At 36.4% G+C, this 72,089-nt stretch overlaps 1 protein-coding gene and 1 long non-coding RNA gene across 6 annotated transcripts; both read left to right on the forward strand.

The window, feature by feature from the left end:
* The first annotated feature begins 35,235 nt into the window (after window positions 1-35,235).
* Window positions 35,236-41,338, forward strand: LOC131045106 (ubiquitin-conjugating enzyme E2 32). 2 transcript variants are annotated; one of them, XM_057978641.2, is made up of 5 exons: window positions 35,236-35,501; window positions 35,604-35,714; window positions 36,903-36,987; window positions 40,292-40,455; window positions 40,603-41,338. In XM_057978641.2, exons 1-5 carry the CDS (start codon window positions 35,388-35,390, stop codon window positions 41,077-41,079), a joined length of 951 nt encoding a protein of 316 aa, XP_057834624.1. In that variant the 5' UTR covers window positions 35,236-35,387; the 3' UTR covers window positions 41,080-41,338. The 2 variants fall into 2 exon arrangements, with proteins under 2 accessions (XP_057834624.1, XP_057834623.1); XM_057978640.1 differs by having other exon boundaries at window positions 35,264-35,501; window positions 35,583-35,714.
* An 8,947-nt stretch (window positions 41,339-50,285) lies between these two features.
* LOC131045100 (uncharacterized) lies at window positions 50,286-54,449 on the forward strand. Of its 4 annotated transcripts, XR_009105762.2 has the most exons (5): window positions 50,286-50,958; window positions 51,382-51,631; window positions 51,752-52,639; window positions 52,935-53,023; window positions 53,717-54,449. It is a non-coding gene; the product is annotated as an uncharacterized LOC131045100 (long non-coding RNA). The 4 variants fall into 4 exon arrangements; XR_009105761.2 differs by having other exon boundaries at window positions 51,752-53,023; XR_009105760.2 differs by having other exon boundaries at window positions 52,935-54,449.
* The last annotated feature ends 17,640 nt before the right edge of the window (window positions 54,450-72,089 follow it).

The raw sequence follows: 72,089 nt of genomic DNA on the forward strand, positions 1-72,089 counted from the left end.
GTTATTTATGTGAATGCCAAAATTAATAATTTAATAGATAAGCTCCACATGAATAACAAGAGGCATCCTTTTATTCATCATATCCATTGCATTTGTGATTAATGAGTCTAATCCACTCCTTTTTCCTAGATAAAACCTTTTCTTTCTTTCTTAAGTGTTTCTCTCACAGTTCTCTAGATTTAAACATAATATCACCAAAATTCCCCGAGTTGGAATTAAAATATGATGCATTGGCTAGATTTCATGTACCATTATTAGCAGGACTTTTGTGAATAATAATGTGCTTGTCTAAGTTATCTTGAGATGTTTGGATGTCAACATAATTATCGAGTTGTATTATCATATTTCTTTTTGAGTTGTGATTAAGTTATGTTGGATGGACATTTTTTAGATAGCTAAAGCTATGGGCTAGAATATTGTAACTAGTGATATGTTAATAGCTTCTTTTTGTTAGATGAATTATGACCATGTTAACGAATTGATAGAAATTTGTGTACGTGGATATGATTCATTTTAGAATTAGATTTGGGTATCTGACACCTGTTAAATTGGAAAAGGGTATTTTTTGGGGGTTATAATTGTTTGGAGTTGTTGACATGTGTACCCAAGGGATTGAGTAATAGTGGTTCATATAGAATTTGAAGTTGATTGTGTTTTCTAGAAATCATATTTTGGTGTTTGGATGTGGTGATTTCAAATCTTGATACTTACAAGCTAAATTGATGACAATTGAAATCATGCACATATTTATTGATAATAAAGCATGTTCAGATTCAAGCAGTTCATATTCAGCCACTAAAGTTGTGACTAAAATCTTCTATTGGTTTTTTCCTAGAAAATATGACAGTTGTATTTTTGGTGAGAGTTATTTAAGATCATCACTTGTGGTTTCCTATAGTGGTCTGAATTGAGATAGTCTCAATAAAGGTTATTTTTTGTAGCACATTTGAATGCGTCTGATAATCAATTTGATGCAGGAGCATCCCTAGTTCACAACAATCTTGCATCAACCAAAAAAAATTTCTTTCTATTTTGTTTGCAGTTTCAGTGTTCCTATCTATATGTCCTAGTTTTGACTCACCGGATCTTGTGGAGTTGGATTCTACTTGAAGACTTGATCATCTTTCTTGCTTCCAAACCGCATCTCATTTGGATCACTTTCTGACAAGATATCGCTACTGGTTTCCATGACAATTTCTTGTTATCGATTGTTCCTTTGTTACCGATTGCCTGAGACCTATTCTGGTGATTTATCGAAACCCATTTCAAAGCTTGCAGAGCCTTGGACGTTGATCTCGATGTTTATTGGTGTGTGGCCAACCTTCTATGTCTCATCCTTTGGATTTTCTGAAGTAATCTCTTGGCGGAGGCTAACCTTGTTCATTTTGCATGTTAGGTCTTGTTCTTCGAGTTTTGATCCTTTTGGGCTGATTAGATCCTTTGGATCAATATATATATATATATATATATATATATTTGTAATCATACTTTAGAATGAAATCAAATTAAGATCAATTAGAATCAATTAGAGATAGACTGTGCCAAGAAGATAGATCTTTCGATTCAAGGTCCCGGTGTGACCTATTCTACCAAGTCTGTGTGCCGATATGTTGTAACCCAGTTGTTACCGGTTGGATGTAATCAAATTTCATGCAATAAAACTATTTGTTCTGCATTACCTCCGTCATATCTGTGTGTTTCCGTTGTGTTTAATATTGTTGACTGGTTTGGACTGATCTCCTTGAGGTCCCTCCTCACCGGTGACTGCTTCACAATCTCTTTGGTAGAAGTAGGAGAAGGTATTTGAAGCAATAAACTACTATTTGTTGATATAGCCCAATACATATATAACTAGATACTGGAATACTTTTATAGTATCTAATTCTGTGTAAGTATTATTATGATCAATTTGAGAAAAAAAATGAATTAAATTGTTGATTTTAATTTCATTTATAATTTTATCCCAACAAGTTACTAATAGACATTTTTTTCCTAATTCAAGCACATAGGAGAGTTGAGGCACTTAAACATATTTATATTATTGGGGTTGGAATTGCCTACGAACATTGCTATCTTCATTTGTTTCAAAGAGGAATTTCTAGTTACTGAGCCAAATGTGAAATAATTAGGGGAAAGAAGATTGAAGATAGATCCAAACAAATCCAATTGACAAGTATAAAGTAAAATTCTACAACCACCTTAGAAAGTATATTTTTTATCAAGTATAATAATTGAAATGCAATGGTAGACATGTATGCGAAATGTATAAATATATTTCAAGGTTTTTGAATGCATTAGTGCCAAAAGTGGAAGAACAAGCAAGGGACATGGGCTGCCTTGCAAAATGCCAAATTATTCCCATAAATCATCTCTTAAAGGCATCTAAGTGTAGACACCTAAAACTGGCACAACTAATTAAATGGATTTTATTCATTTAAACATCATTAAATCACCTATTAATTAAATTAAGATTTAATTAATATCCATTTTCTTCTAATCACCTATTAATTAAATTAATAGGCCCTTCTTCTTAAATCAATATCCATTTTCTTCTAATCGCCTATTAATTAAATTTTAAATTTAATTAAGATTTAATTAATATACCCTTCATCTATCTAAGCCATTTAATTAAATACCCCCCCTCCACATCTGGCCATTTTAATTAAATTCACATTTAATTTAAAATATCATTTTATTCCCTTTCCCATTTTAATTAAATCTACATTTAATTAAAATCTCCTTTACATCTAAATAAATCAAAATTTATTTTTAAATCCCCCCCCCCCCCCCCCCCACTTGCAAAATCCTACAAATGCAAGTTGCATCCTCTTTTGGCTAAATTAAATCTTTTTAATTTACTAAAATTCCTATTTTCCCCCACCCACTTGCCAAAGCCTACATTTCCCACTTGCCCTCCTAATTTCTTCTAGAATCTCTCTAATCCTCCATTAATTAGCCTAATTCTCCTCATCATGTCCAATCCCTAAATTTGGGGAGTCACTTCCCCAAATTTGGAGAAAGTCTTCAAAATGCATTTACGACCTTCTCCTTTCAACAAGATAACTTGTTGAATACCCCCAAATTTGTAAAGCTCTTACAAAGTTGTCCCTTAGACCACTAGTGCTTTTTCTCTTGGAGCAAGTTAACCTCCAAAGTCTTAAAAAGGCATTTAATGCCTCTTACAAGCCCACACCCCTAACCCATGATGGTTGTCCTCTTGACCATGTTTTATCCTTGCACAAGAGTTTACCTCTTGGGCAATAGCATGTGTTGGTGTAAATAATTATTCATCATGGATATTATTACACCTTAATTAAGTTTACTTAAGTACATGCATTTCATAGTAGTTTGGGTATGAGACACTTGGGTGTTTGTGTCACATTGGGATAGTGTGTATAGGAGAATTTCCACCTTTTATGGTGTTGATCTTATCTTGTTACATTCCACCTCATGTGGAATATTATATTGTTTCTCCTACCTACCCACACCTATTTCCTACCTACCCTTGTTTCTTATTGAGCCACGTGTCATGTTTGTGTGCTCACATATCCATATAGCCTTGCCTATATAAGCAGGCTCATCTACATTGTACGGACAATCAATCAACATCTTGTAATGATCCAGTTGATCATATTTTGCATCTTGATAGAATACATTTTATTCCTATCATATATTTTGTCTCTCTTATTTGTGTTTTCCATTGCCTCTTGATCTTGGCAAATTCTCACATGGTATCAAAGCCATTAGAGTGTCATTGGTTTGCCAATTGAGAGAAATTTGGGGTTTTGCATTTTGGAGTTTTCTATTGCAGGTTAGTATTGAAGCTTGTTGGGTCAAATCTAAGGTCACCATTGGATTGAGGAGGTTCAAGAAAGTAATAATCACCTTTTGTTTCGTCCAAATCCGACATCTAAGGTCAAATCTAGAGTCGTTTGAAGGTAGAGGGTGGTGAGTTGTCCCGGTAGCGATTAGCGGTTTTGGAGCATTTTTGGCCAAATTTGTCATCGCCATTGCACTCAGAAGGTCCAAAAACCCCAAGATCGACTATCAATTCGTCGAAATTGGCCTCCATTACCCCAAGTTGAAAAAATTTCCCCTCCTGGCCCATCGTATGGACTTGCAGGTACAAGTCTGAATTTTTATTTTATTTTTTTCCGTTTATTAATTTTTTCGGAAAATAAAAAAAGATAAAAAAATAAATTTAGTAAAAGGGGGGGGGGGGAAGGGGTGGAGGTCACAGCAGTATTGCGGCCCACAGTACCTGCAGGCGTTGCGGTCACCGCAGTGTACCTGCGGTGGTCCCGTAGGGCTCTACAGGCCCCTTCCCGTGAGGGGGGGGTTAAACATGTTTTTTTTAAGTTTTTTTAAAAAATAAACTTTTTCAATATAGTTTTTTAATAAAAAAATAAAAAATAAACTTTTTTCTTATTTTTTAAATAAGTTTTTTTTAATAAAAAAAAAAGTTTCCTTTAATAATTTTTATTAAAGTTTTTTTTCATTTAAAAAAAAAAACATTGCCTTTTTTTTTATATTTTTCTTTATTTTTTAATAAAGTTTTTTTTGGGGCATATAATAAATTGTTTTTACTTAGATTTTTTTAAATCTTTTTAAAACAAAAATATCATGGAATAAGTCAAATTGGGAACACAATTTTTTCTTGTCACTTCACACCTGTCTTGCAGTCCTTCCAACCGGCAGTCAAGGGGAGGGGGGGGGGGGGTTGATTTGCTCCTTTATATCTTTTGGCCACATCTCAATCAGAGGCATCTTTTTCTGTAGTATTCTACAGGGCTTCTTGGTGGCATCATTTTCATGTTTCCAGATTTGCATTGTCATGTTGTATGCTCTTGCATGAACAATGTTGTACTCACACTATCATAAAGTGTCACACCTCTTTGTATGTTGTCTTTGTTGACTATTTGATGTAATCCTCTTGTACACGTAGATTAAGAATATCTTGTGAGACTTGGTGCATGGCTCCAATTGAGACTTAGATTGTACACATTTGTGCATGGTTCCCGTGAGACTTAGATTGTACCAGTATTTCTGTCATTTACGAGTATCCAGATGATGCTCAAAGTAGGTTGTCTCCATGCTTGATCTTCATTTTGTTGCAGCGAGTGATTCATCGTCATCGACTTGGTACCTAGTTTTGTCACACTTTGACATTATTGGTGCAACATAGGCTCTCTTTCTTCCTTATGGGGAGGTATTTTGGTCAACATCATTGGACCATCCTTGCAAGAGATTCGACATTGAGGGGGGGCTTCATGGTCTCTTCTTCTCTCTTATGGAGAGGGACAAATTTTGTTCTTCTCATTCATCATTGAGAGCATTGTGTGCTTTTTTCATCTCTCTTTTGGGGGAGATTTTTTTCCCATTGGGTTTTTCTCTCTTTCCCTGCTTTATGGGAGATTGCATTTGCATTTGTACATGGGTACCTAACATGGCCTAGTAGTCGGGACCCATCTTGCATTGCTTAGTTGCATTGTCGATTTAAGTGCATTCCCCTAAGTAGCACTTAAGGGGGGGTGTTGGTGTAAATAATTATTCATCCTGGATATTATTACACCTTACTTAAGTTTACTTAGGTACATGCATTTCATAGTAGTTTGGGTATGAGACACTTCGGTGTTTGTGCCACATTGGGATAGTGTGTATAGGAGAATTTCCACCTTTTATGGTGTTGATCTCATCTTGTTGTTACATTCCACCTCATGTGGAATATTATATTGTTTCTCCTGCCTACCCTTGTTTCTTATTGAGCCACATGTCATGTTTGTGTGCTCACATATCTATATAGCCTTGCCTATATAAGAAGGCTCATCTACATTGTACGAACAGTCAATCAACATCTTGTAATGATATAGTTGATCATATTTTGCATCTTTATAGAATACAATTTATTCCTATCATATATTTTGTCTCTCTTATTTGTGCTTTCCATTGCCTCTTGATCTTGGCAAATTCTCACAGCCTGCTTCCTTGGATAAAAGCATTATCCAATGTTGTCACCCCTTGAAGCCTTCCCTAATGTTCAATTAGTATCTAATTCTTGCTTAAAATCTCTCAAGCCCTCTCAAGATGACATTTGTCAACTTGGGATTGGATTTAATCCCTCACATGGATGGATAACCTTCAATCCTAGCCCTTGTTGAGATTGTTCAATCTCAACCATTTATTTCTCTATCTTCTCTATAAATAGAGCCCATTTCTTTAATCTTTCTTTAATCTAAGGATCCATTCATTTCTATTGCATCCAATCTATAGTCTAATTGTGTTGTGCAGGTTATCAAGGAGCTCAATCCCCATCACCAAGCATTTAGGCCATCTTAGTTGAATATAGCTTAGTTCTTTTAATACATGTTTAGAATATCTTGCTAGCTTAATTCATCTCATTTTCATATCTCATCCTCATATTATCCTAATTAGTTCACTTAATATTTCAATTTGGAACTCATTTCATATCTTCATCTTGCATCTTGCATCTTGCATCTTTATCCACCATCTCATCTTAGCTAGGATCTTGTAGTCATTTTGATCCTAGAATCATCATTCATAACTCGTTCTATAGGTTATCATCTTAAGGATCAAGTTCTCTTCCAAGTGGGGGCCACCTTGAATCTTAGAGACCTTTAGAGATAGAGGAGCATGGGACGGGCTTAGCAATCTTGAGATTTCTTGGACTAACAATTAGATTAGTTTACATTTTTAATTTCTTGATTTCACTAACGTAATGTCTCATGTGTGTGTGATTTGTGTTTTCTTGCACGTGCAGGCATCCCCCAAATTTTAACCACACACTAAGCTTTAGGAAATTCTTGTATTTATAGTGACTTGGAGTTGTAAATCTTGGATGCTTATTGCCATCCTAGCTACTTTTAAGCCTTAATAAGGAATCTTTGGACTTGGGAGAATCCATTAATGTCATCGTGGCTTCTAGTTGAATGGGGCATCAACAACTTAAAATGAATACATTACCACAATAAGAGAAATGATCCCAACTTTTTGGTCGTCCATGACATTACTACTACCTATTGTAGACACTCAAAATTGTCATGTCTAATTAAATAAATATTTTATTTATTTAATTATCTAAGCTTAATTCTTCTATTAATTAAATAAATTTTTATTTATTTAATTAATTCATTTATCCTCTTCTAGCCTTATTTCTCATTTAAATAAATACATTTATTTATTTAAATTATCCCTTTCCTAAATTAAATAAATATTTTATTTATTTAATTGTCCTACTTCTTCTATTAATTAAATAAATATTTATTTATTTAATTAATTCATTATCTTTTTCTACACATGACACATGTCATTCATCTCTTAATTCATACACTACCTACCTCTTTCATTATTTTGGTATTTCTTTTACCTACCCTCTAATCCTAGCCGACCTCTCTTTTTACACCTCTCAATCTTAACCCTCCATTTCTTATTGTGTCTTCTATTTAAAGAGATGCCTTCTTCATTGTCAAACCCTAATGACATATCCTAATGACACATCCTAATGACTGATTTTGGAGTACTTGGCTACACTACAATTCCACTTGCAACCACATTCCGTTCTTTGTTGAGCTCTTGTGCATATAAAAATCTGAGAGCAAGTATATCAAGCAAGATCAATGGAGATAGGAAGAATGGAGATCAAAACCCTATTGGACATGTGATGGTATAATCTTTGTGATTTTGAGTTATTTGCATTGTCTTAGGTTATCTTCATATGTTATGGTGGATCTTTGTTCATTGTTAGGCTAGGGTTTGGTGGTTGAATTCATTTAGCCTTTCAATTTTGTTATTATTGTTATCCATTTTCACCATACACACCTATCACTTGAATTCATCTCATAAATGTATTCTTAATGGAGAACTCACTACATGAATAGTTGAAATATTACTTCTTCTTTTTTCTCTATACCATATATGAGACTTCTAAAATCATACAATAATTATGCCCACTTGTCTTAGCAAAAGCAGACATTCGCCAAATAGTTGGACATGATACATGCACTTCAAGTTTTGCGAAATGAATCTACACCTTACTTTCCCTGCTCAACATGTACACAAGCTTGTGAAGTCAATAGAGTCAAGTCAGTTAATTTAATAGTAGATGTATAGTAGACCTTAATTTAAGTATGTACATTTTTCAACCGATATTTGGTTTTTAATCATACTCAATGATCCATCTTTAGGAGAGAGCGAGTGATGGATTGAACTATGCAAAAGAAGTGATGTGATAACAAGAAAAAGAAGAGGAAATTTAACCTTGTAATTTTTGTTAACTTGATAGTGCATATTTTTCAATGATATTTCAATCACACTCAGTGGCTCTTCATTAAAAAGAAGAGTAATAAATTAAATTGTGTATAAGAAGTGATGTGATGATTGCGAAAAAAGAGAGAGGGGTCTAACCCTATAATTCCCATTAATTTAATTGTGTGATTCCTATTAATTTAACTGTGTATGTTTTTCAAGTGACATTTTAATCACACGTAGTAATCCATTAAAAGAAGAGAGTGATGGAATGAATTGCATAGAAAAAAAAGTGACATGATAACTAAAAAGTGAAAAGGCATACTTTGCAATTGCCATGAACTTAAAATGTTGTACTAGGAATTGATTACTCTTCCTAATGCAAAGTGTATTTATGAAAAATTTTAATGTCATAAATTATATAAAAAAATATCATTAACACTTATTCATGATAAAATTTGAAATGCACACTCTCTAATGATACACACAAAAAAGGGTGCTAAAATTTTGTTTTTGTTTAATTTATATCACATTACATAAAAATTTCACCTACAAATGATTGTGGAATAGAATATAAAATTTTGTATATTTATACTTTTTTAAAATATTTATATAAATACTTTTTTATTATTGAAAAAGGTAACCAAATGCATTCTCGTAGCTCTTATATCCAAACAAATCTATGTTAATCAAGTAGGTAATACCATCTTTTTTAACTTGAATGTAATTTTCCTTTTTAAAACTCCAGGGCACTAGCTACACTTTTTCCCAAGTGTTATACACATAAGTACTTGGATTGGGGTCCCCATATAACAATAACACTAAAATTGTACCTTAAGAGGTTTTCCTTTATTGGGATTAGCTTTCACATGCTCAACATAACACAATCTAGTTCAATTAATTATGTTAGTCTTATAATGAATTTCATAGGATTAGCACAATTATCTCATAACTTCACACAATTATACAACACATTATAACTTACAATACAACTATAGGAATATATATGACAATAACCATAAAAGTCTATAACCATGTTTGGGTGTCTATATAATAAAAAATACATGCAAAGTTGATCCTTAAACTATTAATGTTCTTTTGGTGTATTTGAACCAAGGGAAAATTGATGGGATAAGAGGATACAATGGTTAAGTCAATCCATAAAAATATGCAAACATATCAAAAAACAAGATCAAATACCATTATACTTTCACAATCTTCACGCTTTCCACAGATTGAGCTTTTGATGAGGTTTAAGTAGTGCCCCTTCTCCAACCTAATTTGATTAGCTCAATGAGTTGATGTGGGTGGCTCTCTAATGTGCACAACAAATGGATTAAGGGATTGAATGGATGATGGATGCTCAAGTGGGATGCAAATGGCTAAATATGGATATATGAGGGATATGAATATAGTGTAGGCTCTTGGATAGGTTCTTGAACTCAAAAGTGACAGCATAAACTTACTTAAATTGGAGATGTCAAATGAAGGGATGGAGACCCCAATTTATAGAGTTGGATGGAGTAAAATGGACAGTCAAGATTGGAAAGCAATGGAGGGCTAGGACTGAGAGGAAGAGATCGCATAGATCAATGGACAATGAAATGACAAGGGGGGTGGAGACCAAGATATTTTCCATAAAGGCATTTCTTGTCTCCACCTTCCTCAAGGTACATGGGGAATAGTTTCTAATGCACCTAGGAAGGATAAAAGGAACTAAAAATTCCTTGGGGGATGGACATGGAATTAAAAAATCTCAAGATATTGTGTGCATGAGGATTGGAAAAGGGAAAAGGAATTTTAAAATTCCTTGGGAAGATGAGAAGCATGGGAGAATGTGAGATTTTGAAAATCTCACATTCACCCATTTAAGGTGGAAGGTGAGGAGGGGGACAAGAGGATTTTACCATAAATGGCTATGGTTGACTTGTGTGTCTAATCATGGAGATTAGGCACTAACGGGGGATTAGGGGAACTATTTAGAAGAATTCGGTGAGGATTAGGAGCAAGTGAGATTTGTAGGAGGATTTGACTAGGAGAGAGAAGGAGTGGGAGTCATTAAAAATTGGAGAATAATGCTAAGTAGGGTTAAAAGAGTTTCTAGAAGCATTAATTAGACTAATGATGGATTAGGACAAGGTGATTTGTAGGAATCACCTCGATTAATTAATTAATTAAAAGGGGGGGTCAAGAAGAGTTATTTTTTGAGTACTTTAGAGGAAGAAGCAAAAATTGATTTATTAAATAAATCAATTATATGGACTATAGTGACAATATTAAGATTAAATTCAATTAATATTGAGAAGAATAAAGGCTAACACAATTAAATTAAATTAATTGATTATGTAGGAGGGTTAGGTTAATTAAAATAATTAATTTAAGTGTCTACATTTTACCCCTCTTTTACGCAGCGGCAAAACTTGGCGGTGGGTAAAAGATAGAAGAAAGATGATGCCCTGGCGTAAAGCGTGGGTGGTGTATGCCACCTCGAGAATTTTTTGAATTTTTTTTTGGAAAATTCTCAAAAAGAAGAAAGAAAGATAGATAATAATAAATGGATGCGAGATAGAAGAAGGGGAGAAACGAAGGAGCGGGCCCACGAGGGGGGGCCATATAAGCCACACAAGGCCCAATGAAGGGTGATTGTCACACATAGCTATTGGAGAAGATCGGAGCCTAGCAAGTAGAAGGAGAGATGGATCGTGTTCCTACACATGAGTATCACGTAGAGAGGGTCCGCTGGCAGGAGAGACCAACCCACTACGGTCCACTGGTATGTACCCTGGGCCCACCTTGTGATTTGGTAGTTTAGGGTATAATTTGAGGGCTAAAAGTTTAGTGGGGCGGATGCGTTGATCATCATTTCAGTGCGCGCTCCTAGGTTAGTGCAAGCATTGGTGAATAGCGCCAGCGCCTATGGGGTTTGGGGGATCTGAGGGGGTTCAAGGAATGCATACGCACATGGTGCGAGCGCCTGCACTGATCAAGGGTAGGCCCTAGGTCTGGGGGAGTTATGGGCTTTAGCACGTCTGACTGTGGTGTAGCGCGAGTGCCACGGTTTTGACGCGTGCACTGAATGAATTAGCGCGAGGACCATAAGGGGTAAAAAATGAAGAAGTAGAAGGGTAGAAGTGCAGAAGTTGGCTTAGAGGGAAATATGGATGCTTCAGACATATGATAGGGTAGGCTTAGAAAGGATGACAAGGGATAATAAAGTGGTTTGCCTGAATGCAGGTGGACTTAGGACCACTAGGATCAAGGGAGCACTGGCCGACAATGATGAGGCTATATAGGCAGTTAGCAACAAACGAGCTAGAGATAGTGAGTGCAATGGGATTGGATTTTGTCGGTCGATGGCCGAGGATTAGAGTGCACACAACCATGATGACTGTGTTGGTGGAGAGGTGGGACAATAGGATTTGTACCTTCCATCTACCCACAAGAGAGGTCACTATCACATTATTGGATGTGTGGAGGATATTGAAGATCCCCATTCACGACGTGATTCCTGAGTATAGACTGGATGCAACAGATTTATATCTGCGGGAGGTTTGCAAGTGGGATGCGTTGTCGATGATGGACAGGACACGTACACACTTGGGGAGGGCAATGGAGATTCGACACATTCCACGATTGGCGCTCGTTATTTGTGGATTCCTCAGTGGACGAGTGATGCCTAACTTGGGAGGGCATGGGTTTCTGATTGGATGGAGTCGGTGTGTGTATTATATGGTACATGATTTTGCAAAGTATGTGTGGGGAGTGGCGATGCTCACGCAGCTATATCATGACATTCATCTAGTTATATATCAGGATTATGTGAGTCTGTCGGCAAGGGTGACCTTGCTTCATAAATGGGTGTGGGAGCACATTGCATTGACTCAGCCAGTTGGAGTATAGGACAGATGACCACGACGACCTTATATAGATGAGTACATGAGATTGTTACATTACACCAGGATAGGAGCAATATAGTTCTAGCAATGCATTTTTGATGAGCTTATACAATTTACATGGTGACCATTTTTGTATTTTTTGGAGGAATGTTTTAGCGAAGGCCGACCTTGTTGGTTTTGCACGTTAGGTCTTGTTCTTCGGGTTTTGATCCCTTTTTGGACTGACTGGATCCCCTTGGATCGTATAATTCATTGTAATAGAGCATTCAATGTAACCAATAAGTTAGATAAAGAATAAGAGATAGATCTTAAGGTTTGAGGTCCCAATTGTGACTTGTTCTATTATTTAAGCATGTTTTAGCAGGCCTGTGAGCCGGTTTCTGTAACTTGGTTGTTATCGGTTGGTGGTAATTAGTTTTCATGTTATAATTCAATTTGTTCTACATTTCCTCCATCATGTCCTCGTGTTTCCATTGTGTTTACTCTTATTGGCCGGTTTGGACTGATCTCTTTGAGGTCCCTCCTAGCCGATGATTGCTTCAAGAGGGTATCAAAGTGAGTTTTCATTCTGGAGGTTGCGATGTCCTCAGAATTTTGTTGCAGGGTGGCAGACTATGGATCCGACCTGTAGCTGCAGAGGACTGGCGTAAAGATGGTACGAAGAGGAACTAGGAATGGTGGAGCACGTGGGAATGCAAACCTTGTTGTGATGGAAATGATGCGAGGAATAACAACTCGGTTGGAAGCTGTAGAGATGGCCCAGAGAAGAGGTCAACACATTGAAGATGTAAGTGAAGATGAACGAGAAGAAACCCTGACAGAGCAAGTAAACTCATTGACGGTTGATCCAGATGAGGAAAGGTTTTTGAGGGTTTTGAGTAGGGCGAATACTAAACCTCATTTTACCCCACTAGAATATGATGGAAAGTTGGATTTAGATGAATTGATGGATTGGATCTCAGAGATGGAGAAATATTTTGATTTTGAAAATACTGCAGAAGAAAGGAAGGTGAACTATGCATGTACCCGATTGAAAGGTCATGCATCTCTTTGGTGGGAGCATTTCCAGGTTGATAGATAGAGAAGAGGTAAAGAGAAGATCAAGACATGGGATCAGATGGTTGCTAAGTTGAAATCAAAATTTATGCCAGTTGATTATCAAGTGAATCTGTTCCGGAAGTTGCAGAATTTGAGACAGAAGGAATCTAGTGTGAAGGAATATATCGAAGCATTTTACAAGTTGAATATCAGATTTGGACATGTTGATGATGAAGTTGAACAAGTAGCAAGATATTTAAATGGATTGCAGGTATCTATACAAGATGAAATCAGTTTGATCAAATTATAGAGTGTTGAAGAGGCTTACTAGTATGCCCTAAAGGCAGAAGAGAAACTAAACAAAAGACACGAGCAGAGGCAGAGAGGCAGAGGTGGAAGGTTTTCTGGAGGAAGATTTCGAGGAGGAAGAGGATATACCAGAGGTAGAGGAACTTGTACCAATTAGAACAGGGACAAAGAAGTGAACAAAGAAGGTAATTCACACCAGAAAGATGATAGAAATTTCTACTAGAGGAGAGAACCAAATGCCTACTGGAATGAGAGTTTTTGAAGACAAGATAGGAGAGTGTTTAGAGGAACTTCCTATAAGTGTGGAGGAGAAGGACATTGTGCTTTCGAGTGTAAGAAGATAGAGAATATCGAAAGAGCAGTAGCGGTGGAAGAAAACCCCACTGGATCAGATAATAAACCAAAAGATGGAGAACTGTTGATGATGAGGAGAGCTTTGTGTCATACCGAGAGAGATGAAGAGCCCTTGTAGAGGAAGAATTTGTTCAAGACCAAATGTAAGGTATCCGATAAGTGTTGTAAAGTTGTTATTGATAGTGGTAGTTCAGATAATCTTGTTTTGAAAGAGATGGTGTATAAGTTGAATTTGGAAAGATTGAAACACCCAAAGCCTTATTAGATAACATGGATTCAGGATGAACCTAAGTTGTTAGTAAGTGAGCAATGTTTGGTGAAATCGAAAATTGGGAATTATCATGATGAATTCTTGTGTGATATTATGCCTATGGATATTTGTCATCTTTTGTTGGGTAGACCTTGGCAGTTTGATAGACAGGCAATACATGATGGGAGGAAGAATGCATACACTATTGTGGCCAATGGGATGAAGCAAACCTTTTTTCCCTTGGAGGAACCTTTGAAGAGTGAAATCTGTTTGAATGATAGAATCTGTTTGGTGGATGGAAGGAAATTCCTTGATGGATTGAGACATGAGAATGTGTGTTTTGCCTTAGTTCCTAGGAAGACTGAGAATCCAGAGCATGAAGAGGAACAACCAAAAGAGATAAAAGATTTGCTGACAGAATATGAAGACATCATTTCAAATAATGTGCCTGGTGGATTGCCACCTATGAGAAGTATCAGTCATTGCATGGACCTGATTCCCGGAGCTAGTTTGCCTAACAAAGTTGCACACTGGATGACACCGACAGAGAATGAAGAACTAAATAGACAAATTGCAGGAGCTATGAAAGAAAGGTTTGATTAGAGAAAGTCTGAGCCCTTGTGTAGTACCAACAATATTAGCACCTAAGAAGAATGGAGAGTGGACAATGTGTACTGATTCTAGAGAAATAAACAAGATCACAGTGAACTATCGGTTTCCTTTGCCTATGATGGATGACATAATGGATTGTTTGAGCATTGCCAAATACTTTATAAAGATAGATTTGAAGAGTGGATATCATTAGATCAGGATCAGAGAAGGAGATGAGAGGAAGACAACATTCAAGACAAATGAAGGACTATATGAATGGTTAGTGATGACTTTTGGGTTAGCTAATGCACCGAGTACTTTCATGAGGCTAATGAATGAGGTATTGAATAAATTCTTGGGTAAGTTTGTTATTGTATATTTGGATGACATTCTGATTTTCAATAAGACAAAAGAGGAGCATTTGATTCATTTGAGACAAGTTTTGCAGAGGTTGAGAGAAGAATTTTTTTTGATAAATCTTAAGAAATGTACTTTCATGAAAGATGAATTAGTCTATTGGGGATTTGTGATATTTGAAGATGATTTGAAGATGGACCCTGAGAAAGTAAAAGCAATTGTTGAGTGGCCTACACCGGAAAGCATTGGAGAGGTAAGATCATTTCATGGATTGGCTAGTTTCTACTCGAACTTCATCAGAATTTTAGTTCATTTTGTAACCCTATGATTGAGACCATGAGGGGAGATCAGAAGGAATTCAAGTGGACCACCAGAGCAAACAAAAGTTTTGAGTTGTTGAAACAGAAAGTGATTGATCATCCTGTGTTAGCTTTACTAGATTTCAATAAATTATTTCAAGTGGATTGTGATGCAAGTAGAACATCAATAGGAGAAGTCTTGAGTCAGGAAGGGAGAGCAGTAGCTTATTTCAGTGATAAATTGAATGATGCCCAACAGAGATATTTAGTGTATGATCAAGAGTTTTATGCCATAGTTCAAGTGTTGAACAAGTGGAGACATTACATGTTGCCTAAGGAGTTTGTGTTGTATACAAATCATCAAGCTTTGTTGTATTTGAACATTTAGAGTAAGTTGAATCAGAGACATATGAGATGGGTAGAATTTTTGTAGAGTTACACCTTTGTGTTGAAGCATATGAGTGGGAAATCTAACAAAGTTGTTGAAGCACTGAGTAGGAGAAGGAATTTTCTAATAGGGATGAGAGTGACAGTATTAGGATTTGAGGAATTGAAGACCTTGTATGATGATGACCCAGATTTTGCAGAACCTTAGAGAGCATGTAGAGAACCGATTATGGTAGATAGAAGCAAGTGGTTGGATTACTTCATTCAGGATGGGATGTTATTAAGAGGAATTCAATTGTGCATACCTAAGAGTTCTATGAGGGTGAATCTAATAAAGGAGAAACACAATGGAGGATTAGTCAGACATTTTGGTATTGACAAAACAGTAGCATTGGTGAGTGAGCATTACTTTTGGCCCCAGATTCATAAGGATGTTAGGAAATATGTGCAAAGTTGTAGAGTCTATCAAGTTGCAAAGGGTAGAAATCAGAATGTGGGATTGTATAAACCTTTGACAGTACCTATGTATGGTGAAAATGGACAACAATAATAACAATATTGAAAGGCTAAATGAATTCAACCACCAAACCCTAGCCTAACAATCAACAAAGATCCACCATAACATATGAAGATTACCTAAGACAATGCAAATCAAATGAAATCACAAAGATTATACCATCACATGTCCAATAGGGTTTTGATCTCCATTCTTCCTATCTCCATTGATCTTGCTTGATATATTTGCTCTCAGATTTTATATGCACAAGAGCTCAACAAAGAACAGAATGTGGTTGCAAGTAGGATCATAGTGTAGTCAAGTCCTCCAAATTGTCAATTAGGTTGAGTGATTAGGGTTTGATAATGAGGGAAGCATCTCCTTATATAGAAGACACAATATGAAATGGAGGGATAAGATTGAGAGGTGTAAAAGGGAGGTCGGCTAGGATTAGAGGGTAGGTAAAAGAAATAATAAAATAATGAAAAAGGTAGGCAGTGTATGAATTAAGAGATGAATGACATGTGTCATAGGTAGAAAAGGTTAATGAATTAATTAAATAAATAAAGATTTATTTAATTAATAGAAGAAGTAGGATAATTAAATAAATAAGATATTTATTTAATTTAGGAAAAGGATAATTTAAATAAATAAATGTATTTATTTAAATGAGAAATAAGGCTAGAAGAGGATAAATGAATTAATTAAATAAATAAAGATTTATTTAATTGATAGAAGAATTAGGCTTAGATAATTAAATAAATAAAATATTTATTTAATTAGACATGACAATTTTAGGTGTCTACAGTACCAGTAAGACCTTGAGAGGATATAAGCATGGATTTCATACTTGGATTGCCTAAAACACTGAGAGGGAGTGATTCTATATTTGTGGTAGTGGATAGATTCTCGAAGATGACTCGTTTCATACCTTGCAAGAAGACATCAGATGCATTACATATAACAGATCTATTTTTCAAGGAAGTAGTGAGATTGCATGGATTACTTAAGAGAATAGTTTCAGACAAAGACACTAAGTATGTTGGCTATTTTTGGAGAACACTTTGGAAGAAGATGAAAATAGATTTGAAGTTTAGTTCTACTTTTCATCCATAGACTGATGGACATACATAATTAGTTAACTGGAGCTTGGGAAATTTGTTGACATGTTCAATTGGAGATAAAACCAGAAGTTGGGATTTGATTCTTGCACAAGCAGAGTTTGCATACAATAATTTCGTAAACAGGAGTATCGGAAGAACACCTTTTGAGATTGTTACGGGAGTACATCCTAGAGGTATATCAGATTTAAGAGATATTAGGAGTGAAGACTGGAGAATTTTAGAAGAAGAAGAATTTGCAGATCATATGAAGGACTTACATATTCAAGTTAAGCAACATTTGGAGGACATGAATAGTAAGTATAAGGAGAAAGCAGATGAAAAGAGGAGACACAAGGAATTCAAAGTTGGCAATGAAGTGATAGTGTATCTGAGAAAAGAAAGATTCTCAATTGGAACTTATAACAAATTGTAGAAGACAAAGTTTGGACCTTGCAGGATTTTGAGAAAGTTCAGTTTTGGCAATGCATATGAAGTGGAGTTACCAGATAGTCTAAGTATTTCACCTGTGTTTAACATTGCAGATATTCATCAATATCATGAACCAAAATTCAGTGAGGATAGTATTGCAAACTTGGAGAAACAGTTTCTCCGGAAGGAACCGGATCAAATTGAAGACATTTTGGACAATAGGATTGGGCATAGTACCCAAAGCAGTCAGTATAAGGAGTATCTTATGAAGTGGAAAGACATACCAGTTGAAGACTAATCTTGGATTTCTCAGGCAGAGGTAGACTGCCTTGGTTTTCCTCTGACCCCAGCAAAGTGAGAGACTCACTTTTTTTCAACAACCCTGGATGTCTAATGTAGGAGCATCCCCGGTTCATAGCAATCTTGTATCAACCAAAAATATTTCCTTTATGTTTTGCTTTCTATTTGCAGTTTCAACATTTCTTTATGTGTGTCCCGGATTTGGCTCACCAGAACCTATGGAGTTGGATTTTAATTGAAGACTTGATCATCTTCCTTATTCCCAAACCGTGGAGCATTTGGATCATTTTTGGACAAGTTATCGCTACCGGTTTCCAAGACAGTTTTCTGTTATCGATTGCTTGGACCTATTTGCATTGGTGATCTACCAGATCCCTTCCGTAGCTTACGAAGACTTGAGCATTGATTTCGATGTTCCTTGGCATGTGGCCAACCTTTTCCCATCATATACTCGTCATCCTTTGGATTTTCTAGAGGAATTTCTTTGGCAGAGGTCGACCTTGTTGGTTTTGCATGTTAGGTCTTGTTCTTCGGGTTTTGATCCCTTTTTGGGTTGACCGGATCCCCTTGGATCATATAAACCACTGTAATATAGCATTAGAATGTAACAAAGAAGTTAGACTAAGTATAGAAGATATATCTTAAGATTTGAGGTCCCGGTTGTGACCTATTCTGTATTTTAAGCATGTTTTAGCAGGCCTGTGAGGCAGTTTCTGTAACCCGGTTGTTACCGGTTGGTTGTAATTAGTTTTCATGTTATAATTTAATTTTTTTTGCATTGCCTCCATCATGTCCTTGTGTTTCCGTTGTGTTTACTCTTGTTGATCGGTCTGGACTGATCTCTTTGAGGTCCCTCCTAGCTGGTGACTGTTTCACATCTAGAGGAGGAGGAGGGGATGAGGAGGGGGTTGGAGAGACATGAGGGGAGAGATAGCTCCATGTGACATTGTATATTATTTTTTACCCTTTGGGGCGGCCATTGTACCATGATTGTCATATTCATTTTTGAGATATATGATATATGATTTTTGGCGGCGTTTATGCATGCATATACTTTGTTATGGACATTGTTTATTGTTTTATGATGTGATGTATTGATGATGATTATGAATGTGTTGTGCTAACCTGTTTATGATGCAGGATGGATGCTTATATATGCATGTGTTTATGATATGTTACTGACACCTTTGATGGATGCAGGATGGTTATCTCCGCTTATATGAGCTATGTGGATGTATATGCTTTTGGATTTTATGATGTGTATATATATATATATTATTGTTTGATGCATGATGCATGATTTTTGGATTTTCTGATGATTTTGAAGAAATGAAGGATTATAGTATATAATGCATAGTTGCTTTTTGTTTATAATGAACTAAAATTTGAGAATGCATGATTTGATTAAATTGATTAATCTATAATGAATATGTACACTGTAATGGATAATGAACACACTAGACAAAATAAAAATGAATAATGCAACAAAATTTGTAATGCAAACTAAATGATGTCCAATGCACAAAAAAAAAGAATAATGCAACACAAAAAATTAATGCACGTGATAAAAATGAGTAATGTAACTATATGGACGATGCAAATTTTTTTAGAGAATATGCCAATTATAATACAAGGACATGAGGTGGGATAGAAGACAATGGGGGGAATAAATTGAGGTCTCCAAAATGTGAAAGGGAGAAATGATCGAAAAAATGTGATGATAGGAAATGGATAGGGGGATTTGTTGTGCACAAAATGTGGAGAGCCAACCTAGTTTGATATTGCCAAGTGTAGTCTACACCACTGATTATAGGAACCAAGATGTCATGAAAAAACCCAAGGCGTGGACTGACTCTCATACAAACATGTATGCCTTGCACACAATCATGTAAGTTTTGATAAAGACTAATGCAGGGTTGTCGGTTCCTACAAGGAAAACCTTCAAACACGTCATACCACAAAACATGCCCCAGTATGCCCCTTTCCACAACATACCAAGATATAGATTGATCCTAGCAGCCATGAGAAAGAACAATCATAGGACAAAGTGATGCAAATCAAAGAAAACAAACCAAATCATGCAAACAAAATGCACAAGGCCAAATGACATCTCTTGCCAAGAGTAGGACTTAGGATTTGTGGATATATTGTCAGATAGGGGAAGGATGTATCCCGATGGGTATGAGTGATTGATGCATGTGAACGGGTAATAGAGAAGATGGCATGGACATCTGAGTGCATATATGACACTTGACTACTGAGACTTGATGGACTACATGTGGATGAGTGCTTGGATAATGCACAAGTCAAGTTTGATGAGGTTAAAGCTCAGTTTGATGGGATGAAAGCTCGGTTTGATGGGATGATCCTTATTCATGATTCAGGCAAAGACTCATCATCATTGTTCTATTGAGTGTGGTTTAGTGGATGAGTAGATGATTTTCTTGCTGGAATGAAGGAGACAACTGGTAGCAAACGGGGTAATGGGTGTCATGGTAGAAGGTTTATGTAGTGGCATTGATTAATGAATATGAATATCTGGTGGGTGGGTGGTGAAGATAGAGTCTCACTTGATAGACGATGGATCCAAATTATTTACCTTGACACCTGTGAACAGGTTTTCACCAAGGTACTTGCCCATAGCACCACAAAGTGGTTTTCACTGATGGACGAATTGATTTCTTTTTACTTTTTTGCTTTTTTCATTTTTTTTTGTATTTTTCTTTATTTTTTTATATTTTTTATTTTTAGACAATTGGTGACCTTCTGAGGACTAGGCAAAAAATCTCTTTAGATGCATGATGTTCATAGGCTCATCCAAGGGATCTCCTTCAAGAGTAGCCAACCGATATGCCCTTGATCCATGCTTTGCTATGAATACATAAGGTCCAAGCCAATTAGGCTCAAACTTGCCTTTCTTTTCTCTTCTTGAAGATTTTTATGATTTTCCATAAGGACAAGATCACCAACTTTAAATTCTTGAGTTCTAACCTTCTTGTTATAACTCAAGCATAGGTGATTTTGATATACCCGAAGATGATTCAAGGACTTGAGGCGCCTTTCATCCAAAAATTCTAGCTCTTGTAGTTTGGAAACTCTATATTCCTCATTAGGGAGGATATTCTGCAGGGATACCCTTAGGGAGGGGATTTTGATCTCAAGAGGGAGGACAACTTCAGAGCCAAAGACAATGACATATGGAGTGGCGCCTGTGGGTGTGCATATGGAAGTGCAATAAGCCCATAGATCAGGGCGGAGTTGGAGGTGCCAGTCACGACCAACTTCATTGATTGTCTTTTTAAGGATTTTGATTAAGGTCTTATTAGAAGCCTCAACTTGACCATTACCTTGCGGTTAATAGGGGGTGGAGAAGCGGTGATGAATATCAAACTTTTGTCAGAGCTCTTTAACATCCTGATTGTTGAAAGGTCTGCCATTATCTGTGATAATAACCTTCGGGATTCTATATTGACAGATCAAATAGTTCAGAATGAATTTAGAGATATGTTTCCCAGTGGTGAAGGTAAGAGGGATAGCCTCCACCCACTTGGTGAAGTATTCAGTGGCAATGATGATGAATTTATGATCATTGGAGGATGCAGGGTGGATTTTCCCAATGAGATCGATCCCCCACTGTGAGAAGGGCCAAGGTGTGATAAAAGGCTATAGATCTTGTAATGGAGCGTGAATCTTGTCACCATGCTTCTGACAAAGGGATACATTTTACAAAATTATATGCATCTTCTTCCATTGTAGGCCAATAGTATCCCCTTCATGAGAGTTTTTTAGCCAAAGTGAGACCACTTGAGTGTGCCCCACAAATACCTTCATGCACCTCACATAGTGCCCATTCATCCTCTTGTTTGTCTAGACACCTTAGGAGGGAACCATCAAAATGCCTTCTGAATAGGGTGTCTCCGAGGATAGTGTAACAAACACAACGATGGATAAAAGGTTTGTTGTTGGGCTTTGGTGAGGTGTGGAGGAATGGTGTTATCTCTTAGGTAAGTGAAGGTCTCTTGATACCAAGGGGATTCGGGGCCAATGAGTACACACACCATTTCAGACTCAGGTAGGTCATATATCGGTATGAGGAGTTGCTCGACCCAAAACTCACATTTTTGACAACGTGCCAACATCTAAAGGAGGGAACCAATGGTGGCCATTACATCTACAACTCTATTGTTTGTGCATGGAATCTGATCAAATTTGATTGATGTAAAATGTTGCTTGAGGTCCTCAAACATACTACGAAAAGGAAGAAGGTTGTCATATTTTGTTTGGTACTCGTCATTGACTTCTTTAATGACAATTTGGGAATCACCATAGACGTGTAATTCCAATATCTTCCATTGGATAGCCAAACAAAGTCCAATGATTAGTGCTTCATATTCTGCAATGTTGTTGGTGCATACAAAGGCTATCTTGTATGATTTAGGGATGCAATCTCCTTGGGGTGTGACCAACAATATGCCTACCCTCGATCCATTCTGGGTGCAAGAACCATCAAAATACAATTGCCATGTGGAAGACATAGTGACACTCATTATGGATTCATTTGGAAATTCTGTGAGAATAGGGTGATCACTTGGAAGCAGAGAATCAACCAGGTGATCTGCTATCACTTGTCCTTTGATTGCTTTTATATCTACATATTTGATGTCAAACTCACTTAGTATCATGACCCATTTAGCAGTTCTACCAGTGAGAGAAGCCTTTGATAAGAGATACTTGAGAAGGTCGGTCTTATCAATCAATTTTGTATTGTTGTTATGCATGTAGTGCCAAAGGTTTTGTGTGCTAAAGACAAGTGCTAAGCATGCTCTTTCAATAGGTGTATAATTGAGTTCATACCCTACTAATGTGTGACTAATGTAGTATATAGCATGCTCTTTTCCCTGATCATCTGTCTGTGCCAATAATGCCCCCAGTGCCACTGTGGTGGCTGATATGTACAAAAGGAGTGGTTGTCCTGGAATAGGAGGTATAAGAACCAGAGGTGATGCAAGGTATTCTTTGAGTTTCTCAAAAGCCTTGTGGCACAGGTAGTCCCATTTGAATTTGGTATCCTTGCGTAGTAAGTGCGCAAAGGGGTGACATTTATCCGCGAGCTGTGAGATGAAGCATCTGATGGATTGGAGCTTTCCTTGGAGGCTGTGCAGTTGTCTGAGAGTCTTTGGGGGGAAGGCATTTTCATGATAGCTTTCACCTTTACAGGATCAACCTCTATACCTCTGCGGGAAACAATAAAACCTAACAGTTTCTCAGATGTAACACCAAAGAGGCATTTCTTGGGATTTAGGCACAATTTATATTTTTCCAATCTCTCAAAGATTTGCCTTAAGATAGGGATGTGCTCATGTCTTGTCTTAGATTTTCCTAAGATATCATCCATGTAATCCTCCATGATTTTATGCAAAAGTTCATGGAAAATTGTTATTATTGCTTGTTGGTATGTTGCTCCAGCATCCTTGAGACCAAAGGGCATGACTTGATAATAAAAGGTGCCCCATGGTGTTGGTCCCCTTCCACGATCCTAATTTGATTGAATCCAGAAAATCCATCCATAAGTGATAACATTTCATGTCCCGAGGTGAGATCTACAATCATGTCTATGTTGGGAAGTGGGAAATCATCCTTGGGGTAGGCTTTATTCAAGTCTCGAAAATATGTGCAAATGCGGATGCTCCCAGTAGCTTTGCCAACAAGGACAATGTTGGACACCCAGTCAGGATAATCTATTGGTTTTATGAATCCAACATCCAACGTCTTTCAAAGTTCTGCTTTGATAAGGAGTGCAATGTGTGGATGCATCTTATGAAATTTTTGCTCTACAGGTTTACCATCTGAATGGACAACAAGATCATGGACTACTAAGTCAGGATCAAGGCCCAACATGTCAACATATGACCAGGCAAAGTTGATCTTTGTTTCTGTGAGAAAATTGTTAAAGTTCGGTTTCTCTTGATCCGACAAGGACTTAGCAATGAACACGTTCTTTGGGGTGTCTTCAGTGCCCACATTGATAGTGTACGTTTCTTCTATCAGTAAAGTTGACCCGTGTTGTTGTGGAGGAACAATGGTAGGGAGGTCAAGTCACTCATCCTCAAGCACCTAATCCAAGTTTTCACTTGTGGATACACCCTTTATTTTTACTTTTCCTTCATCCAAAGGTGCCTCAGGAAGGTTTTCACCTAAGGAATCATGATTTTTATTTTTATTATCCTTTTTGCGACTAAGGGCATTGACCTAAATACCAAAGTATCTGTTCTTATGTAATTGGACCCCATGAATTCTATTACAGTCTTCTAAATTACGCGTAGTCAGGAGAGCCATGAGAGTATTGTCATCGACACATATGTCTAAAGCGAGTTTGTCTTGTCGGTCCCAACCTATGAGCTCAGGGTGGACAGGTTGCAGCTCATGTGGAGTGGAAGGGATTGTGGGGGTGATGGTGTTGATATGGGTGTCAAAGAAGACATCATCTTCGTACTCAAAAGGCATTTCGTGGAATTCCTCTTTATCAAAGTTTTCGACATCCAAGGAGGGACTTGAAGGGGTACCAGCAATAGTGATCTTAGGTACCGGAGTGTATCCCAAGCTCCTATTATACTTGCATGAGATGGGATTTATTGGTGCTTTGATTCCTTTTTCTTTCGGTCCAAGGTTGTGTCCTTTATAACCCGTCTTATCCACTATGGCTAATGCTTTTGGATGCATCTTCTTGGGAATATTTGTTGGTTCTTCATCCTCTTCACAGTACAACCAAGAAGAAACATTTGTCTTGAGACTATCTTCATCAAGTGGGCCTCACTGCTTGAAGGTGGTGTCTTTACATTGTATAATGGGTTTCTGATCTTTATTTATTTATTTGGGCTTTCCAAATGACTTAGGAGACAAGGGGAGATTGCATATTGATAAGACATCCTTAAGTTTGTATTTTCCACAGCCATTGTCTACGATCTTGACCTTAGGTTTTGTTTGGGATGAGGTGGTGGTAACTTTAGATGCGATAGATGGAGGAGGTGGAGCGGGTCTATTTAACGGGCAATGGTATGGATGTGTTTCCTCTAAGAGCTTGCAATACTGAAAAGGTTGTGGATTGCCTCTGATAGTGATCTCTCTACCATTGAAGGGAAATTTAAGGCATTGGTGGTTAAGTGGAGGGTACTGCTTGAAGGGAATGAATCCACAAGCAACTGAGGAGAATGTTATATGGGAGATCAAGATCCAAAATTTTTCAAGGGGTCTCAATTGTAACAGGGCCCACTTGAAGAGGTAAAGTGATCATTCCTTTGAAAACCCTTTCTATATCATCATAGGATTTGATTGTAATTTATCCTGATGTATCAACCAGTTCCTTAGAAAGTCCCAATTGCTTTATTAACTTGTATGTACAAAGGTTGAGTCCAGATCCACCGTCTATTAAGAAGTTCTTAACCTTGTGTTTCTGGATAAGAGCTTCAATATGCAATGACTTATTACGATCGTCGTCAACGGGAGCATCATTGGAGGTGAAATCAAGGTGTTTTTGGGCAACAAGGTATTCGATGAGGGCTTGGAATTGGGCAACATTGATATTGTCGGGGACACATGATTTGAGGAGGGCTTGTTCCAAAATCTCCTTATGGACAAGGGAGGTCTTGAGGAGCTCTAAGATGGAGACTCGTGCAGGGGTCTTCCCAAGATTATCAAGGAGGTCATATCGGTGGGTGGATGTCATGGGGGGAGGATTCAGTGGAGGGGGAGCCCCTTGGGCATTTACTCTTCCATGATGGGTGGTTACATTACAGTCACTTTAAGAGTGGGAAGTGGAAGGTGTGACGCCTTGAATGACTATTTTAGCAGGGTTGGGTTTGCTTGCCGATTGAGGAGGGATAGGACCACATTGAACAATGATCTTAGGTTTGTTTTGGGAAGAGGGAAGATTATCTCCTTGGACAGTGATGACGTTGACGTGGTTATCTGTAGGATCAATACGACCTACCAAGGAGTCAAAGGCGGTTATATGATTGGTATAATCGTAGTTCACAACATTAGATGACGAGGCCTTGCCTTTGTCATGCTTTGGGAAGGGTTCCTGGTACATCTTAAGTTTGTCGTTATTGTTACTAGGTTTTGTTGTTGCTACCTCAATATCACCCTTATCAATGAGATCTTGTATGTAGTTCTTTAATTTCATACACTTTTGTGTATCATGCCCATTGATGTGGTGATAGTCACAATACTCATTCTCATTATATCACCCAGGTTTAGGTTGGTTAAGATCAAACGGGCAAGTTATCAGAAAGACAACTGCACCAGCTTGGACAAGCTTTTGGAACACAACCTCAATGGGCTCAGAAAGGGGAGTATACTCCCTTCGAGCCTGATTGTTAGATTGGGGTGGTTGCCCCTGGACTGAGACATTATTGGGGGGCGTCTGAGATTGATTTTGATTATTTTGCTGAGTGTTTAATTGACGATTAGTGGTGGTGGACTTTGAAGGGGTGGCCACAATCTGGACCCGCTTTGCATCAGTAACACCATCATTGGCTACGTTCTTGTTTTTAGATCAAAATTATGGTTTATCATTGTGATAAGAGGAAGTATTCTGATTTGATTTTTGATAATGCTTTAGAGTGCCATCCTCTAACAAGACACGTTCAAGAGGTAGGCCCTTGCCAGTCAACTTTTGGAAAGACTTTATGCACTCAGATGTCAAGGGTTTTGATAGGTCGGGTACCAGATTTTTCAGAAATAATTTAATTTGGTGTTGTTCTAGCATATCCTACTGGAATTTCTTGATAAGGTGTCACCACCTTTGTAAGAAGTTGGTGAAAGTTTCCCCAGGCCTCCGTTTTGTGTTACAAAGGTCCATCATGGAAATGTCATTAACAATGTTGTAAGCATAGTGGGCCACACACTTTTCTGCTAAGTTTGGAAATGAAGTGATGGAACCTCTGGGAAAGGATGAGAACCATGCAAGAGCGTCTCTCGTTCGACTCTCAGGGAATAGTCTACAAAGATATAAATCACTATAGGAGACTTCTTGGCATAAGATGTGAAACTCACGAATATGGTCTCGGGGGTCCCCCTTACCCTCATACTTTGTGAACTTAGGCATCTCAAACCCTAGAGAGTAAGGTGCAACCGATATTGATGGATCATAAGGACAAGGACAAAACTCCTCAAATGAATAAGTAACTGTTTTGTTAGTCCCTTCCTTCATGTTTTTGCTGATGTTTTTCATGTCCTGAATTTCCTTGATTATATCATGTTGCGAGTCTTAGACATGATGGACCGTGTTTACCTCGAGTATCTGGTGATTCGTGGAAGGTATACCACCACCACTAATATATTGGTAGGATGAACAAGCGGGAATGTGAGATGTGATGACCGATGTGAGTGATAATTGGTCGTGACCCGCAAATTGTTGTGGAAGGAGGAAGAGAAGTATTAATCAAATTAGCGGTATTGTTGAGAGGGATGGAAGATTGTGGAATAGAGACATGTGGGTGTGTAGAAGAGGATGGCATAGAAGCATGTTGGAGAATAGACGTGATCAGGTTGGATAATGGTATAGATGTCAAGAAGGAAGAAGGTTGGATAGAAACCACGAGGATGGATACCACAGGTGCTATAGATTGGGGATGAATAATAGGCGCAACAATGCGAGTAGGAGCAAATTCTCCTTGTGGTTGTTGATCAAGAATGGATATGTCGAAATCAAGGGGAAGGTGAGCTCCATTTTCAATAAGGTTCCTTAGGAGACCACTAGGATTATGTCGAAGGAATTTGTCTATCATTTCTTGATTGTATGAATCCTCGAAGAATGTTCGCACCTTCGAGGAGAGATCGTCTTGATCAACCATGTTAGGATCCACTTGCGGTTGTGGATCTTGAATATTGGGTTGTACATTTTGACCTTGCGTGGGATCTTGTGTAGGGTCTTGATATAGGACACTAATGTCCGACATGCCATATTGTTGTTCGGCCATCTTCTTCTTTTGAGATCGAGTTGTGACCATACAAGAATAATCTTAAGGAAGATTTGTTGGAAGAAAAGTTTGATGAAATGACTTAGCTAGGATTTTGGATTTTGATTTGATTTGGATTTGATGAAGTTGGATGGAATGATTGATGGGATCCTTAGATTAGGACAAGAGTTTGATTAATATTGCACCTTAGTCCTTGGATGATGATTTTAGGTGGGGGATGTTGATGAAAACCACAAACAAGGTGACAACCAAGTTGGGCAAAATTTAGATCTTAGGATAATGATCAAAGTCTCTTTATACTAGGGATTGACTAATGATCCCAAGCAAAATAAAGATGTAGGATCGAGGTCTTGATTGACCCAAAAGATGAGGCAAAGGTACTTGGGGGAGATTCTTTCCCAAGCACAAAAGCCAAGTGATTAATTGATATAAGATGAGGTCTAAATAAAACTTCCCAAGGTATTAAACCTTAGAGTGAGGTTGATTTGATTGAAGGATGATTGATTAAGGATTGATTTGATTGATTGAGGATTGATTTGATTAAGGTTTGATTTATGTGGTTGATTATTGTGCTAAGTCTTTTGGAAAACGTTGATGATGAAATATCAAAGAAGGATGATAGTGATGACTAAAAGAAATTGATGACTTAGATTATCCTTGGGATGAGAATGACTCAATAAGTGATAGGTTTGGATGAAAAATTGTACTAAGGGATGTGACCACCTTGATTTTGATGATAGTTGGTATTGAAAGACAAGCCTGATCCTTGGTGTAGGGCACAAACTCTTAGCTCTTCACTAGCATCAAACTCATTGCTATGACCATGAATATAATCGTGATATCAGTGCAAAAATGTCCTATGTTTGAGCAAGAGTTTGCGGTTGGTATACCAAAACTTTCGACGTCTAATGAGTTGGGTTTGGGTAAGCTTCTTCTTCTTGATTGGACGATGGATTGACTTCTTGGGATGCTTGTACAACTTAGGCTTATGGAACATGAGGTGAAAATGTGGCGGACTAGATTTGGACTTTGATTATGCAAGGTGTGAAAATTTGGATTTTAGAATGTTTGTCAAATGTGGAAAGTGGGGATGTTGTTTGTCACTCTACTCTTGGCAAGAAAATATCAAGCATAGCAAACACATTGGCCAAGTGTGACTTAAAGACAATCATTCACCTTTACAAAATTTCCTAAGGCTGGCAAGGACAATAGTCATGGATCTCACTTGGTTTCCTAGCTACGCTTAATCAGAGTGGATACTTAGATGCTTGACCCCACTAGCTCCATCCTCGACACTCACTTCTCTGGGGAAACCAAGCATTAGTCCCCATGAAAACTCCCCATGGTGAACTTTGTATCTCTACTAAGATCTGTAAAAATGTGAGTGCCTTTAGAGCTCTGACCTCCTGCACCAACGACTAGAAGGCTTTTGGCTTCTAAACACAAGAGTTCTTAGTCAAGGCATCCATTCATGTGGCCATACGCTCTATAGGGTTTATGGGGAGACATAGTGTCAGTATGAACTAATCAACACATGTTGTTTGCAACTTTGGTCACAAAAACATTTATTTATAGTGGTTCGGAAGAGCTTGGCTTTAGGTCGTTACCACTTGGGTCGTTCCCCTCTCACCAATGCCTATGCGAGGTGCCAAGCAAATCAGGAAGGTAGACCCTCTAAAGGTAAAAGAATGCAACCGAAATAAAATAAGACATGGAAGACATGATGTCCTTTAACCTTTAGAAAATCAAAATGTGCAACTATTCTAAAAGAGACAAACACTTGTAAGATTTTGAGCCCCAAAAGTAAGTGTTTGCTAATCTAGAAATGCATGAAAAACATCTAAACGAGTGGGAAAAAAAATGTCTTTGTCAAACGTGTTGCATAAAAATGAGTTAGTAGTCTCAGTTTTTGATCTTGGGCAGACGGTGCAGATTTGCATAACTCAGAAATTGATCAGTAAACCAAATCCCTAAGGGGTACAATGCAGGCGGTGTTCCACAGGCGAATGCGCTATGACACCTGCGTAGGCGCTAATCCGCCGGTGCACGCACTGAAGTAAGTCCACCGCTTACAAAAATCAGAAAGTGGGAAAAAATCAAATTTAAATTAAAAAATTTGAACTGCCGTTATACCTGATCAAACGTGCTAATGCATAGGCTTATGCGCTGATGTGAATGCGTACACGTTAAAAACAAGAAAATATAAAAATACTTAGTGGGAAAACAAAATTTACAATTTCAAATGAGCGGGTTAATAGGGTTTAGCAGTCGCGCTGGAACCAGGGCGCAAGCGCCGATCCGCCTGTGCACGCGCTGACGCGTAATCAACCCGAAAAATTAAAATTTTGAACTAAACAAAATTACTAGCTTTTTTTTTTTTGATTTTAATTGATTTTTTGATTTTAACTAATTAGGAACATGAAATTAAAAAAAAGGAAATCTAAAATATCCAATGAAACAAATTATGAACATCGAACGTGTTGAAGCCATGATGCTTGCGCTGATCAACAGACCTGCGAAAATGGCGGGTTAGTAAAATTTAAATTTGAAACGGTCACGCTAAAGCGCAGGCGCACACGCTGCTGTGCAGACACCCGCGTTGATTCAAAACCTGCAGCTAGAAATCACGAAAAACTTGTAAAAAAGGTTAGATTTTTGAGACGTGGGTCCCACCGGGCATGCCCAAATGAACCAAGGAAAAACTGATGTGATAAGAGGATACAATGGTTAAGTCAATCCATAAAATATGCAAACATATCAAAAAAAACAAGATCAAATACCATTATACCTTCAGAATCTTCACTTGTTCCTCGGATTGAGCTTTTGATGAGGTTCCAACCTGATTTGATTAGCTCAATGAGTTGATGTGGGTGGCTCTCCAATGTGCACAACAAATGGATTAAGGGATTGAATGGATGAATGGATGATGGATGCTCAAGTGGGATGCAAATGGCTAAGTATGGATATATGAGGGATATGACTATAGTGTAGGCTCTTGGATAGGTTTTTGAACTCAAAAGTGGCAGCATAAACTTACTTGAATTGGAGATGTCAAATGAGGGGATGGAGACCCCAATTTATAGAGTTGGATGGAGTAAAATGGATGGTCAAGATTGGAAAGCAATGGAGAGCTAGGACCGAGAGGAAGAGATCACATGGATCAATGGACAATGATATGACAAGGGGGGTGGAGACCAAGATATTTGCCATAAAGGCATTTCTTGTCTCCACCTTCCTCAAGGTACATAGGGAATAGTTTCTAATGCACCTAGGAAGGATAAAAGGAACTAAAAATTTCTTGGGGGATGCACATGGAATTAAAAAATCTCAAGATATTGTGTGCATGGGGATTGGAAAAGGGAAAAGGAATTTTAAAATTCCTTGGGAAGATGAGAAGCATGGGAGAATGTGAGATTTTGAAAATCTCACATTCACCCAAAAAGGGAGCATTTAAGCTGGAAGGTGAGGAGGGGGACAAGAGGATTTAACCATAAATGGATATGGTTGACTTTTGTGTCTAATCATGGAGATCAGGCACTAACAGGGGATTAGGGGAACTATTTAGAAGAATTAGGTGAGGGTTAGGAGCAAGTGGGATTTGTAGGAGGATTTGACTAGGAGAGAGAAGGAGTGAGAGCAATTAAAATCTGGAGAATAATGCTAAGTAGGGTTAAAAGAGTTTCTAGAAGCATTAATTAGACTAATGATGGATTAGGACAAGGTGATTTGTAGGAATCACCTCGAATAATTAATTAATTAAAAGGGGGGATTAAGAAAAGTTAATTTTCGAGTACTTTAGAGGAAGAAAAGAAAATTGATTTATTAAATAAATCAATTATATGGACTATAGTGACAATATTAATTAGATTAAATTCAATTAATATTGAGAAGAATAAATGCTAACACAATTAAATAAATTAATTATGTAGGAGGGTTAAATTAATGAAAATAATTAATTTAAGTGTCTACAATATTTACTACCTTAAGATTTAGAATTGAATGATCCAAATTGTTAATAAGGGCTTATGAAAGAAAGTGTTGAGCTTGCAATAAAGTGGAACTATTTTATGTAGTAGTATTTTACTTTATCCAATAGGTAACTAAATTTTGATTATGGATCGTTGTATACTAGTACTAAAGTTCTAGAATCACCAGAGGTGATGATACTTGATAGGGACTTTTTAATTAGTACAATTCCTTTGAACATCATGAATTTGTGATTTTTTTTGGAATTGCATCTTGCAAACACCAAAGAGAATAGGGGATTGTATAACAAGGAACATAAGTGTATTCATTGTGACTTGGTAAATATTCAAGCTTTGAAGACAATTAGATGTCCCAAGTTGGATCAACTTTGAGGTGGTTAGAAATGGAAGAAAAGTTTATACTATTTTGAGAGAGCCATTGGGAAGGTGGTGATTCTTGTCAAGCCTTTGCCATGCGATCTTGCCCAAAACATCCTTCAAGAATCCTTCTATCTTTCTAAACCAAAATAAAGTTGTTATAGAACATTCCTTCCATGATTACAAAAAAAATGTACACAATTATATTTTATTTAACACCTTTAGATATATATTTCTCATCATTATTAATGTAATCTATAAAATAAAAATAAACCTATAAGAATGAAATTCTATACACAAAACATAACAATCTAATTCATCATACTTTATATATATATATATTAAAAATAAAATAAAATAAAAAATAACGCCTCTTGTATACAACAAATTGTACTTTCTAATATAAATATTCCTATCGATGTGACCATTGCACCCCCTTTTGGTGCAAGTGCTAGTATTTACTATAATTGAACCTAAACTTTTAAATACATAGGATAAGCTATTATATCATTTTCAAATAGTAGAAGTATTCTTTAGTTTTAAAGTTGTTAAGGCTACAATTTGATTTATTTATTCAATCTGAAAAAAATTCCATTTACAAGATATTTTTATTCGCTAAAGAATCATTGATAGCCTTTGAGTCCAAACAGATTTGTATCCTTGGTATATGAAATCATCTGATTCATCTTTGACCTTGTCATGGTGTCCACTATAATATTAATCAACGTATCCTTAGCATCGTGTTTGCCTATACTTTAAGTTGGTCTCAACCATTAAACATATGTTCATTGAATTGGTAACAACTAATCCAATATACTATCTTGTTATTTATATAGTATAAATTTTAATGAACTATTCTCAAAGCATACAATTATGTTTAAACTTAAAAATAAAATAAAATAAAATTTTGCATATATGTATGGTATATAAAACAATTCTTCTCTCAACTAAATCAAACAACACTACTAAATATATACAGATCTATTTTATAAAACAAATTATTTAGCTCAAATGAATGGTGATGCCTTGCAAAATGGACAAGATTAGTCTAAGATAAACAACACAAGACACACAAGAAAATCGTTAGTGTTATTCAATAAAAAACTAATCTAAACAAGCATATCAAGAGAGACATTAAGATCATGCCAATATATCTAACTAATGAAATAAAGATAATGAGACATCTCCAAATGCCTCTTAGCATGCTTTTAGCTCCTTCTCCCTTGTTCCTCTCCTCTCCTTCTCCCTTGTTCCTCTCCTCTCCAAGTTCCAAAATAGTGTAGCTCTCAGCAGCTTTTTGCACTATGGATGCTTATGGAGGATTGAGATTGAAATATTGCTCTAAATGTAAATAAAGAAGTTAATATTAAACTATTGATACTAAAATGATTGATTTTATCCAAAATGACAAGATATTAGTTAATTATGCTAAAATGCTCTCTTAAAATGCTTATAGCTTAAATGCATACAAGTTTTCAGGATCTGGATTATGAAGAAATGGGCTCTATTTATAGGGAAAATGGAGCAATGGATAGTTGAGATTGAGTAATCTCAACAAGGGTCAGGGTTGAATGATTTCAAATCCATGTGAGGGATTTCAACCCAATCCCAGGTGACAAGTGTCAATGTGAGATAGGTTGAGAGGAGAGGGAATAAGCATTAAATGCTTGATATGACCTTGGGAGTTAAAATCAAGGTTGGTTGAATGAATAAACTCTTTATTCAAAGAATAAAGCTTTTATCGAATGGATAAACTCTTGTGCAAATGTGAAATAGATGAATATGGTCAAAACAATAAATGTTTGGGGGGACAAGTTTGAAATAACCATAAATGGTTATGTAAGAGCCATTAGTGGTCTTGGAAGACTTTGGGGGTTAATTTGTTGAACACACAAAGCATTAAATGCTTTTCAAAGACTTTGGAGTCTTTGAGAAGTGACTTCATTTTTCTTAGGAATGTGACAATAATTAGGGGATGGATTAGGCTAATTAGGAAGGGGTTAGAAGAATCTGGAAGGGGATTAGATTTTGAAATTGGATTTGGTGGGTGAGGGAAAATAGGATTTTATTTAAAATAAAAATTCATTTATTTCAATAAATGTGTGCAAGTTGCATTTGTAGGAAAATGCAAGTGGGGTGGGGATAATGATTTAAATAAATGTTTTATTTAATTTATTTAAAAGAGGAATAGGGGGATTTTAATTAAATAAATAGATTTTATTTATTTAATTGATTGGAATTTGATTTAATGAATTAATTAAAATAAATCAAATAATTTATTTAATTAATAGAAGAATGTTTTGAGATGAATTAATTAAATATTAATTTTATTAACTGATGGCTAATGGATTTTTAATCAAATAAATAGCGAATATTTATTTAATTAAGCCAGACAGATTTGTGTGACTACAAATGGTATAATTGAATTAGAACTTTGGATTCTTCTCATATAGATCCTAACTAATGTGCAAATTATATTAATTGACTAAAGACTTTAGGTTATTTTCATATAAACCTAAGATTGATTCTCCTAACGGCACGTACACAAGATAATGGTGGCTTGCGAGTTATCATTCTTGAGAGAATTAGTCTCGCCCTAGGAAAGGGGGACATCCCTGAGATATTTAAAAAAAAACATTTTTAAAATAATCCTTTTTAACTGTCTCCATGGGAATGGATCAGCCCTAAATCTTCTTCATAAATGAATTTAAACTGTACAGCTGGACAATAGAATTGGTGGTTTGTTCTGGTTGGTTGGTGAAAGTTAAAAATGACAGGGCATCGATAGGTGATTGGTGGAGAAGGAAACGTGGCGAGACATGAGTGGGCAAAGACACTGAGGACCATTTCGTTTCCATCGACTATTTAGGTCGTTTTTACTCTACCTTATTTGATTTGCCGGGGTCTGGGCATTCCAGAAACAAAGCTGTGCATACCGTCCACAATAGCTCATATCTTTTCTCTTACTCTGTCACTTCCTCAATCCAGACAAGATGTCAGAGAAATACAACATCAACATGAAGAATCCTGCTGTGAAGAGGATCATGCAGGAATTGAAAGAAATGCAGAACAATCCGAGCGATGATTACATGAGCCTTCCGTTGGAGGTATGCCTGACCGCAATTGATTTTCTCAGAAACCAATGATCAGGGGTAGTTGGGTTTTTGATCTTCTGGTATATTTTACAGGAAAATGTATTTGAGTGGCAGTTTGCTATCAGAGGGCCTCGTGACACAGAGTTTGAGGGTGGGATCTATCACGGGCGGATCCAGTTGCCTGCCGATTACCCTCTCAAGCCCCCCTCTTTTATGCTGCTGACGGTATGCTTGCTTTACTTTTGCCATGTATTCAGCAATAGTATTTATCTTCACCTAATTTTAAGATCCCTTTCGGGCTCGACTCTGTTTGATGCAAAATTTGTCCTACCTTTGTGGGTTTCGCGGAGGAGTATTATCTGAGGAATTCCGTTACAATTATAATAGTAATGGATACCCATTTGGCACAGCACAACTTAATCACTTGCATGCCTTGTTATCCGCGGCCTTCTTTCCAGCCATCCATATGTCAAGAGATATAATGGTGTATAATTGATGTAATATAATAATTACTTTCCTTGTGTTGATGTTTGATTTATAATATTCACATGCAATAATCCTGAATTCGATGCCTAATGTCGTGACGTTACTGTGTTGTGAGCGAATTGCTTTGTACTTATCTTTATTTTGCGGTGCACAATTTCGGTCCCTCCTTGGTAAAATCTCTAGAATTTTAGTGAACGAATTATCTATGCCGATTGTGCATACGAACACTCTTGTTTAGTTTATTTTTCTCATAAGAGTTACTTGGATTCTGGCCCTCTTGGATTGTAGAAAGGAGCAACAGCAGTAATTTATATTGTTCCTTGTTTTTGTCATTATGCCATCTGTTGTTCTCGAGTTCTAATGTTCACTATTTAGCTTTAGATGTGCTCATTTTCTTCTGATGGCATTTATGCTTGATAGTCTGCTTATATTGTCAATTTTTAGTCAATGAACCGACGGTGGCATTTCTGGTCTGGTGGGGTTTATTGGTTGGTGGAAAACCTTGCTGTTTGCTAGGTTTTATTCGTACCAGTTATTGGTTGAGGTGTCACGGGTGTAGATTTAATCCTGGTCCAGGTTAATGAATTTACTTATTTCTAGATGATATGATCCACACATGATCCAGAATCTTAAGATTAGGATCCAGAATAGTCGCCCCTACTCAGTAGAAAAGTAAAACTTTTGGAGTGTTCAAGTTGTTTGCTTGATCTTAAAGATAGTCAAGGGCCCCATCACCTTGTTGAGTTACAAAACACTCTTATGATTGCTTGATGTGCATTATAAATCCACTAAAGTAGAAATTTTGTTCTTAAGAAGACTCCTCATATAATGCTTGATAATGTTAATTCTTTAAGCTGTCTTCTTTTTTGGATTCTTAGCAATGCAGTTGTATCTAGTCTGATCCTGTGGCTATTGTTTGTTTTGCAGCCTAATGGCAGATTTGAAACACAGACAAAAATATGCTTGAGCATATCAAATTATCATCCAGAGCATTGGCAGCCATCATGGAGTGGTAATTTTGGCAACTCATGTTTTATATCCGTTTGAAACTGTGAAGATGTAATGCAATATTTTTCCATTGGTTTGAAGGCATGCAATCACACAGAAGATTGCCATTAGTAAAGATGATTATTTTTTAGGTCATCTTGATGACTTAAAATACACGGGTAAAATACCACAAAAATATCTTTCTGAAAGCTGTTCGTGAAAGCTTCCAGTACTTAGTAACTTTTTATATTTTATTAAATATTATCAACTATCATTGAAGTTGGATAGTCTACTGTCTCCAGAGTGGTAAAGTCTTTCATTTACCAAAAACATAAATTGGATAGAAAATGGAGATAGAAACAACTTAAGAAATGAGGTTCAGACATGGTGAGATTTGAGGATGGCACTCTCACACGCCACTCAGTAAGATCCCTGAGCTTTAGATAAAGAAACAGAGCCTTGGCTCCTTCACACCTGGTGTGCATGCAAAGCAATTGCCAATATGTCTTAACAGTGACACAACAAACAATTTAAGCAAAAATAATTTTACATTTAAATCAAATTAATAGATACAGTGTGCATTGTTCAGAGTAAAACTGGCTGTGGCTTATTCCTATGTTGCTATTCGTGCCTTGCATGCCCTCAATCCAGGTCCGGTTTGCACCCGGTTAGAATTCTGGGTCAGTCCAGGTTGGCTTTTTGCAGGGCATGCAATTTACTCTAGAACCCAAAATGATTCTGCTGCAGTCTGACAAGTTTGAAAATGTTTTCTTTTGAAGTTACAAACCATAAATGAACCAGTTAAGAAACAGACAATAAAGAGTTTAACCAATGTATCCGTGACCTTTTGCCCATCGCACATCCCTACTGTGTCCTTAACGGTGAATGGTCAACTAATATGACAATTTCTTCTTACTTGAGCGTGGGATGAATTGATATGTGGCCTTTTAACCAAGTGTAGCACATTCAAATTCACATTCCTGTAATTGAGGATGGGGATCTGTTTATTAAACAATACAGAATGGGGTTTCACCCTTTGGGTTTCTCACATGTACCCTTCTCATCTTTGAATAGGCAATTTTAGCAGGGAGTATACATTATGCTAGGCATATTGTTTGTGACGTGGCCTAACAACTCTCTTTTTAATTTGAGTGGGTATTATAACATAAATAAATGGAGTTTAGTCACTTTTATGGTTATGTAAGGGGGCAACGATATTCTTTAATTTGCAATGATGTAAGGGGGCAACGATATATTTATGATTTTTATATATATTTTTTTGCATGAACAAAGCCAAAACGAATCCAACCCCACATTTTTTTTGCTGAATCTGCAAATCAAGTGCAAATCCAAACCTGAACTCGAACTGTCTACTTAGTAGACTTATTCCCCAGTGGTTGTTTCTTTTTCTAAATTATTGTTTTTATTTCTTTTTACCTTGTAAAATGATGAGGAAACTTTATGTCACTATGAAAATCTAAAATATTTTAGATAAAGAATATCCAAGCTGCTTCTGTAACAACTACTCCTTACAACTTACAGAAGCTGCTAGAACAAGGCAAGAAACAACTTATTCACAGACACAGTTTTAGGCCTTCTGTGAAGTGATCTTAATTTTTTAAGAAAACTGAGAGGAAGATGCTCATTTTCCATCCTTTATGGTGCAAGTTACAGATACTTGGGTTTCTTTTTTTTTTTTTTTTTTCCAAAAAAAGGTAAAAAATTAACAAGATTAGAAAAAGCAAATAAAATTAGTCATAGTATCAAATTTTATAGACAACAAATAATGAAACGCTACCGATAATTGGGAATGTTATATATAAACACACACTGTATGTGTATATATAAGTTATAACTGTATATATGAGTTTATATATCTATCTATAGCATATGTATATATAGATATGTATCTGTGTGTATGTATTTTTAATATTTATTGCATATGTATATATATGCATACATATACTGTATATGTGTGTACATATATGTATAATATACATATATATGCATATGTATACGTTCATCATATTTCTTTTTTTATCCAGTGTGTATTTAGCAATTGGTTTGTTTGAACCATTTATAGTAGGACTAGCAAAATTGTAAAAAGATAAAAGTAAGACAGCCAGGTAGCTAGCATCGTTTTTTCAATTTTTGCTTTTAATATGACCGATGGGTACCCAGGATAATAATATCAGAACCGAGTAGGTATCTGTACTAGTACTAGTACCAGCACTAGAACTGTATTGGTACAATTCTGGGATCCTCCTTCACAGTACCCAGTAATGCATCTTTTGATTATTTCTTATTTGTTCCTGTCAACAAAATGAAATAGCTTTATTGAAGTAAATGCAATACTTGCATGTAATGGGCTTCCTAACATGAAGTTAAATCTATCATTTACATTGAAGGGAAAGGAAGATGTTATTAAAATTTTGCAAAGAATAAACTGAACAATAATAAGTTCATAAGTACCTAAAAAAATAACAATAAAGAATATATATAGTAAGAGAATGTGGTGAAATGAAATGGGCTTCCAATTGTAAGAGTTTCGAGAGTCATAAACCAAATTTAATTTCAAAGTCTATAGTGAAATTTAGAATGAAGATGAATAAAAAGGTAAAGGTGAAATGTTGGATCCCAGCGTATGAGACACCACTTCTTTAATTTTAATTTATAGCTTGTTCAAATTCTGTCTCAAGTTTTGATCCGATAACCAAGCTCGTTGGAGATTGGGCCTTGGTAATTCACGTAGACCTTGGAGCAATCTGCTATCAACTGTTAGATACAGGAAAGGAACATATGAATTTGAAAAATATGTCAAAATGTTATTAATAACCTATAGGTTGTGATTCCATTGCATTTAGGGTCATTGGAAAGTGGAAACAACTATTAGCCGATGGCAGACCAAGTAATAAATGTGTCTGTACCAGAATATCCAAGGGATGTTTAGGACTATCTTGGTTTTAATTAGGTTGGGTGAAGATACATCTCTCTGTGTCTAGTATTTTCAGTTAGCCTTACGTTAAAATACTTTTCGCAGTAGTATGATATAATTTAGTCTGTGCACATTTTGAAGCAATTCTATAATCTTATGAATCAAAAAAATTGTCCAATATTATCTTTACCTTCTGGGGATGCGTCTTTTTAATCTAGTCTGTTGCATCACTGTTCAGTGTTTTTGCTTTGAAGAAACTGAAAAGGAAGATACTTGACATGGTATAATGATTCATAACTATTAGATTTTGGACAATGTAGTCACTGGTTGAAGTGTTATGTCATGCTTGATGTTTTGCTATGTGTCTGCTCATAATGTAATGAAATTCTTGCAGTTCGATCTGCATTGGTGGCTCTTATTGCATTCATGCCAACAAAACCTGAGGGAGCTGTTGGGTCACTTGATTACAGTAAGGAAGAAAGGAGTGCTCTTGCCATTAAGTCCCGGGCTCATCCACCAAAGTTTGGGAACACAGACCGACAGAAACTAATTAACGAGGTTTGTTTTAATGCCGTTTTGAATTTTACATTTGGACTTGGTTACATTTCTTTGCAATTCGTGTTTATGGTTTTGCATATATTTCTTTGTTCATGTTTATGGTTTTGCATATATTTCAAGTGGCTTAACTATTTTCTTGCATTATAGATTCACGAGTATATGTTGAAAAAGGCGACTCTCGCACCTGAACTTAGTTCTGTGACTGACAACCAAGATGCCTCACAACCTATAACACCTGAGGTTGAAGACCAGGCAAATGCAGTAGCCGTGACATCTGGAGAACATTTACAAGCAGAAGAGATGGTTGGGGATGCACATGAATCACATTTGAATCCTGATATAACTCCCCCAATAGCAAGAACCAGTGCAGAGTTGAGACCACACACAGAACCAGGAGTTAGATCACCTACAGAACCAGGAGTTAGATCACCTACAGAACCAGGAGTTCCAAATGGAGATGTAGCAAATAGGGATCATGAAACGAGGAATAACCTAACAATTAATAGACAACATACATCTCCTGATGATAGAGGTCTAACGTTATTAGCAGTTGGTTTGTCTGTGGCTATTATTGCCCTTCTTATCAAGAAGTTTTTGAAATCATATTGGTGGATTGGTGCTTAGTTTGATTTACAGGCATTGACTTTCTATGTGCCAATTTCCATGTCATCTGTAATTATTATGTTCATACCTCTGTAACTTACGTTTGATTTGGAATTTTCCTTGATTAAAAATTAGTTAATTTAAAATTAAAAAAATATCAATGATGGTCTGTGTAATTCATAATCAGGGGCCAGGGCTATAAAATGGCTTTTGTGGACCGTATTTTTTCCATCAGTCTATACAGTTAGTGAAGTTGAAAAATCTTTCCTTAGAAACAACATTTAAAGTATGTTTTTACTGTATCTCAAATTATATTTGTGTCTCGGTGTAATTGTTGATTTTCAATTATAAAATAAAGTGGAGGGAAAAGTATTTTTTCTATAACAAATAAATAATATGACTATTGCAATGTAAACACGGTTGCATTTGCTCTTTCCTTTTCTTTTCAGTATTTTGAGTGGGTTGGCTTAAAAAATGTAACTTGAGATAACATTTCCAAATGACATATTGTTATTATCCGAGTCTGCCTTGTAGAATCGTGAATTGAGTTTGAAGTATGGAGTTTTTCTTTGGTGATGGATTTTTTAATAATGTAATGAATCAATTTTGATAGAGAGTATTTCTGTATCGTGACCTGGCAAAGGTAGCCTACTATGAGCATAATGTAAGAGAATATATTCAATTTCATTTTTTCCTTTTTCTTTCTTAAGGGAAAATTTTGTTGCAACATACTAGCCAACTATGAGTATAATGTAAAAGAATATAATCTATTTCATTTTTTTTATTGAAGTGAAAATTTTGTTGCAACATATTAGTTGGAGAGAATACGTTCAGCACGTCTTGGGTACAGGTTCAGCATTTTTTATTTTTTGATGTAGGGTTAAAGTGCATGGTTGTGTGTTTACAAAAGAAGAAATCACAAAAGTACAATAATTATCATGTGGGGAAAAAGATTATTCTTTTGTGGCTGGTGTAGTACAAACCCTTTTGTTATGTTTTGTTTTGTATGTGTTAGGAGTTTTAAAGCTAAGTACACATTTTATCATATTGTGAAGATGGTTAATTTAAGGTTTGTGATCACTGTAGTGGTTTGATTGCAAGGACAAGTATGACAGCAGGTCATGAGATACATCTTACTTTGTAGGGTAGGCTTTTATTTAGGTGTATGGGGGTGGCAACGAGCATCTTACATGTGGTGCTTTGGGTGTTTGTGGTCCTTCTGCTGAAGGATTTGTATTATATTGTAGAATATAGTTGTTTGTGATGGCAAACTTGCTGGCTTTTTACCGTGCCATTCTGCTAATTGTTCAGAGGTGCCATTCTGCTAATTTTTCAGAGAAATAACTTGTTTTAAGCTGAAATAGTATCTAAGATGGCTCTGATGTAATTTTTATATTCTTATTAATTTTTTTTGCCAGCAGACAGATCGCTACATCATTTATTATTCATTTATGTTTCTCCTATCTGCCAATCAATTCTCTCACCATTGGGCACAATAAAGTTTGACACATCAGTAGTCTTATATGTTATCAATTTAAGATCATTTTATCTGATTTGTTTTTATAGGCGGCTTCAAAAATAGTATTATTATTATTTTTTTTAATAATTTAATAGCTGCTAGGGGCAGCACTCATTATATTCATTTTGAAAAAAGAGAGATACATTGTGATCTAGACTTGTTCATGACCCATACCTACCTCCAATCGCTCCATGCTATCTATTTCTATCAGTCAATACAAAAATAGTATTATTGTTCTTATTAATAATAAGTAAATAATAAGCTTAGCAGTTTTTTCAGTGGACCAATAGGATCAATTAATTTTCCTAATCGAACATTAGGCATTTCCCTTTTCGACCTTTCCCCACGGAGTCTCATGGAATAGGATTGAAAATGAGAGGTGGGGATTGCATGGCACATATCAGGCAGTATCTCCAATGCCTGATACTAGTATAGATACTGTTAATTTTAGACTTTCAGATTAATACAATGTTCAGAAAATAGAAATCTATCTAAATTTTAGATTAATGTTAAATGCTGTTAGGATTTCCAGAATTAAGCATAAGTGGAGAAATAAACAAAATGAACTCACAACACACAAGTACCCTGGGTAAACCTCCTAGGAGGAAAAACCCAGCCAGAAGATCCTCGGATCTGATTATGAATTAAGCAGAATTTTCTGATTACAACTTATCTCTTAGGGCTTTGATGAAGCAGTTCACTTAGCAAATAGGTCAGCACACAAGCTGCTTCTTAGGTTGTCTCCAATAGGTCTGTAGTCTGCTGTCCAGGTCTGCACTTCAACAATCAGATCCGATCTTTCAATATATTGTCTGCTGTCCAGGTCTGCACTTCAACAATCAGATCTGATCTTTCAATATACACAGGTCTGCTGCAGTTCTGAGATTACATGCAGGGCCAGCACCTCTACTTGAATGGAAATCACACTTTCAGCAGCAGAGATGATGATGGAGGAGGAGCTACAAAGTTCGCAGTTGACTGGAGATAATTCGCACCTTTCTGATGTATTTCGCATTAGCTAATAGCAGACTGAATCTCACAAATGATATGTATTTTGCAAGTGACTAATGTTTCACTTTACATCTTTATTTATACCCATCTCATTCTTAATTAAGTTGGCCTTTGAATAAGGTAATTTTTGCGCCAAGGGTGTAGCGTGTCCTTTTAGGAGGCTGGGCCTATTTGGGGGTGGCGTGTGAGAAGGGGCCCAGCCCTATTTGATGATGGCGTGTGGGGAAAAGGGTCCAGCCCTAAAGGGTGGATTCCAATGTTGCCTTAGGCAATTGGAATCCGCTCATTAAGGCAACAGGAATCCGCTCTTCTCCCTAATTAAAACCAACAGATACATCCACCATTGCACTTGTGTTTTTGTAGCATAATGTAATGTCCCCACCTTTTTAGCATCTCAGTGGAGTTCTTAGCCTTTACATTCTCCAAAGGCTAAGTGGAGAAATAAGGAGAAATTGATTAAATTAATTTCTTATAAGTCATTAAATAAAAAAAAAAAAAAAAGATGACTTTATATTTAATTAATTTAATTAAAAGTGACTTAAGTGATTTATTTAAATATTTTAATGTTATTATAAAGTTATAAAGTAACTTTATAATAATAAAGTCACTTTAATATTATAATGTGTGAATATGTCTTTAATCCCACATTGGCCAAGAAAGTGTTCGAGCTCTCATAAGAAAGAATAAAAAGGGACTTAAGAGCTCATTTTATATCATCCATCCAGAGAATTGATATTTGTTTGTTATGAACTTGGGAGAAGAAGCCAAGGGTTTCTGATTCAGTCAGCCATTGGAGAGCGACAATTCTTCAGTGTTGCAACTATTTGAGGTGGTGAAATATCCACTGAATTTGGCATTTCAGGAGAGCTTCATTTTGGAGTTCTATTTGGGCTTTAAAAAGAAGGGAAGACATCTAGGGTATGCAGATTTTCGAATATATATCAATTGCAGACCTACAGTTTCATTTGGTAGCCATTAAAAATCAGAATTGAAGCAATCATTTCAAGATACAATTGCTGCTACAGTACCTGCGCTACAGTAGACGCTACAGTAACCGCGCTACAGTAGACGCTACAGTAACCGCGCTACAGTAGACGCTACAGTACTCGCGCTACAGTAATCCGTGAATAGTGAAACGCTACAGTGGCGTGAATAGTGACGTGCTACAGTACTAAGAAATCAGGCATTTAATTGGCAAATTATTCGTAGCTACAGCAGGAACGCGTTTAATTGGCAGTCCATTGAAGAGCGGAGACCATCATTTGCAGCAAGCATTTTACATATCAGGTTCTCTAATTTTGCTATCATAAGTTTTGGAAATTACATGTTATACCTTTGTAACTATTTGGTGTGAGAATAACTAATAAAAACTTCATTATGCTGCTGCCACATAATTTCTAGTTTGCATGCCAAGTGTTTGATGATTTGTCAAGCAGCTGTAGTTGTTATTTTTAGTTACTTATATGCATCAAAACCAATTGGCATATCATTTCTATGACATTGTTAGTCAATCTTTCATGGTTGAGGCATTCAAAACATTAATTGCAGTGTACAAAACCCAAACAATACAAACAGAAAACTCATAACAGCAAGTACAGACTTTGCAAGACAAGTGTTTGACAAAATTCCCAAGGGTAGAAATCAATGATTTAAGGGCAAAGTTAGTAAGGGTTCTTACATTGGTATCAGAGCTAAATCCTGCCATCCTGAGGGTTTAGCAATCACATGCAGCCGCCTGAGGTTGGCTCTCACAGATATTACACTCGCAGGCGAGCTTTGTTTGACAGGGAACAAGAATTTGACAGGCAGCCGGGCACCATGGGTGACAGGCAAGGGGGTAGCCCACCCAGAGGCGATAGGAACGAGGAGCAAGAAACAAGGGAATTTTTCAGAGTAATGGCTACAGGACAGCAGCAGATGGCTCAGGCCTTGCAGGCACTCACCACCATGATTGAGCGCATGAACCCACAAGACAGACAGAATCAGGAGCAAGGGGATAACAGGAGTGCAGTGGGGTCACCTAGAGCTCATAGGACTCATTCCAAGACAGCAGACAGGCCTACACGTCCTACCTTCATTAGAGATGAGCCTGAGGTAGCACCTACAGGAGAACCAGGAGAGGAGATGTTCGCAGATATCCTCATGGCTGCGAATGACGAATGGGATTTATTAACTCCATAGGTGCGAGAGAGGATGACATTCGAGAGATTTGTTAATCAGAGGAGAGAGCATTACAAGTCACTCAGACAGGATAGGAGGCCTAGAGGTCAAAATAGTGAGCTAAATAGAGTTACAGGCAAGCTTACTATGCCTACATTTGATGGGAGTGGTAAGATGACAACTCAAGCTTGGATTCATAAGCTTGACACATTTTTGGCACTGAGGCCAATGACAGAGATTGAAGCTATCAAATACGCCACTTTGCATTTGGAGGGAGTAGCACATGATTGGTGGTACCATGGTATGGTAACACTTCAGCATAATCAGGTGACAGAGTACCAGGACTTCGTGGAAAGGTTGGTTGAAAGATTTGACAAGAAAGATCCAGAGGTTTACTTCCGGGACTTAGCACAACTGAAACAAACAGGCAACTTGGAGTATTTCATTGGTGAATTTCAGCGGTTGGCAGTCATGGTGCCAAACATTTCAGAGCGTAGATTGATAGTTCTTTTCATTGAGGGCCTATCCGAACCACTGAGAGGTTGGATAAAGGCATTTGATCCTATTTCTTTACAGGAAGCTATGAAAAAGGCAAGAAGTATGGAACATGCAGTCCCAACAAACAAATTTCAGTCCAAAGGAGCATCTTCTAGTAAGGATAACAAACCATTTTATAAAAAACCAGAGAGGATTGATTTTAAAAATGATTCTAAAGATAAAACTCCAGCACCTTTTGACAGGGAAACATTAAATGATTTGAGGAAGAAAAAATTATGTTTCTACTGTAAAGGACCCTATGATGCAAACCATGATTGTCCTCTTAGACCAAAGGGCAAAGCTAACAGAGTTATGTGGGCATACTATGAGGAATCAGAATCAGATAATTCAGACCAGCAGTCTGATATAGAGGAAATAGATGGTGAAAAAGAGGAAGACAAGGCTGAAAACTTGTCTAAAATGGAATCCAAGGATGGGGAAGGAGATGGGCAACTTAGGGAAGCTCGTCTCACAAGTATTAGGCAGGAAGGGTCATTCCGGATGAGAGGAGTGCTTGCTGGACAACGAGTCATAACTTTGGTTGATACAGGTGCCACTCATAATTTCATTGATGCTAGGATGGTGGAGAAGCGTGGCATACAAACAGAGGAGTTTGGGGGAATTAGAGTGAGGGTAGCTGATGGCTATGTCCTCAAATGTGATCGTAAGATCACTGGACTCCCATTGAAAGTTAATAATTATGACCTTAAGGCAGATTTCTATGTTGTGCCTATGGGAGATACAGATATAGTCCTTGGGATGAGTTGGTTGCATGATATTGGGGAGTTCACTTTTAACCTCAAGGAGATGGAGATGAGGTTTAAAGTGAATGGGAAGACACATATTCTTAAGGCAATCAGGGACAGTGATCTCAGGATGGTTTCTTTCCGGAGGATGGCTAGATTGATTCAACATGATCAGGTAGAGTGGGCAGCAGGGTGCATGTTGATGCCATCACAGGAGGGACAGTAGAAGATTGAATATCCTCCTGATATTCAGGAGCTTAGAGTTAAACACTCTAAGGTGTTCAGTGACATTCCACCAGGTAGACCACCAGACAGGAGTATTGAGCACATCATTGAGTTAGAGGAGGGGGCTAAACCCATCATGATTACACCTTACAGGCATCCGAAGAGGTTGAAGGATGAAATTGAGAAAACCGTAAAGGAGTTACTTGCTATGGGCCACATTAGACCAAGTAAGTCTCCTTTCGCTTCTTCAGTGGTCTTAGTGAAGAAGAAGGATGGGACATTGAGGATGTGCATTGATTACAGGGTGCTTAATAGGAAGACAATTAAAAACAGGTACCCCATTCCTAGGATCGATGAGTTGATAGATGAGCTTCATGGAGCTTGCTTCTTCTCGAAGATAGATTTGAGATCAGGTTATCACCAGATTAGAGTTAGAGAGCAGGACATTGAGAAAACAACCTTTAGATGTCATTGTGGCCATTTTGAGTTTGTAGTTATGCCATTTGGGCTAACTAACGCACCTGCTACTTTTCAAGCAACAATGAATCGGGTTTTCCATCCTCAGTTGAGGAAATTTGTTCTTGTCTTCTTCGATGATATCTTGGTGTACAGTAGATCTTGGGAGGAGCACTTGGTTCACCTTGACACAGTGTTGGATATATTGGGCAGAGAGTCCTTGTATGCAAAGGAGTCGAAGTGTGATTTGGGCATGACAGAGTTGTTGTACTTGGGTCACATCATCAGTGCAGAGGGCGTACGCATGGATCTTGAAAAGATTCGTGCCATTGTGGAGTGGCCTTCACCGGTGAACCTTACACAGTTGAGGGGCTTTCTGGGATTATGTGGTTTCTACAGGAGGTTTGTGGATGGATATTCTAGGCATGCAACACCCTTGACAGATTTGATGAGAAAGGGAGCTTTCTTGTGGACTCCTGAGGCACAGGAGTGTTTTGAGAAATTTAAGGAGTTGATGACTTCTTGTCCAGTGTTAGCATTACCAGATTTCAACAAACCTTTTGAGCTACACTGTGATGCTTCCGGGGAGGGCATTGGAGCGGTGCTTATGCAGGAGAAGCACCCTATTGCTTATGAGAGCAGGAAATTGAGAGGGCCAGAGCGGAGCTTCAGCATTTATGATAAGGAGATGTTAGCTATTATGCATGCTTTGGCTAAATTCAGGCAATATTTGGTAGGTAGCAAATTTTCTATCAAAACCGACCATAATAGCCTAAAATACTTTTTGGAGCAGCGAGATCTCAATGATAGGCAGCAGAAGTGGGTGAGCAAGTTATAGTCCTATGACTTTGACATTACATATTTTAGGGGGACACAGAATGTAGTTGCTGATGCCTTATCACGTCGGCCCCATTTGAGCTTATTGACAGACATATCGGAGGATTGGAGACACTTGATCCTTGTAGAGTATGCAAAGGATACTTGGGCAGTTGGATTCATAGATGGGACTATTCAGGACAGCAGATACACCCTTGTGAATGAGCTCATCATTTACAAAGGGCGAATATTTTTGGTTCCAGGATCAGCAGTGAGGAGGATGGTTCTGAAATCTTTTCATGATTCACCTATGGCAGGACATCTTGGTTTCTACAAGACATACCGGCAGATTAGAGAGCGCTTCACATGGAAAGGGCTCAAAGTAGAGGTACTTCAGTATGTTAGGGAGTGTCCCACCTGCCAACAGAATAAGCAAGAACACTCCTATCCAGCCGGTTTACTTCAGCCACTTCCGATTCCTGATAGGAAGTGGGAGTGTTTGTCTATGGACTTCATCACAGGACTGCCTAGAGCCCAAGGCAGGGACTGCATATATGTGGTTGTGGATTGCCTTACGAAGTTTGCACACTTTTTTCCAATCATTGCTACATACACTGCTACGCAGGTGGCAGAGTTGTTCTTCAAGGAGATATTCAGATTACATGGCTTACCTTGGAGCATTGTGAGTGACAGGGACAACAGGTTTATGAGTCACTTTTGGCAGGAGCTATTCAGGTTGTGTGCGACAGAGCTCACTCTGAGTACTAGCTACCACCCTCAGACAGATGGTTAGACGGAGATAGTGAACAAATGGGTGGAGGGATATCTCATAAATTATATAGCAGGGCAACAAAAGGCATGGGTAAAGTGGATTTATCTCTGAGAGTATTGCTACAATACCACTTATCACATGTCTATTCAGATGTCATCCTTTATGGCCCTGTATGGGTATGAGGCACCCAATTTTATGGATCTGCTTTTGAGTGACAGTAGAGTGCCCAGTGCAGGTGATTTGTTATAGGAGAGTCAAGACATTGTTAAGACTCTCAAGGATAATATAACTAAGGCACAGAATCAGTAGAAGCAGTATGCAGATCAGAAGAGGACTGAGCGGACTTTTGAGGTTGGAGATATGGTGTATCTTATGTTGCAGCCTTATCGTCAATCCACTCTCAAGAAGAGTGGTGCCGAGAAACTTAAGCCACGATACTATGGTCCATTTAGGATTATCAAGAAAGTGGGAGAGGTGGCTTATGAGTTAGATTTACCGGCAGAGAGCAAGGTACACAACGTTTTTCATGTGTCACGCCTCAAGAAGGCGCTAGGACATCATATTGTGCCTTCTACAGTACTACCACCCCTGGATGATGAGGGAAAACTTGTTTTGATACCAGAGGCTATCATTGATTTTAGAGAAAGGAACTTGAGGAGACGTACCATCCGGGAATATTTGGTGAAGTGGAAGGATTTGCCAGTAGAGGATGCTACTTGGGAGAATGAGGAGATTTTGCAGCATCCGGAGTTGAAGTTGCTTGAGGACAAGCAATTTCAGGAAGGGCGGACTGTAATGTCCCCACCTTTTTAGCATCTAAGTGGAGTTCTTAGCCTTTACATTCTCCGAAGGTTAAGTGGAGAAATAAGGAGAAATTGATTAAATTAATTTCTTATTAAGTCATTAAATAAAAAAAAAAAAAAAGGTGACTTTATATTTAATTAATTTAATTAAAAGTGACTTAAGTGATTTATTTAAATATTTTAATGTTATTATAAAGTTATAAAGTAACTTTATAATAATAAAGTCACTTTAATATTATAATGTGTGAATATGTCTTTAATCCCACATTGGCCAAGAAAGTGTTCGAGCTCTCATAAGAAAGAATAAAAAGGGACTTAAGAGCTCATTTTATATCATCCATCCAGAGAATTGATATTTGTTTGTTATGAACTTGGGAGAAGAAGCCAAGGGTTTCTGATTCAGTCAGCCATTGGAGAGCGACAATTCTTCAGTGTTGCAACCATTTGAGGTGGTGAAATATCCATTGAATTTGGCATTTCAGGAGAGCTTCATTCTGGAGTTCTATTTGGGCTTTAAAAAGAAGGGAAGACATCTAGGGTATGCAGATTTTCGAATATATATCAATTGCAGACCTACAGTTTCATTTGGCAGCCATTAAAAATCAGAATTGAAGCAATCATTTCAAGATACAATTGCTGCTACAGTACCCCCGCTACAGTAGACGCTACAGTACTCGCGCTACAATAATCTGTGAATAGTGAAACGCTACAGTGGCGTGAATAGTGACGTGCTACAGTACTAAGAAATCAGGCTTTTAATTGGCAAATTATTCGTAGCTACAGCAGGAATGTGTTTAATTGGCAGTCCATTGAAGAGCGGAGACCGTCATTTGCAGCAAGCATTTTACATATTAGGTTCTCTAATTTTGCTATCATAAGTTTTGGAAATTACATGTTATACCTTTGTAACTATTTGGTGTGAGAATAACTAATAAAAACTTCATTATGCTGCTGCCACATAATTTCTAGTTTGCATGCCAAGTGTTTGATGATTTGTCAAGCAGCTGTAGTTGTTATTTTTAGTTACTTATATGCATCAAAACCAATTGGCATATCATTTCTATGACATTGTTAGTCAATCTTTCATGGTTAGAGACATTCAAAACATTAATTGTAGTGTACAAGACCCAAACAATACAAACAGAAAACTCATAACAGCAAGTACAGACTTTGCAAGACAAGCGTTTGACAAAATTCCCAAGGGTAGAAATCAATGATTTAAGGGCAAAGTTAGTAAGGGTTCTTACACATAAATCTGCCATTGTTTGTATTGTGCAGTTAATCATGATTCATGGAAGTATTTATTCACTGGAAGGGAGTTATTCATAGCTTGATGGCTGTTCCAATGCTCAAATTTGGGTAGTAGGAGGGGATGAAAAAGAGCATCCTTAGTCTCCTGGGTTCCTCATTCCAGTCCTATCTATCTCCTTGCATTTGAGGATGCATGACTATTTTGATTTTTCTGCTTCTGGAGATGTCAGATTAGCTGTGATGGATGTTAGGAGATCATAGCAACTGCAAATTACAGGTTGGTTTTGTGTAACTTGACAATCTTCTTACTTTGAGTTTTTCTGTATGGTGTATACTCATTGTGCAATGTGTCTGTTGCTGTACATCAATATCTCCCTAATGTAATTATATGCCACAGAGTGCCCTCTCGTACTCTCAACATGGTGATGGGTTGTTTACTCTCAATCCTCTTGAAGCATGGCTCAAATACAAGCCAACATAGCACAAGACAATTGATGATTATACTCGGGCACAGCATTCTGCCATGTGGCAGCAGTAATAAGAACCCTAATATTTTAATTTTTTATATTGAGGCAAGTGGTTTCTGGTACAAAGCCAACTGTTCTTAATTACTAGAAAAAGACTAGAACACCAGACTTTTGTTGCTTTTGGTGGCTTGCAAGCAAAAGCCTGTTTGTCTTTTTGTGCTCACAGGCAATATGATCAGATAATACTTTGGCTATTAAATAAAGCTGGATGGTAGCAATTTTGCACATCATCCAAGTTGAAAAGGAATAAGATGTATTTGTGTACAACTAACTGTGATTCCATATGCCGATCATAAAACTGAGGAATCAGAAGATCAAAACATTCTTTGATGATAAAACTCTTGATTTAGGTTTTGTTTATGAAATTGCAAAAGGCCAGGCACAATATACAAAGGCAATTACAGAAATTTGACATGGATAGCATTTACTAATTAATTATGCAAAGGAATTTCAATTGCAAATTACCCTCAAGATATGATGGTGTGGCATTGATAGCGTGTAATGAATAATTCTGCAACATGGATATAAGCACATGCAATAGAATTGGGTAATCCTGTCTGGCATTACTGGTGAAATTTATTAAGGGTGTCAGGCATTGGAGATACTGCGTCTCTCCCACAAAATGTGTACTGGATTTTTTCTGTATTTTCATCTTCCTGCATCTCTCTTCTGCAGTTTAGAGCATTCTCTCACATCCATTTGAAGTTTGAAACTGCAGACATAATGGTCTGTGTTGAGACACATAAAGCCTGTGCAGAGTATGTTTATCTTCAACTTCTGTAATTTCTTCTTTAATATTCCCTCATTTTCATCATATTGTCTTTTGATGTAAATTTCACTTAACTGACTATAGCAGCATAGGCATTGATGACATGTACAGAGTAATACTACAAACATGGACAGTGCAACAAGTGAGAGAATTAAATAATCCTCACAACCATTGGCAGTAATATTTTTTGGACATGTCAGGCATTGTCGATGCTACATCTCTTTAACAAATTTATGTATTGGCTTTTCACTGTATCTTCTGCATCTTGCATCTCTCTTGTGCAGGTTTGGGCATTCTTTTCACATCCATTTTAAGCTTGGAATTGCAAAGGTTAAGATTCGCTGCTTGCGATGAGACAAACAACCTGCACAGAGTATGTTGTCTTTGAGCTCTTTAATTTCTTTGTTCAATACGCCATTTTCTGCATATTGTTGTGTGGTGTAAATTCCATTTTTCTGTGAAATGGCATAAGCTCAAATAAACATAATCATCCTAGTCTAATCAGTTTTTGGTTTGATTTTATGCTATATAAGTAAAGGAGAAGTGCAAGTTTGAAGTGGTTCTCTTGGTGTATTTGGGGTCTTCAAACGCAATACTTGTATTTGTTAATTTGTCATATTTTTTAGAGATACATTAGAAATAGAATAGATATGATGTTTTTTGCATCTTGTATGCCTTTACATCATTGCTGTAAGTCACTTTGCTGCCATTTACATCGAATCCATTAACAGGATTCAGGACAATTGTTAACTTTCAATATTGTTTTCTATGCTCGAAAACATTTGTTTAATATGTTGCTACATGTTGATAGGCAAACCCAGCTGGCTATATTAAACTATTGAGATTTCGCTTTATTGTATGCTCTTTTCTTATTCACCTATACTCAACTCAGTTAAACATGGTATTTGTTTCATCCTCTACTTTTCCTTTCTTTTTACCCATTCCCAACAAAGTGCCGGAACTATTTCAAAGACAACATTTTTTGTACCATGGATTACTCTACCTTAGATAAAACAAGGTCTATGAGTTTTCTTAAAGGAAAAAAATTGTACTTACTGGATTTCAGAGATCACCCTTCGATTTTGTGCTGTAGAGTGTGCCGAGGCAAATCAAAGTTCGTTCTGAAGATAGGACTGAAGTCCTGAGTAACAAAAGATTGGAAGTCCTTCAGATTAAGTTTTTTAACCATGCTCTTCTATTTTGGAGAAGAGCAAAGAGGGAGCTGCTGTTGTTAATGTTGGCAAGTCCGTTCTGCCCTCGGTAAAGACTTTAATTTGACAAATCCTAGCTAAGAGGGAGCTGTTGTTGTTAATGTCGGTGAGGCAATGCTGTCCTTGGCAAAGAATTTAATTTGGCAAATGCTGGCTGGTAGCATATATTTTGTTGATAATTACAAGAGCTTTGGCTTTTTGAATGACAAACAATTTGTTGATATGGTAGAGCAGGTGACTGGTTTTTTAATTGTACTTAATAGTGGAGACTGTCTCTTTGGCTGGCTGGACTTTCAAGGTGTGAAGAAGAGAAATAAATCATCCAATTATTTTAGTAACCATTAGATGTGTTAGTGTCATCAAAGCACAGATTTTAAAAAGGTGGATAGAGGAATAGGTTCCTCGACATGCTTTCATTTCAATGTTGGAGGATGGGGGGTGCTTGAGGTTCCAAAGGGCATCCATGTGTTTATGTGATAGTTTAATGGATACTTGGCTGTAAGGAGGATGTCAGAGAATATCAAAGATAATAAAGTTTGTAATATGTAGGATTGTGCAGGTGTTATAGAGAATTCATTTCTTCATTAAGAGGGGATGCTAGAATAAATGAATAAGTATTTGAGGACAGTTGAGTGTTGTAAGGACCCGCTTGTCCTAACCCGAATTTAATCACCATAGTAACTCACAATCACACCCTAATTAAATTTTCCATTAATGCACATGTGAATTTCATGTTAACTGATATGCAAGTAATAGATAAGTGAACAGAACATCCATGCATCTCATGTCTAACATGCGAAACTGAATATGCATGTAGTAAAAGTAAAAAAAGTTAAGTGCGCATGAAGATTAATTAACATGCATAAACCATAATTAATTACGATATCGAGTGCATGAGTTATTTCGTGATAGATTAACATGCACAAACGCATAATTAAATCAACTAACTAAAAAGTTATTTAGTTACATTGCATGGTGACTTCCTGTCGCATTACATTATGGACCTTATACATCTTTTACATAACTTTTATATGTGATCATTTTGGTCTTTTACAATAAGATACAATATACATCATATAATTATTTCAAATTTTTTTATCTGGATTCTCTGATTAACAACCCATCCTGGTTCAACTAACTACATGTGTTATGGCACGGAGAAAAATAAATAATTATGATGGCCATCATTACCCTATTGGGTATTGGGGAGGTGAAGAAAATCACTCTTCTCTGGTTAGCCCATAAACAAGCACCTTGTTCTATAAGCATCCCCCATAGACAGGAAAATTAACCTTCCCCGGATTAATATCAGAAATAATATTAATTATATATTTCAAATTTTCTTAATTTCTTTTTCCAAGTAAAATCAATTTGTCTAATCAATCTTCAAACTAAAATTTTATAATAAAATTTTTAAATAAAATAATCTCTATTAGCAATTATTTTATTCTTCTCTAATAATTCTAAATCTTTCACTCTTAGATAAAATAAAAAGTCAAAAATCAAGTGCGCAAAGTAGGGTTTGAACTCGACCCAATGATCCCTTCAAACATTCCTTGCCACTACACCAAGTATCAATTTTGAAAACCATATTCACGAATATTAACTAAGTGTACTGATAATTTTTTACCCAGTAACTAATTATGCTACTGTAGACCAAAGAGGGAATTGGTGAAGCGGTTGTGGGAAATCAACACTCAAAATAGACATCGTGCCCCACCCCCATGTTGACCCCCAACCTCACCCCCCCTTCCCATTCTACTTATTAGCGCTTCATGTCATCAACTGAGGTGCCAAATGGGGGGTGGAGAAGACGTGGCAGATGGTGGCGTGGTACCAGGTTTCAGTGCCCTCTCCTTTTTCAACGCCTTCCCTGCCTCTTCTTACTTCTTGAAACCCCACGTGAAAGGTGGGTGGAAGGGAAGAGCAGGGCGTGAGGGAAGAAAAAGAGCTAGGCGTGAGGGGTCCGTTCTCTCCCTTGTGCGAAATCCTCCCCTGTGGTGGTTTGCAAACAGGATGTTGTGGACAACATTGGGTTTTACCAGCGTTGTGCTTTGGTGTGCAGATTCTTTGGGCTTTGGCCTTCCCTACCGTACCTTCACAGTTGGGTAAGTGACTCCTGGCAGTATTTGGTTGCTCTGAATATCGAGCTTTTTCCTTGTGCTAAAGGATTTTTCGTTGCTTCCTTCACTTTTTCCGTTGATAGGGATTTGATTTTGAGCAAGCTATGGGCTTGGGGAGTGCACTCCCTCTCAATCAAGCCTTGGACAACCTCTTTCAACTCTCTCACTGAACCACTTAATGTGCGTCCAGTTTGGGTTCGGCTCATCAATCTCCCTCTTCATTTCTGCGAGCACTCTTGCTATGAGGCGATTGGTAACTCTATTCGCCGTTTCCTAAAGGTCGATGACGCTACTTCCTCATGAAACACACTAACTTTGCCCGCATTCTTGTTGATATCGACATCTTTGCTCCTCTCCCGGGTGATGTGGTTTTGATGGTGGGGGATAGGCCTTGGTCACAACTGTTGGATTTTGAAGCCCTCCCCTGTCACTGCAGAAGATGTTTCTCTATTGGTCATCTTGCTTCAGGTTGCTCTTCTCCACAACACAAAGGGATTTCTACCTGGTGGAAGAATGCTATTGCTGACCACTTGACAGTTATTGCTACGGATTCTGCGTCTGTTGGCTCCTCCCATGAGGATGATGTCGTGCCCCCCCACGACTCCTGTTGCTTCTGCGGTTGTTTTTGTGCGGAGGTCCCCACTTCTGCTTCTCCTGTCTTGTAGCCCTCCCCTGCTGCTGGATCTGCTTCTGCTTCTGCTGTTTTGTCACAACCTATTGCTGTTGCTGTTCTGTAGCCCCCTACAACACTCTTCCAACCTTATGTTGTCACCGACGTTGTTGACCTTGCGGAGGCCCTTCCGATGGATCTTAGCATTGCCTGGTCTGTGGTTGCTCGCAGGGGTAAGGGGAAATCTTCTCCCTTGCCCCATACCCCCCCTCGTGGGGGTTTGGGTGGCCAGTCCCCCCCTTGAGTGGGGTTTGTTCCCTGGTTGGTTATGTTGACTTTTAACACTTTCGGATTAATCTAAACTCAGAAAATCAGACTTTAATTATTAACTAAATTAATATGTGAACAAAATAAGAACAAGGAAGGGAACAAAATAAGAACAAGACACGGTTACCCTGGGAAAACCTCCTAGGAGGAAAAACCCAGCCTGAAAAGATCCTCAGATCTGATTATAAATTATATTCATATGAAGGTTACAACACTTATCTCATGTACTTGAAGGTGATTGCATTTAGGACTGATAATGTCTTCCACAAGATTGCACTTTCACAAGCATCAAGTAGTCACATCTGCACCTTTAACCCTTCCAACAACAATCAGGTTCAAACCCTAGGACTGTAATATGTGAAGTCTACTCTTTGATGGACTGCAACTTCAGTTTGCTCTCCTCCAACCTCAGTTCGCTTTTCACATGAATGAATTTCATACTTTCACTGGCAGAATGTAGTTCGCTGATGTAACATAAGTATTTCACTGTAATGGCAGATGTAACATTCCTTCTTTAACTTGCATTTAGCATAACCATATATTTTGCATAGGATGAAATGAAAGATGAATGTGTATTATTGAGGTGAGAAGTGTCTTTATTTATATGATGCATTGACCTTGTATGTCGGCTTGTGTTCTTGTCGGCTTATCCTTTTAATTTATATTCTTTTTCCTTTAATTCGAAATGCATTCTATATAGGGTTGGCCCTATTTTGTTTGGCACACTAACTTTTATGTGGTGTGGAGTAGCGTGGGGTTTTTATGATGTGCTGTGAGGTATAGGGCCCAACCCTATATGTTGGAGAAGGGGCTGGCCCCTTAGGCGGATTCCAATGTTGCCCAAGGCAATTGGGATCCGTCATCCCTAATTACAATCAACACTCCCTCTTAATTAGGGAGAAGGATAATCTTACAACCGGGTTACAAGATTAGGGCCCAACCCTAAGTAATACATACAATGTTTAAACTTAGCTGACAACTTCAAATACTCCTGAGAGAGTATCACAACAAGTATCCCATAGTATCCATCTTGTACTGCCTGTGGAGGATGACTTCAAACTCTAACATGCACACTTGCAAGTCATGAATACATTCATGCACATCATGGAGTCCTTCTATGCATATCCATCATTCATTGTCTTTACCTCAGTCTTCTCCCAAAGAAGAATGTAACATCATAATCTTCCATCTTGCACCCAAGCATAGAGTGGAGATACAAAATCATTTCTCTCCATAAGCATAAAATGAAAACATAGTCCTCCATCTTGCACATAAGCATAGAATGAAATCTAATAAACATAATCTTCCAGCTCGCACACAAGCATAGACTGGATCCACCTTACATTGCCCGCAGAGGGTGGAGAGGATCTTTTCTACCATCTTACATTGCCCGCAGAGGATGGTTAACAATTACGCTTCTCCCTGAGAAGATTACAATACCATCTTACATTGCCCGTAGATGATGGTTAACAATTAGACTTCTCCTTGAGAAGATTACAATACCATCTTACATTGCCTGCAGAGGATGGTTAACAATTATACTTTTCCTTGAGAAGATTACAATACCATCTTACATTGCCCGCAGATGATGGTTAACAATTACACTTCTTCCTGAGAAGATTACTCTACCACTTTACATTGCCCGCAGAGGGTGGTTGATACAACACAATGTATCACAAAGGTTGAGACTCCCTCTCAACCAAGGCGGTGTTCTCCACAGCTCCAAGTCTATCTCAAGCTTCAAGAGACTTGGTGAGAACATTTGCAACACAGGATTGTCCTGCCATACTATACAACCCTGATAATAAATCAAAATAGCATAACAAGAATTTTGAGAAACCACACTGCTTCTCTTGATGCAACAATGTATTTAGCTACAGTAATACTTAATGCAATTGAGGACTGTCCTTGTAGGTCCAACAGATCGCAACAGGTGAATGCTTTAAGTGTTTTCCTTGTCCGTAACACTTCTTGACCAATCTGAACCTAAGCAGCTTCAACCCATAATCAATTGTGCCTCGCAAGTATCTTAGGATGTGCTTGGCTATAACATGATTAACATATTGGGGCAAGCTCATGAACTGGCTGAGAGCATTCACTGCAAAGCATATGTCTGGTCTAGAGTTAACTAGATACATCAGTGATCCAATCAACTGCCTGTACTCTGATGGATCTGCAAAATCAAAATTAGCTGCAGAAACACTTAACTTCTTTAAGTTAGATTCCATAGGAGTAGACATAAACCATCATTTTAAATCCTTTCAAAATATTAGTAGTATACTTTCCTTGACTTAGAAAAATTTCGTTAGATCTTTGCCATACTTCTAGACCTAGGAAATAATGTATTAAACCTAAGTCCTTTATTTCAAAATTTGAAGCTAGTTCTTTCTTACATCTAATGATAAGTTCATCTTTACCAATAAGAAATAGATAATCTACATATCGGACTATAATTAACATTTCATCATTGGATGACTTAAAGTAGATGTTAGAGTCAACATCATTTTACAAAATCTTAAACTTAACAAGTATTTATCAATTCTTTCATACCAAGCACGGGAGGCCTGTCACACCTAAATCTCATAATCCTTTAAGATATACCAAAATAGTTGGAGCTCCCTCTCAGCAGCAGCTGTGTCCAATCACAGCTTCCAAAGCACTTGAACTTCCTTCGAGTGTATGCCCATCCCAATAATTTCCCTTGAAGAATTAGTATGCCCTGTTTCAAAAGCATTCCAAGCCACTGAAAGATCCAATCAATTTTCTGTACTTCAGGATAGGAGAACATACACTTAAGCATCAAGTCAGTTCAACTATAATGAAATTAAAAATGCTTGACCCAAGAAAAGAATTATATGCTAATACTCATAATAAAAAGTAATCAACCAACATAAGTTAGAGTATACTAAACTCAGTCGGAGGCGTTCCCCCTTAACTTCTGCACAATCAATCTTTTATGTTAATCTCAAGGATCCTGTCCATCTATCTTTCAATAAGGTGGACCCATAGCACAATTGTTGAGATAAGATGAGGATAAATTCCATCAAGAGATTACACAACAAGATTGCCAATCAAATGTCATAAACGGAAATCCTAAGAGATCAATTGCGAAGTCTTTCAAGGAAGAATCACAAATAGAATCAGAGATTTGTAGAAAATAGTTTCAGCCAATGAATAGAAACATTATGCAATGTTAGTAAGACAAGATATAAATTCAATCTCTTGGAACAGACGACGGAGTAAGCACAATAAAGAAAACCTCACAAATCATCCAACCGTGCCCCATCAACCTCTTATAGGAGAAGTGATGAATCAGAACTCAAGATTCCATTAAGGTCCATAGTTGATCATTATCTTTGGTATTACAAAACCAAACAAGAAAGATTTGCCCTAAAACATAACTTCTTCATAAAACATTTATAGTAGATCTCATTCTTCAATGGTCAGATTTGAAGGTTGAGAACATCTCAAAGAATACTAGAACAACTTGGTGTAACAATAAACGAAAATAATAGTTCACTCAAATCAGAAGAAAGAACATAGAAATACCAAAGACTGAATGCAGCCATAACATCCATTAGTTCATCTATTTGCAGTTCAGTCCAGAGGAAGTAATCAAAAGTAAATCAAAACGAGTGAGTATTGATAAGATTGATCTAACAACAACATCATTCTTCAAAAAGATATTAATAAAATACTCATTAGTTATACTCTTTGTTAACCACCAAGCACAATTTTATGCTTGATCAAAACTAAACAGATCTCAAGGTAGTTTATGATAGTAGAAGAATCCCATACGTCAAAAAGCACATGAAGAAGATCTATATTATACTAACTATAAGGTTGTGTAATAGGCAGGAGAAATAAGTTTCTTCGTCTAGCATTAACCCTTGCATACTATGAACATGATTGTAGATCATCTTTCAACTAAACTTTTCTATCAGGAACACCTTTTAGTAAAATTACATATAGGTCAAAATATAAAGTCAAAGTGATCTCGATCTGTTCATTAAGAGTTCATCTCCATAATTAATAGGACATCAAATTCCTACAACTCAGTTGGTATACTTATATCAAAGATGCCAAGGCAAACAATCATTAGCTCCTCATGACTGTACACATCTCCATAAGTTGTTCATGTCAAGTAGAATTCAAGTCAATAAAAATGTCATGAATGAAGATCACGACTCAACCAAACATAGCTACTCACTTAGAATGCATATAAGTATTCATCACAAGAATACTTAGAACTTTTAGATCAAAAGATAATAATAGAACCAGTCCATGTCATTTAACATAATAACAATATCTAAATTACATATGCAGAGAACATAACAAGTATTTAGATCATAGTTATATAGATGACAATTGTGGATGATGAGTCTAAGACATTCCTGATTCCAATCAAAGTATTAATGAAGAATCGATCTATAATACCTTGCAATACTCAAACATAAATTTAGAATACTTCTAAGTTCTAAAAAAATAAGTATGCAAATCATGACGATATCTAAATAATGTTCTATATTAGATAAGTCTACCAACTAAGGCAATTAGAATCATAAAATCAATATGACTTAGAACTAGGTCAGCCACACAATAATACTTCAATCATTTGGATAAGCTAAGTATAATATATTTTGCAAACAAGAATGCAATGACTCAAAAATACTTAGCTTGAATGACACTGAAGAGTTAGATCTTCAAGCATGCTGGACCAAGATGTGACCATGCTAAACCTTTTATCACAAAACCTTTTCAATCTTTCCTCAATCCTGGACCCTGTCATCAATTATATGACAACAAGAAGGTGCAAAATCTAGGCTACAAGATGCTAGATCTGATTACAACTTGGCTTTGATACCATGTTGAATTTTAACACTTTCAGATTAATCTAAACTCAGAAAATCAGACTTTAATTATTAACTAAATTACTATGTGAACAAAATAAGAACAAGGAAGGGAACAAAATAAGAACAAGACACGGTTACCCTGGGAAAACTTCCTAGGAGGAAAAACCCAGCCTGAAAAGATCCTCAGATCTGATTATAAATTATATTCATATGAAGGTTACAACACTTATCTCATGTACTTGAAGGTGATTGCATTTAGGATTGATAATGTCTTCAACAAGACTGCACTTTCACAAGCATCAAGTAGTCACATCTGCACCTTTAACCCTTCCAACAACAATCAGGTTCAAACCCTAGGACTGTAATATGTGGAGTCTGCTCTTTGATGGATTGCAACTTCAGTTTGCTCTCCTCCAACCTCAGTTCGCTTTTCACATGAATGAATTTCATACTTTCACTAGCAGATGTAGTTCGCTGATGTAACAGAAGTATTTCGCTGTAATGGTAGATATAACATTACTTCTTTAACTTGCATTTAGCAGAACCATATATTTCGCATAGGATGAAATGAAAGATGAATGTGTATTATTGAGGTGAGAAGTGTCTTTATTTATATGATGCATTGACCTTGTATGTCGGCTTATCCTTTTAATTTATATTCCTTTTCCTTTAATTCGAAATGCATTCTATATAGGGTTGGCCCTATTTTGTTTGGCACACTAACTTTTATGTGGTGTGGAGTAGCGTGGGGTTTTTATGATGTGCCGTGAGGTATAGGGCCCAACCCTATACATTGGAGAAGGGGCTGGCCCCTTAGGCGGATTCCAATGTTGCCCAAGGCAATTGGAATCCGCCATCCCTAATTGCAATCAATAGGTTAGGTTCCTACGTTTGTTCCTTTTTGCCTTTGGGCTATGGTTCTCTTCCAACATCATCTCTCTTGATGCTGCTTTTTGTTAAAAGTCAACGCCCTAGTTAACACTGTTTTTAAAATAAAAAACAACTTTAAATAACGACGTTAATCATGACAGTAAAACATGGTATTAAAACATCATTATAAAATAACTAACCATCATTAATGTCATTAAACAACAAGATACCATCTAACATTATTAAAAGCAAATCAAGTCACCATGTGCAAAATGTCAACAGTATAAGTATCTGACATAGTAAAGTAAATCTAACTAGGGTCTAATTCGGGTCGTGACAAGTGTTGGCAGGATTATTGGCTTGAATGACAAACAATTACTTGGCTGTAGGGAGGATGTCAGAGAATATCAAAGATAAAATTTGTAATATGTAGGATTATATAGGTGTTATAGAGAATTCATTTCTTCATTAAAAGGGGCGCTAGAATAAATGAATAAAGTATTTGATGACACAGTTGAGTGCTGGCAGGAGTCTTGGCTTGAATGGTAAACAATTACTTGGCTGTAGCGAGGATGTCATAGAATATCAAAGATAAAGTTTGTAATTTGTAGGATTATGCAAGTGTTATAGAGAATTCATTTCTTCATTAAGAGGGGTGCTAGAATAAATGAATAAGTATCTGATGACAATTGAGTGTTGGCAGGAGTCTTGGCTTGAATGACAAACAATTAGTTGAATTCGTTTCTTTACAAGATGTGTCTTGTATGACAAACAATTTGTTGATGTGGTAGAGCAGGCGATTGGTTTGTTAAATCCAGTTAAACATTGGAGACTTTGTTTGCCTTTGGCTGGCTAGACTTAAGGTATGCAGAATATAAAAAAATCGTTTGACTATTTTAATGACCATCATATGTGTTAGGGTTATTAAAGCACATTTTAAAAAGGTGGCCAGAGGAAATATTGATTCCTTGACTTGTCGAATTTATTACAGTTGGATAGTCGAGTGACAAAACTAATTCAAAATTTTAGGAGTTTGTTGTCCTCTTGAGTGATATATCATGTGAATATATTGACAATTCTCTTTTTATGTATCTCTTACCTTGTATTGCTGCTGCCTTCTTAAGTTTTCACAGTTGTATAACTAGCTGCACATCTTATTTTTGAACCACTCAATTCAAGTTATTGTAAAGTATTACAAATTTAATATACGATTTTCATTTGCTGCTGCCTTCTTAAGTTTTCACAGTTGTATAACTAGCTTGCACATCTTATTTTTGAACCACTCAATTCAATTTATTGTAAAATATTACAAATTTAATATATGGTTTTCATTTTTTATGCATGAGCAGCATCCAAGTTTGTAGAACTGTACTTGCTTTGCAAATTTCCCTTGAGAAAATATGGGCTTGATATAGGTCTCAATTTTTTTTTTCAAAATATCTTCTCATTACTCACCATATTGCAACACTTCTGGATGAATTGTTTTCAAATGGAGAGGAAGGTTTATCTTGTTTAGAACCATTCCATTTAACTTTTTGGATTGCAACACAAGCAAGCATACAAAATTAACCATTAGTATAACTAAATTTATTCAGGTAGACCAAACATACAAAATTAACCATTAGTATAACTAAATTAGTACTTTGATTTACTTTGACGACTGACTATTGTTGAAAATGAGCTGCACATTTATATACCTAAATTACATCTCATCACAATAATTTATTTCTTCTACAATGTACTCCACTAATTAGATCTAGGTTACTTATTATTTAAATTGAATAAGTTATATACATTTCCACCAATTTATTAAATAAATTAAAAACCATTCTAGTTAAACCCACTTAAATTAAATTAGATAAACAAATTCACTTTCGCCTTTTTAAATTAAATAAATAAAATTAAAATAAAGTCATCCCTTTAAATTTTAAATAGATAGGTTGACATCAACCATCCACTATAATTAATTTAAAAAGCCTTTGCACATGATCTTATATTCCAAGTGCATCTCCACCATCCATCAATCATTTAATCTCCACCATCCATGCCCTCACTCAATCACTTACAAATTAAACCCTCAAGTCCTTTATCATTCCTCATGCCTTGTACTCATGGTGATGCACAAATCAAAGATCATCACACACTCATAACATGCTTATCACCGCCACCATAGGTCATTAAGACACATCAAGCATCCACATCAAGCATACACATACGAGTAAATGTTATCAAGATCCTGAAAAATCCAAAGAGCAACTACATTGGTCATATTTATGAGAATATCCCCTCAATGAAGACCACTTTCTTTGGTAAGTGAAGGTAAGAATTTGATTTGATCTTTTTTTATGCTCAACTTGAAGGCATTTATCAACTTTAGTCTCTTGTATTATGTTCTAGATCTAACATCATACATTTTGCCATGCTCAATTCCTTGACAAATCTTGGTTTTGTAAGATCTTTTGAGCTTGATTTTGCAAGTTTCTTCCATTTTGTAATTTTGGTAAGATCTTGCCAAGAAGTTTTATTTAGTGCATCTTAAAGAAAAATGGCCTCCATAGTGAGTTCAAAAGGTTGTGACTAAATTGGCTCCAAAAAGTCCTCGATTACATTGTTGTACACCGCGGATAACCTTTGTGTTATACATAGGGGGGAAAGTGACTACAACGCTTTTGTCTAGCCCTGCAACCATTCTGAGCCTATTCTGCATTTTTTTTGTGCACATAACATGAGGGTTTTACATCGTATGACATTGTGGTTTTGGAGCTAGTTTAGCCATGTCCAGTTCAAAAGACCTAAAAACATGCAAATCAATATAAAACACAATACATTATAGTACTAATTTTTTTTCCCTATATTTGGAAGCTAAGATAGAATCTCAATGGTCAAAATTCATACCATACAAATTTTGTAGAATCTATGTTAGATTTGTATAGCCATATAGGTTCATATACTACATCAGTTATTAAATCTATCAATTAAATACTTTTATTTTGTGTAGGCATTGTTTCAAAATAGGGAATGGTTACATGTCAGCATCAAGTATGGTGGTAAATTTTTAAATATTTGTTTTAGTAGTGCATGCTAGTAATAGGTATAGCTCTATGTTAACATCCTGCCAATAGGGCATCCAATCATTTAGAATGAAGCCCCTAGTTACACCACCAACTAGTGGGTGGTCACATTAAGTCAAGGGGGTCAATACCCCAACGAGCTGAGCTCCACTCACCCATTACCCTTAGTGTAACATACACCACTTACCAACTCCACTCTAGCGAGATGGTGTCACCAATTTTTTTCCACCACCACTAGCCAACCATTGATGCACTGTCACCTGATTAATGAAATAGTGCATGGTTTGTTTAATCTTCCTTAGATTTTTTTTCCTTCTAGAGACCATAACTTTTGACGACAATATCATATTTTTGTGTTCTTATAGGTGCTGAAAAGTTGGTTACAAGTATTTTATTCTATTAAAGGTATTCTAGGTATTAAGTATTTTAGTTTGAAGCCCATTTTTTACATGTTTTCTTGCAATATCCATATCTTTTGAACACAATTAAATTTTAGCTAGCTTAAAAAAATAAAATATATTGATAATATTTATTTTTCTATTTGACAAAGCTATTTTCTAATACCATAGGGATTATATTTTTATTGTTAACCCTCTTTGAGGGTAACCATCTTTCTAGGGTGAAGACTTGATATCAAAACAATAACACTTGTTTTGTAGGGCCTTCTTATAAAAAATTAAATTGGAAGCAAATTTTATTTATTGCTTCATATATGTGTGTTTATGTTGTTAGTCTTGCATATGCTCCTCTTATATTTCACATGATCTTGATAATCAAAGCTGATCTAATCACTTATTTCAACCAATACTAGTTTTTGTATGCTCTTCTCTTACGCTTTGTGTGATACTGAGAATTGAAAGCAACCATTCCTTTTTATTTTTCCTTTTAGAAAGTTCATCGTTTAACAAGCTATATAAATTCTTAGGAGCTATTATTTTTGGCTAAGCTAGATTTCTATTTTTTTCAATTGAAGAAGTGGCGTCACCCTCTCAAACCAAGCCATTAGAGAATCCTTTTGTATCATAGACTTGGGCCTCACATATCAAAAGGTATATTGATAAATCTCCTAGTCGAGCCTTGTTTAAGATTAGACTAAGAGACTTGACCATTTGCAACTTGTGATGCATTGGTTGACAATTAACCTTGAAAATTAATTACATATCTTTTGAATGAAATAATGATCCCAATCCTTTGTAGTTGGTGCTCTAAGATAGTGGATTGACACAATTTATGATTAAATTTGATATATTTTTGGTCTCAAGACAAACACGCCCATTTGAATAATACAACTCTCCATTATGTATTATTTATCTCCCCCCATGCAAAAACCATGTAAAACTAAATCAAAGCAAGTGGAACCCGACTTAATGAAAACAAGAATCATGGACCCCCTTTCAACGAATTCATTAAGCAAGTTAGAAATTCTTTTGAGATAATGATGATAATAACTTTGTGGATTAAAAGATAAATATCATGTTGTTGAGACTTACAAATCAAGGGGTAAAAGCACAAACCTGTGTCACACTTTTATAAAGGAAACGACCAACACAATTAAAATCGTTTAACTCCGACCGCATAAAAATGACATTTCTAAATTGAATTTTGAAATGATGCAAATCGATCAAATGTAGAAATATTAATGAAATTTAGGTTTATTATTTTTTAATTTTTTTTTTTTTAAAAATTGATTTTTTTTTTTTATAAATTCAAAGACAGATTTTTCATTGCTGAAAAATGGTGAAAATCAGGGGTTCTAGTCGGCGTCACCAAAAAAATGAAAACAAACTTTATTTTTTTTGATTTTTTTTTCCAAATTGAGAACATTTATATGTAGTGTTAAAAAAAATATTTAATTTTGATGTATATTTTTCTTGTTATAATATTTTGAAGTCCAACATAGCTAAATTTGACAATTTTCATTGGGCGTCACCTTTTGACTACTAAATTTATCATTAACCAAAAAAAAAAACCCTTTTCGAGAAGATTCTCTCATCTAGTGAAAAATAATTTTTTTATTTTTTAAAAATATTATTTAATATATATTTTTTTAATTTTCTAATCAGCCTCTTTTTTAACTTAAACTTCTACTTGCAATTTTTAATTAATAAAAAATATTAAAATTAATCAAAATACTAAAAAAGTTATATGTCTAGATTCGTGACTTCGAGCTCTACAAAAGGGTATTTTTTGATTTTTGTAAAAAAAAAATCCGCTTAAAGAAAAATTGAGGAGAAGTGAAAAGTTTTAGAAATACAAAGTTTTTCACCTTTTTTGTGCCACATCACATGACACATAGGCCAGTCCGGTTGGACTGAGTTTGGCCAGACTATGTCCAATTGAACTTAGTTCAACTGGACTAACCTTAGTTCTAAGAATAAAAAAAAGTTTGATTTTTTTTTGAATGAAAGCATTTGAACTAAGGGAGTTCGACTGAACTCAGTTCGACCGAACTTTCGATGCCATTTCAATGCTACGTAAGTGCCATGTGGTGCCACGTGGCTCGGGGGTAGTCCGACTGGACCAGATTCAGTCCGACCAAATTACCCTCTGTTGACCCAAATTGTGACACAACTCCATACTTTTGCCCCAAGGTGAATACGATGATGGCAGTGATAGTATTGCAAATCAAATGTAAATATTATAATGATGATTATCTTGTAAATCAAGATGAATACCATGACGATGATAACCTTATAGATCAAGAGGAATACCATGATGATACCAGTCTTATGAATCAAGATGAATATCCTATCAACCATAATAATTTTTTATCATTAACCATGGTCATATCCAAGTTGATGCATCTTTAACCAAAATCTAGATCACACCCTTAACACAATGAGGCTATTATGAGACACCTCCTTAACAATAAAAAAGGTTAATCCCAACTAGATTATTAAAAGCGAAAAAGTGACGAGTTCAAAAGAAAATATAGAAAGAAAATTTTGTTAAGGATTTCTAGAATTAGTGAATATGAATTGGTATCCAAAAGAACTTATAGCTAGAGTGATGCATCAAGTAAAGGAAACATCAATCATTTGGAAGTGTATAACTCAAGGTGAAGCACATGAATTTTTGAATCTGTTTATAATAATGTTATGAAAGTTACATGAAAATGTAGAATACATCAAATAGTTTGGTTTTTCGAAGTATTTCGACAAATTAGATCAATACATTACAAGGATACTTACAAAATGAAGACCAATTCTTTAAGAACCTAGATAAGATATATATTTTTGGTTTCATTAAGCCATCGATAAGCTTGAAAGTATGTTTGGATTATACATTAAAGGAAAGCTCCATTCTCAATTGTGAATTGTCAACAAATTTACGAGTTTGTTAGGAGTTACAACAAATTGTCCTTCAAACAAATGAGTAGTGAAACATGCTACAAAAGACAATGTCTTAATACTTTTATATACTCCTTTTAAAAATTAATATAATCGGTTCAAGTCTATTTGTGTTCAAATTGTCTCTATTATTTGATTGTTTACATAAAAAAATCACTTATTTTTAGATACACATTTGTTGTGTATGTATTTATCTAAATGTTTGTAAAAAATTTCGGAGCGTATTCAATATGAATAAGGTATTACTAAAAATGTTTTGTTATATAGAGAATGGTCAAGGATGACATTTGATGGCTTAAGTATAGTGATAAAATAAAATTTAAAAATATTATTTGGAATTTAAATTCAAATATAAAATAATAATATGATAAATAGAAATTGAAAAATATGTGACATTATGTCCATTGTTACCTAATTAACACTACAAGTACAAATAAAATTGAATTTGAAAGTAATGTTTAAACTTTCAATTTTAAAATGGAACTTTGGAAATTTAAAAATGTATATCATTGGTAGACAAATAAAATATTATCAACAAATTTTTAAAATATAAAATATTTTTTTGATTAAAAAAGAAACAAAAAAAACAAGGGTGTTGGCCCTTAATACAACAACTTGTAGGTAGTCAGAGATACAACAAAACGGGGGAGCAAGTCCCGCAAAAACAAGGTCTAATCCTCCACAAAAGTAAGAGGCACAAATTCATCTTGGGAGGAGGTCTAATCCTCCTGAGAGGAGTCAACAAAATCAACATCAGAAGCATTGACAGTCAAGTGATCAACTATAGCATCCTTCCACCAAGTGGCAACACCTTTGTGATGCATAAGAGAGCAATCCGAAGCTAAATGGCCTGTAGAGAAGCATTTTTGACAGTGAAAGGGGAAGCCCTCAAAATCCAATGGTTGAGTCTAAGGCCTATCCCCAACCATAAGAACCACATCCTCAGGGAGAGGTGAAGAGAAGTCAATATCGAAATATGTTATAAATACCAACCGAGTGATATAAATCTTTTTTATTTTCAAATTATCTACTCACTCTAACCATTAGAGCCATTCTAATTTTGGTCTTTGTTCTCTTATGTTTGCATACACCCACTTAAATACATCCCTTTAGTAACATAGATCTGTTATTCCTTGCATTAGGTGTGCTAGATTTGTTTGAAATATTGCACAAACCTCTTATTTCACATAGGGACCTCTAGATTGCAAGTGTCCTTTCAAAAATAAAACATTAGAAATTGTATCTAGTTATATACACGCTCAAACTTTTTCATATTTTTTATCAAGTTTGTTTCTTATCTTTGATTTCAAGAATCTTATGAGAATTAAAACTCTCATCTTCTGTTGAACCCAATATTGTGATTTAACACAGATTAATAAGTTTTAAAGTATTATAATATTGAATTGTGTAATAATTCACTTTGAATTAAGGTTACCTAAATCTTTGTTATTGATCCATCTTGGAAGTGATTGTACACAAGTTTAAACTATTCCATCATTGATGTTCCAAAATGGATCGATTGTTATATAAGATCAAATTTATTTATAATTTCTTCTTTATGTTATCCATTGATCCCAAAATTTTAGAAAATTGATTGGCCAATGTCTTTATCTTGTTATGAAAATTATATGGTCAACAATTGATCTACTAATGAGCAAACACAACATTCATGGCTTCAAGGAATTCATCTCAAGGGAATCAATTTCTAACTTATGAGAAAATAGATATTGCAATATTCTTTGTTGTATCACTTGCATATTTAGAATTTTTTCAAAAGCTTCCCTTGTAACAAGGTCTTCTTTGGTAGTGTGTCTAAATCTAGTAAAGTGGCACATTGATATATCATATCGTCACACAAAGGCACATAATTTTCTGCTTGCATTAAATTATAAAAAATTGGTAGTATTACCCATAGTTATAATTGAGTGTCAACTATTGAATTAGTAATGAGGACACACAACGAACATGGATTCAACTACAATTCAAATTGAGAGAATTGATGTCCAATTTATGAGAAATACATCTAAATTTGTCCATACTTGACTAGACTTGACTTTATCCCATCCTATGTTGTTAGATAAATATTTATTATCTATTTAATTCGTCTTTAATGTTTACCTTTCAATCTTAATTAAATAAATTTACAATTATTTAATTATGTCTAACATTATTCCCCACATCCTCCAACTAGATCAATTAATTAATACCAATTGAATTAATTAATTTATGTTAATAACCCTTATTACCAATTTTTCTCTATTATTTAATTCCATCAAATTCCACCACACCCTCAATTCGTATCTACTCAATCTTAGCTCCATTAAATCTATTTACATGGATCAAAACCTAAACTTTCCATCACGTGACACGTGTCCCTACCCTCCTCTTGGTGCATATTGCATATTGTTGTCATTGATGTCAACACATGTTTACTTGTTGGTCCTCAATGTTAGCAAAGGTCAACAGAGCGAGTGTTATGACATTTCTATCAAGATTCAATTGTGTAGTTTTCAAGTCAAACTCATTGACCCATTTTTCATGAGAAGTGGTTCACAAGAATCCATCTCTTATGAGAATGAATGTTCCACTCAGCACTCGTTACATCTAGGTGATGCTCAAAAAGGTGAATAATTGGACCTTCCTGGGAGGTCACCCATCCTAGTACTACTCCAACTCAAGCATGTTTAACCACTGAGTTTCCTCCAAGGTTAAACCCACTTAGCTTGCAACCCCATTTGCAAAACCTTCAATAAGTGTTGTGCCTTATGAACCATTTATTATAGAGCCCCTTTAGCTCATCAATTGATAAGTAAGAGTGAGTATTGTGATGACATATTAAGATGAGGATTAGAAGCATTAAGATGAAGAGTAGAAGAGGATCAAAAGCATTACGATGAGGATCAAAAGCATTAAGATGAAGATCAAAAGTATTAAGCTAAAGACTAGAAGTGTGATAATGAATTGGATATGATACTAAGCATGTTGTAAATTGTTGTTCTATCTCTTCTACTACTCCTAAGTAAG

The sequence above is a fragment of the Cryptomeria japonica genome, chromosome 3 (assembly GCF_030272615.1).
Source record: "Cryptomeria japonica chromosome 3, Sugi_1.0, whole genome shotgun sequence".
Lineage (NCBI taxonomy): Eukaryota > Viridiplantae > Streptophyta > Pinopsida > Cupressales > Cupressaceae > Cryptomeria > Cryptomeria japonica.

Coding starts and splice junctions, on each gene's coding strand:
- LOC131045106 (XM_057978640.1), top strand. CDS start 35,388: ATGTCAGAGAAATACAACATCAACATGAAGAATCCTGCTGTGAAGAGG. Junction 35,502..35,582: donor ACATGAGCCTTCCGTTGGAG/GTATGCCTGACC, acceptor TATATTTTACAG/GAAAATGTATTTGAGTGGCA. Junction 40,456..40,602: donor GACAGAAACTAATTAACGAG/GTTTGTTTTAAT, acceptor CTTGCATTATAG/ATTCACGAGTATATGTTGAA.